The sequence below is a fragment of the Phyllobates terribilis genome, unplaced genomic scaffold (assembly GCF_046119375.1).
Source record: "Phyllobates terribilis strain yellow unplaced genomic scaffold, ASM4611937v1 Scaffold_5__5_contigs__length_657084704, whole genome shotgun sequence".
NCBI lineage: Eukaryota > Metazoa > Chordata > Amphibia > Anura > Dendrobatidae > Phyllobates > Phyllobates terribilis.
The window spans coordinates 8,664,524-8,735,753 of record NW_027362765.1 but is presented as its reverse complement, the minus strand read 5'-3'; the positions used below and the strand labels follow the sequence as shown (position 1 = coordinate 8,735,753).

The 71,230-nt window shown below is 45.1% G+C and overlaps 4 protein-coding genes and 1 long non-coding RNA gene across 6 annotated transcripts; 4 read left to right on the top strand and 1 right to left on the bottom strand.

The window, feature by feature from the left end:
- The first annotated feature begins 3,915 nt into the window (after positions 1-3,915).
- LOC141271747 (gastrula zinc finger protein XlCGF53.1-like) lies at positions 3,916-12,475 on the top strand. Of its 2 annotated transcripts, none has more exons than XM_073681845.1 (7): positions 3,916-3,997; positions 5,390-5,539; positions 5,669-5,848; positions 5,932-6,055; positions 6,139-6,236; positions 6,435-6,525; positions 8,856-12,475. In XM_073681845.1, exons 2-7 carry the CDS (start codon positions 5,462-5,464, stop codon positions 8,966-8,968), a joined length of 684 nt encoding a protein of 227 aa, XP_073537946.1. In that variant the 5' UTR covers positions 3,916-3,997; positions 5,390-5,461; the 3' UTR covers positions 8,969-12,475. The 2 variants fall into 2 exon arrangements, with proteins under 2 accessions (XP_073537946.1, XP_073537945.1); XM_073681844.1 differs by lacking the exon at positions 3,916-3,997 and adding an exon at positions 4,026-4,550 and having other exon boundaries at positions 8,856-9,029.
- A 10,312-nt stretch (positions 12,476-22,787) lies between these two features.
- On the bottom strand, positions 22,788-26,825 carry LOC141271750 (uncharacterized). Its single transcript, XR_012321930.1, has 2 exons — positions 26,709-26,825; positions 22,788-24,499 (listed from the first exon to the last, which is right to left on the bottom strand). It is a non-coding gene; the product is annotated as an uncharacterized lncRNA (long non-coding RNA).
- A 9-nt stretch (positions 26,826-26,834) lies between these two features.
- LOC141271743 (uncharacterized) lies at positions 26,835-46,994 on the top strand. The gene is made up of 7 exons (XM_073681841.1): positions 26,835-26,891; positions 40,221-40,370; positions 40,500-40,679; positions 40,762-40,885; positions 40,968-41,065; positions 41,251-41,341; positions 45,065-46,994. The coding sequence occupies exons 2-7, from the start codon at positions 40,293-40,295 to the stop codon at positions 46,150-46,152; spliced, it is 1,659 nt and encodes a 552-aa protein (XP_073537942.1). The 5' UTR covers positions 26,835-26,891; positions 40,221-40,292; the 3' UTR covers positions 46,153-46,994.
- Positions 27,185-39,682, top strand: LOC141270780 (uncharacterized). Its single transcript, XM_073680890.1, has 3 exons — positions 27,185-27,198; positions 27,492-33,750; positions 37,875-39,682. Exons 1-2 carry the CDS (start codon positions 27,185-27,187, stop codon positions 28,432-28,434), a joined length of 957 nt encoding a protein of 318 aa, XP_073536991.1. The 3' UTR covers positions 28,435-33,750; positions 37,875-39,682.
- Positions 46,995-50,613: 3,619 nt separating the features above from the next.
- Positions 50,614-56,878, top strand: LOC141271745 (uncharacterized). The gene is made up of 6 exons (XM_073681843.1): positions 50,614-50,801; positions 50,931-51,110; positions 51,194-51,317; positions 51,401-51,498; positions 51,697-51,787; positions 56,142-56,878. Exons 1-6 carry the CDS (start codon positions 50,724-50,726, stop codon positions 56,825-56,827), a joined length of 1,257 nt encoding a protein of 418 aa, XP_073537944.1. The 5' UTR covers positions 50,614-50,723; the 3' UTR covers positions 56,828-56,878.
- The last annotated feature ends 14,352 nt before the right edge of the window (positions 56,879-71,230 follow it).

Sequence of the window (71,230 nt, the reverse complement as noted above, 5' to 3'; positions counted from 1 at the left end):
CATGTGAACATCGGCCATCACATCGCCCTCCCCCCTCTAGCCACTTACCACCCCCTGCACTAAGAGGGCTTTATTGGGGAAAGGCTGCATTGGCCATTCAGGCAGCATTCACACTGTAGCTACTGCTTCTGAATGGGCCAGTGCAGCGGTTTTCCAATAAAGCCCCCTCAGTACAGGGGATGTAGGTAGCTACACTGGGGTCAGGGGGGATTTATGTGACAGCTCATGTGAACATTGGTCAGGCAGTTCAATTGTCAGAATTGCTCAGAAGTAAGGAGAAGAGGCAGAGACCGGATTGGCTGAGATTATCAGCCATAGTTACCAGGCCTGTTATCCTGCCTATGCCTGACCGACGCTGAGAAGCCGGGGTGTGTCCAGAAATCCTGTGCTCCTGCATCATAGAGCAGAGGCAGCATAATCTAAGAGGAAAGCAGAGGCCCCTGTGTGACGGCAAATGACTCAGAAACGGGCCCCTTCCGCTCCTCTTACTGCAAATGCTGCCGCTGGCTCTATGTGAGAACCAGACATTGCAGCAGCTGATGGGGCCCCCTCGCCTTCATGGCCCCTGTGCAGCTGCATTGGCGGTATATCCGCCCCTGCTCAGCCCCATTGAGCTGCATTTCACAGGCTGAAGACAAAACATAAGGCAGAAAAACGCACAAACAAGGAACAACTGGAGTCACTGCAGTAAAGGTGGCAAAGCCTGACAAAGGAGGAGACCCAGTGTTTAGTGACATCCATGGCTTCCAGACTTCAGGCTGTCATTGTTGCAAAGGACTCTGCAAAGTATTAAACATGAACATTTTATTTATTGTAAAGGTAATTCCTCCAATTACTTTTGAGCCCATGAAATGAGGAGGCTTTGTAGAAAAATGGCTGCAATTCCTAAATGTTTCACAGGATATTTTTGTTCAACCCCTTTAATTAAACTTGAAAGTCTCCACTTCATTTGCATCTAAGTTGTTTCATTTTACATAAAAAGCAGCCTGCAGAGCTGAAACCATGAAGATCCACTGACCAAATATTTCTGGACCAAACTGTTTTCATATGTTTACACTATATGGAGAAATATTGCATCTCTTTCCCCCAACCCCCAAAACAAAACCCAAAATGTTCTCCTTCCCAGTCTCCTAACTCCTAATCCCAAAATAGACAAGGACGTTCGGAGTTGCCAATCCTCTTTTTTTTAATCAGTTATTTTTTATTACAGTTTTATTTAAAGGGAAGTTACAGTAAAATGCCCCCAATCCCTTTTTCCCTTCTCCCAATCCATAATGCTGGGGTAAGATTATCTCTACAGAGACCCCTGTACAGGAATATTAGGGCTCCAGCGACATCACATCTATTATACAGAGAATAGCGCTATCTCCATAGCTCTGTACACAAGGACATGGCGATCAGACAAGGTCCTTGTAACATCCCTGGCGGCATGCTTGCATAGTGCACCATCTCCCACTATGCAAGATCACAATCTTACCTTTCAGTCCAGCTTGCAAATCTTGCTCCTGTTCATATTGTGTGCATGCCTCTGTTCTGACAGCTTAGGGTGGCGGCCCGGTTACTTCCTGATTCTTGTAGCTGCTGTGGGCACACCCCTAATGCATCCCCAGCCTATTGCTGTGGGTCACTGGTTATTTAAACCTCCTCCCAGAAGAAGGTGCCTGAGCAATTCTTACCTTCAGAGGGCTCCTTGCCTCTGATGTGCCAGGTCCCGTTCTGTTTCTTGCCTGTCCGCCAACCTGGGGGCTGTATTCCCAGGCCTGTCTGAACTCTCTCCTAGCCTGGTTGTCCGCCTCTCTGGGTGCCGTATACCCAGACTCGCTCCTGTATCTTGTTGCAGTGTCAGTTCCTGTCTGAACACCCTCCTAGCCTGTTTGTCCGCCTCTCTGGGGGCCGTATACCCAGACTCGCTCCTGTATCCTGTTGCAGTGTCAGTTCCTGTCTGAACACTCTCCTAGCCTGTTTGTCTCTGTGTCCGTACCTTCCCTTTTCCTGCTGTCTCAGAACCTGCACCTAACTCCTACTCGATATCTCTGTTCTTCTGTTGTGAGTTTAGAGTCCACTCGCTACTTCATTGCAAGTACCTTGTGTGTATCTGGTTCTGCTTGTCCCTTCCAGTCTGTTCAGTGTGAACAGAGCCCTGTCCTCTCTGCTCTGCCTTGTTCACTGCTCCGGCGGTTTCGCTCTGCTCTGCCTTGCTCACCGCTCCGGCGGTTCCTCTCTGCTCAGCCTTGCTCATTGCTCTGGCGGTTCCTTCCTGCTCAGCCTTGCTCACTGCTCCGGTGGTTCCTTCCTGCTCAGCCTTGCTCACTGCTCCGGCGGCTCCTTCCTGCTCTGCCTTGCTCACTGCTCCGGCGGTTCCTTCCTGCTCAGCCTTGCTCACTGCTCCGGCGGCTCCTTCCTGCTCAGCCTTGCTCACTGCTCCGGCGGTTCCTTCCTGCTCTGCCTTGCTCACTGCTCTGGCGGTTCCTTCCTGCTCTGCCTTGCTCACTGCTCCGGCAGTTCCTTCCTGCTCAGCCTTGCTGACTGCTCCGGCGGTTCCTTCCTGCTCTGCCTTGCTCACCGCTCCGGCGGTTCCTTCCTGCTCTGCCTTGCTCACTGCTCCGGTGGTTCCTTCCTGCTCTGCCTTGCTCACCGCTCTGGCGGTTCCTCTCTGCTCTGCCTTGCCCACCGCTCCGGCGGTTCCTCTCTGCTCTGCTTGTCTACCGCATCTCCGGTTCTGTTCCTGAATCCCAGTCTGTACTGGACCCTATCCAGCCTGTGCTCCAACCTGCTTGTGCCTCCCTGTCTGCACTCCAGCCGTGCTTGCCAGTATCCTCCTGCCTGCTCTCCAGCCGTGCCTGCCAATACGCACCTGTCTGTATGCCAGCCTAACCTGCTTGTTCCTGCATTCCCTGGTGTAGGTCAACAACTGTGACCGGGGTCTGACCTGGAGTCGCACCTGGTCCCTGTGCTCGGTTCCTCCTTGGTTCACGGAGTTGTTAGCCGCCGTGCGACCTTGGTCGGATCGGGTAGATACTTAGTTACGCCCCTCCAGGCACTCCTCTGTTCATGGTACAGTGGGATCACTAATCACGCTCACGCCAGTCAGTCCGGGCGCGAGCGTAACAGTCCTCATATTCAGGCAGCTTCTATTTTACTCAAACCCTCTTTATAAGAACAAGATCAGAGTCTCATTATACTGAGCAGAGAAGCTCCAGGGACAAAGACGTCTGGTCCTAACACGCTGGGGGCCCGGAGTATCCAGCCACGGGGCCCGGATTATCTCATTTGTGGCCCCAGCGTTTCCTGTAGAATAAATCCCTTTCTCATCCAGTCCTGTAGTAATGACTTTATCAGGTTTTGTTGGAGGGTTCGTCTGACTCCATCTTATGTTATCAATATCTGTGCGAGAAACAAGAGACGTCCGAGCGCAGTTTTACCGAGTGTCCAGTGTCAGTTCTTCTACAGTCTGATAAAGAGTGCGGTGTCTCGACCGAACCTGGGAGTATACAGCTATATACAGCGTACACACACGGCTCCGCTCCGTACACCTCGTACACACGCGGTTCTGCTCCGCTCCGTACACCTCGTACACACGCGGCTCCGTTCCGTACACCTCGTACACACGCGGCTCCGTTCCGTACACCTCGTACACACGCGGCTCTGCTCCGTACACCTCGTACACACGCGGCTCCGCTCCGTACGCCTGTACACACGCGGCTCTGCTCCATACACCTCGTACACACACGGCTCTGCTCCGTACACCTCGTACACACGCGGCTCTGCTCCGTACACCTCGTACACACGCGGCTCTGCTACATCCACACTGTAAACCCCTCCTGACCCCACACATAAACTTCAGCTCATCCAGCACCATGACAACCAGCACAGCAGAGTCCTGCATCCACTGAGGCCCCTGATCATGTGACCCCTGACTCCTCCCCTCCTGTGACCTCATCACAGCTCCTGTGTGCACAGAGCAGCCATATATGTGGCGGCGGCTCTGCAGGTGGAGGTATGTGGAGATTCCCCATTACTGGGCATTAACCCCTTCAGCACGGAGACTCTTTTGGGGTCTCTGTGTGGTGTGAACAGTGAGGTAACAGCTGTGGACAGAATGCGGCTTAGCTGGTTCCCGTCCACATTAGATCCATTCAGACGACTGCAGGATGAAGGACAGAAGCCCAGAGAAGTCCTCACACAACGCCATTATTCCTCTCCTAGTTCCAGCACAGTAATGTAGATACAATTGATGACATTCGGGGGATTTGCAGGAATATGTGGCAGATACTTGCTGGATCTTCTGCTTTCTGGACCGCTTCCTCCTGTAAGTCCTATGAAACAATCCAGACGATCCTGTCACGTCTGTGACGTGAGATCCATCAGCTGTCAGCACAAGCAGCATTTCCTGGAAAGGGAGTTGTGTGAACACGCTCCTGTTGCCACATTCCAGGGCTGGACGCCTTTTATAAGCCGGCGTCATGTCCCTTGGGTGTTCCTTATATAATGATGGTCACATGACAACAAGATCCCGAATGTCAGAACCAATACACACACGTTGCATAAAGGTAAGAAATGACACAAGAAACAACAAAAACGGGAAAGAAACAACAACCACCACACGCCCATATGATATGCTACCACCCAAAGCACTAAATAATATATCCTCACTTATCCCCATTCTTCATGCTGTACGGTGCCCTTTTTTTGATTCCCACACCACACTATGTTCCTGCCATACCTGCATCTCCAATTTTCTTTTGTAACATTTTAACACCTGTTTTTTTATAAGTGGTTTTCATGTTATATATGGAAGCCTATACAAGAATGCAAAAAATAAAATATTTCCAGAGAAAAAAAAACACTGTACATAGAGATATAGGCATCAAATAACCCCTGTCTTGGTGTTCTTATAAACAAGCTTTTATAAAAGCCTCAAACTTCTGTGTCTGAATCAGACATGAGATCTAATGTGATAGAAGATTACAGTCTGGGGAAGACGGGAAACATTCATATAGACGGCCGGTGGAGATGTAGTCAGTGACAGACGCTGGCCAAATATGTTTCTAGAGCCGTAGTATAAGATGAAGATGTCGTCTTCATCATAAAGTAGTTATTTCTCATGTCACGTGTAATGAATATCTCCTGCAGTATTGCTAATGACTAATTCCACTGTACGTAAATGAGCCAAAATTTAGCGTTATGGAAGATGAGTCTTGGAGAAACGTATTCAGCTGCAGACTCCGAGGAAGAAACTGCTTGTCTGTGGCCTAAAATATACAGGTTTTATTAGCAGATGTAAAGAATAAAGCTAAATACTGTAAATAACAAATCTCTTATTATCTCCAGTAATTGTATTATTACACAAGATTTTTATGATGTTTTATCGGCTCATCTTCTCATTGAGGTCTCTACAATATCGAATCCTCTCAGTGAAGATCTTCTATGTAAGAGAATTTTCCTGATTTACCCATTAAAGATGGATAAGGACAGAGACAATATGGCTGAAAAGATATTACACCTCACCCTAGAGATCCTCTTCCGGCTTACTGGAGAGGTGAGAGATTCTGATTATGTCAAATTACATCATTCTTATCTATGGAAATAACAGATGGACAGAACTGGAGAGGTGAGGACTCTGGAAATGTCTGTAGTGAGATTTATTAATGTGTCTCTCCATAACTAGGATTACTCAGTAGTGAAGAAGACCTCTAGTGAGCGCCGTCAGGACCCTGTGTCTGAGGGGTGGGGAAGAACCCAGAGCCCAATCACTGGACCTCCACCTCTTCCCCTGATACATGAGGACATCAATGACCAGAAGATCCTAGAACTCACCTACAAGATGATTGTGCTGCTGACTGGAGAGGTGACACTGCTGGGAATGCTGGGACATTATACAGTAAAGCTATGAAGGGAACGGGGAGATGACGGTATCATTGTATGTGTCAGGTTCCTATAAGGTGTCAGGATGTCACTGTCTATTTCTCCATGAAGGAGTGGGAGTATTTAGAAGGACACAAAGATTTGTACAAAGACATCATGATGGAGGTTCCCCAGCGCCTCACATCACCAGGTAATAGACATAACTGAATACACACGGCCTATAATTATCTGTATGTAAAAAATGTATTAAGTCCCTGTATGTGTTTCCTCCAGATCTATCCAGTAAGAGGACAACACCAGAGAGATGTCCCCATCCTCTTCTTCTGCAGGACTGCAAACAAGAAGATCCCAATGTTCCTCGGGATCATCAGGTAGATGGAGAGAAGGTGTCATGAGATCTCCCCTATGATGTGTAGACTGCTATGAAGGTCTTGTGCTCAGTCTTGTTTTATCCACCAGTATTATATGTTTTATACTTGTGTAATGAGAATGGTGGAGATGGCAGGATTAGAGCTGATCATAGATGTGACTTCTCCATCTGTCTGCGACTTTTACAATATTTGTTTCAGGGTGAAGATCTGACCCATATTAATACTACAGAGACATATGTGAGGGATGATGAGCGGTGTAAAGAGGAGATTCCTACATATGACTACCCAGGTGAGTAGGAACCACTAAATGCAGAGAAGTCACAGATTCTTCTTAGTCAGCGGCTGTGGCTGCTTTATTGGTGGTGTAATCTGGCTATATCACAATCGTGTGATCACCATTTTTCCGCTAGATCACAACATTCTAATCCACCAAAAATTGTTCAAATGACTTTGGGTAATGAAAGCCCTTTTCTATAGAACTTACGACCTACCCCATGGGATAAGAAGAGGCTGACCCTTACCTGTCTATATCTGTAAAATACAAAGCCAAATGACAGCGTATGAAGAATGTGCTGACAAGTTAGAAAATCACTTGAAGAAAAATATTATGATGGACCTCTTAGAGAAAGCGGAGGGTAATGATGCTATTGGCTTCCTAGATCCCTGATATCTTATTGGATGAATCTACCTTCTCTCCCTTCTGTGCTGCTGAATGTGCTCATATGGTCCCTACAAGACCAGCTCCAGTCTTTCTGACCAAACTTCACTTTTATGATCGACAACATTAAATGTGCAGTGAGGACCAAGTGTGAATTTCTGTACAATAACAACAGAGTTTCCCTTTATCCCGACTTTTCAATTTCTTTTTAAACCAACTAACTTCAAACAGGATTGTGATAAACGGCATGAAATACATTACACCTGTGCCTTGATACATCTCTAAGCTGTGCGTGGCTGATGGCTGTAATATACATTTATTCACGCCTGCAGGAGATGTGTTGGCATGGCTCGAGCCCCGGTTTCATGAATTCACTCCCCGTGATAAATTCCATCATGTTTTCAATCCTAAGGAATTCAGATTACTGCACAATCTCTCCTGAAAAGGGGGCACTAATACTTTCTCTACTCTTCTGGTCAGGACTCATAGTAGCTCCAATTGTCCATCATAAATGAGTACAACTCCAGTTTAGTGTTGGCGTTCTCCCCCGAAACATACGTTCTTGTTGAGGATGTATCATATATTTTTATGTCTTTTTTTTAACAGGTTCATTCTGTATGATAGCTTGATTGTGATGGGATCGGCCTGCCTCACTTATGTGAGTCTGTAACTCCCTGGTAGTCTTTAAAAAAGGTTTCCATTGCCTCTTCCAAATGCCCAATATCTAAATTTAAGACATCTCAGCTCTGCACTATTATAAAAAGTTCTTTTTAAATGTCTAATATTTCTTCTTGACACTCATCTGATAGAAAATATTGGTCCTTACGATAGTTTAGATTGCTAAGAGCCACCGAGCCCCATACTCCAATTACCCCAGAGAGGTTTCACCACTAGTTACTTATTTTTTTTCTGAAGAATACAGTTCAGCTTCATCGTTTCAGTAGTTGTGTTATTGGGTTTGTTCACAGTTTTGCCCATCGTCCTTTAACTTTTTTAACCCCTCCATATGGATCTGGACTTACTCAGAGACCCCTAGGCTTGGGCCACAGTGCTACCTGCTGTTCTGTGGAGTGAGATGGGAAGAAGAAGAAAAATCAAGTAGCCGTGTCGTTACCAGGAGGGCAGAGAAAATACAAACTCAGAAGACACAAGAATGGTCAGTAAACGTGCCGGGGTCATAACAGGAAACAAATACACAAGCCGGCAGCTGAGCACAGAGGACTGAACCAGAGGAGAACAAGGCTGTATCTGGCAGCTTCTGGCAATATGCTTCCAGCTTTAGTAGGGTGCGGTGCTTTCTCATTGCCTGAAGTAGGGAGCAGATTACTTCAGCTGACAGCACATACGCCCATACTGTCAGACTGGGTGGTACTACTGGTCCCAGGCACCATAATCTTAGGGGCTGAAGAGAGCCTGTGCTGCCCAGAGCTTTTGAATCTGTCATCTCCTCCATCACCAGCGCCGCCTGCAGAATGAATAAGGCGACTCCTGCTGAGAGAAGCAGACGTCGCAGGAGCAGATCCCAGAGAAAATGGGACACACCAATTGCAGAAGTTGTAATACGACAAAATGGCAGATAACCAGAGCAGTAGAAATCCCCATAGAGTAGTGAAGATTTTGACTTCACAGCCACTTTCCGGAAATTAGCACGCCGTGGATGTTGGAGAGTGAAAATAGCAAATCTTCCATTTTATTGCCCAACACATAGTGCCCAGATTGTGCTCCAGGAGACACACTCTGTAAATTAAGTAGGTTCTTCTCACTACATCAATGCCAAATACATGGATGCTAAATGTGGTTTGGGCACAGTCTATTAGACTGTGAACTGTCATTGTCTTGGTGAATAATACAATATTTTTACATAACTTGCCATTTCTAAGGACAATTTAAGTAGAAATGTTCAAAAATATAAAATGCAATAATATTTAATTAAAAATAACAATTGGTTTTATTCTTAGCAGATGACTGTACCAGGAGATCAGAGGGACAGCTGACATCTTCAATTTTTAAATGGGATGAGCTTGATATCACACAGGATACAACTGAAGTGAATGGCATTACTCCAAAGTGTTAAAAAAGGGCTGTGGCTTAGTTCTATTCATCCCATTCTGTAACTGTAATTTTCATTTTTCTTGCCCAGAAGTAGAAACTTGCATTTCTCCCTGTTAATTACCATTTTATTAGTCGCTGCCCATTGTTCAAACTTATCTAGATCCTTCAGAATCCTTACTCTGTCTTCTCTAGTGTTCGCTATCCCTCCTAGTTTTGCATCATCTGCAAATTTGATTACCTTCAGTTCCCTTATCTAGATCATTTATAAAAATGTTGAACAACATTGGGGCCAGGACAGAGCCTTGTGGTACCCCACTTGAAACACTCTTCCAATTGGATGACCAATCATTTATTACCACTCTTTGCGTACGATCACTGAGCCAGTTATGAATCCACCTAACCATAGCCTTGTCAATCTCATACTTGGTCATTTTTTCAATAAGGATAGTATGAGATACTTTATCAAATGGTTTGCTGCAGTCGAGATTTATTATATCTACCGCATTTCCCTGATCCAGCCACTCAGTGATTTCATCATAGTAGGGAATTAGATTAGTCTGGCATAACTTGTTTGCTACAAATCCATACTGGCTCTGGTTCATTACTGTATTTTTTATCCAAGTACTTGCATACATGCTGTTTAATTATTTGTTCAAAGATCTTTCCTGGTATAGAAGTAAGGCTCAATGGCCTGTAATTTCTAGGCTCCATCTCCTTTCCTTTTATGAAGATAGGAACAACATTTTCCCTTCTCCAATCTTCTGGGATGTCTCCTACAGGATTTTTCAAAGATTCTGGCTAGTGGTTCTGCAATTTACTCTGCTAACTCTTTAATACCCTAGGATGTAATTTATCTGGACCACAGCTTCTAATCTTAATCGGCCATATGTTTAGATTTGTTAAGCCAGGAGAAATACACTATTATCTTTGTTGACTTTTGAACAGGGCTGTGGAGTCGGAGTCGGAGTCGTGGAGTCGGAGTCGGAGTTAGTTTTGGTTGGAGTCGGAGTCGGTAGAAAGGTACCGACTCTGACTCCAGCTTTAAAAAAAATGTATTAATATTTCATAATTGAACTTTCATATGAATTTTGTGAATGTTACTCAAATATATATGTTCTATCAAACTATGAACAACAGTGATAAGAAGTTCTGCTGGAGATAGAGACATTTCTTACTTCTTGTGTGTCACTGTTCTCCACTGCCCTTATCTAATCTTATACTTGGTTAACCTCATGCTGCCCCAACCCCCCTACTTACAATGTATGAAACTGAAAGTGAAAATGTGTTGCAAATTCTTAGTAGTAAAGCTCCTCCTCTAGACTAGATGTTTACTAGGTGTGCATCTTCCAAGCATCTCACAGCTGCTATTCAGAAGAGGAAGACAGTAAGAAGTATTATCCTTTCAACAAACTTTGCATCAGTTAACTGTGAGTACATGAGGAATAACAGTATTACTGACCACTATATCAGTTGTACGACCTGGCAATAATTTTGTACAATTGTTTTTAGGAAAAACAATTGTCATTTGGATTGTGAATGCAGAATTAAAAACCTGAGAATGTCAAAGAAGCGTCACATTAAATCAGCTGTATTTGAACATTTCACCATCACTCAAGATAGAAAACATTATGTCTGTCAGCGTATGACAAATGATCCAGACTAAAACAAATGCTGTGAAGCCAAGATCAGTGCATATTCAGGCAAAGATAAAAATGCTCCTACCAGAGCTTCTAATCTAAAGAGACATTTACAGCGCTTTCATCCAGAAGTACTGAAAACAGTGGATGAGAAAGACTGCATCCAAACCAATGAACCAGTGCCCAGCTCTTCCAACCAAACAAAGGAGCAGAGAACTTTGCAGCCATCAGTTGCAAGATATTTTGTCAGTGACAAAGTTACTGTGACAATGACAGTAGATACATTTAAAAAAACAGATCATAGAGCTTGTTGTAAAGGATAGTGTGCCTATTTCATTATTTTCACGACCAGCTTTTATGTGTCTGGGGAAATGGCCCGCAAGCTTGGTGTTTCTCTTGAGAGAGAGAGTATTAGAAAATTAGTAGTCGAATAAGCTTTTAAAGAAAAGGAAGAACTTAAAAAAACTCTCAAAGGACGCTTTCTGTTTCTTAAAATGGATGCCTGCCCACGTCACAGAGTGAACTATTTTGCCATCAATGTCCGATTTGTTTGTGACAAAAATGAAATAGTTACCAAGACATTGGCAGTAAAAGACACCAAAGCTCATCACACCAGTGAGTTTCTCCAGGTCTTGGTGGAAAAGGTTCTGCAAGACTATGAACTTAAAAAAGAGCAAGTTCTTTCTGTCGTAACTGACAATGCTTCAAATATGATAAGTACTATTAAGCTAATGAATGAGAGTAATGATGGTGACCAGCAGCTAGAAGAACATTCTGGGTCCACAGACACAGAAATGTTTGAAATAGAGGAACACAGTATTGTAACTAAGGAGCATACTGAAGTTGCTTCAGATGAACAGCAACATGATAGTTTAGATGGTCTTGTTGAAACTGTGTCAATACGTTCTTTCATTCATCACATGCGCTGTGTTGTGCATACGCTACAGCTGGCTATAAGAGACAGTCTGCAAGAAGGACATGCTGCTGCACTGATTGGCAAGGTGAGAAAATTGGCTACTGTTGCCAGAACCCCTAAAGTTGACTCAATTTTGAAGAGACGTACTGGAAAAGGGGCAATTATTGATCAAGCCACACGATGGGGCAGTACTTACTTAATGATTCAGCGCTTGGTTGAACTGAAAACCTTTCTTGTAGACATGGCTAACCCTCAGCTGACGCTAAATGAAAGTCAGTGGAATCAGGTGACTGAGCTGGAAAAATTGCTAGAGCACCCATTTACAGTGACTAAAAAATTACAAGCAGAGGACTTAACTCCAGGTATTTTCTTAAAGGAGTGGAAGAACCTGATGTTTCGCCTGTCCCAAAGAGGAGGGTTAATTGCAAGTGGAATTGCTACATCAATGAAACGGAGAGAGGAGCTACTATTACAAAATAACATTCTTTTGACAGCTGTTTATGTAGACCCAATACATCGGATTCTTCTAGATGATCAACAGCTAACTAAAGGAAAAGAAGCTCTGTTTGAAATAGCAGTAAGGATGAAAGGGTTGCAGAACAGTCAGGAGGAACAAAAAGAATGTGGTCGTCCTGCCACATCTTCACCCTCATCAACTGATGAAGAATTTAATTTCGAAAAATATTTGGATCACAAGGACCGTGCAAAGCGTTCCCGCATAGAAGAAGAGTCATCCCCATCAAAGAACACAGCCAGTGCATTTCAGCAGAATTTTTCATGTGCACTAAAGGAAATTGAGAAATTTGACCGTTCATCAAAAATAACAGTGCAACAAGCGATTCCTCTGTATCCTGACATTGTCAGAGATGTTACCCGAGTGGTTACTGCTTTGCCACCAACCCAAGTTAGTGTAGAGAGGTTGTTCTCTGCTCTCAAAATAATTAGATCAGATTTGAGGGCATCCATGAAGGAGGATCTGACAGAGGCAATACTTTTTCTGAGGACAAATTTATAGATTTCTTCTTATTAACTGCATAACAGTGTTTATTGCATATTTACTTACAAGAGTTTAGAAAAGTTTATAAATGTTATTTGCTGTATTCTAATAAATATAGTTTTTTTAACTGATGTTAATATTTTACAACAGTAAATTTATTGTTACGAATTGGCCATTTATGAAGGAGCCAGAGTCGGAGTCGGAACCTGATAATATAAGGAGTCAGAGTCGCAACTGTGGCTTACCGACTCCACAGCCCTGCCCTAGACAGCAAGTGTTGGAATCCTCAAGGCTTGTGGGACAAACCTCTATATCTAACACTTCGTCCGATGCCTGTGCCTCCTCTAGGGCCTCCATCTGCGCCCTCAACCTCTGCCTTAAAGAGACACATGTTCCAACAGTGCAGAAAGAATCCCCCCACCTCCGTACTGCGCAGCCATGGTTCACTGCAATCAGGCAGTGTTAAAATGAATATTTCTTGGAGATCACAGTCATACAGCTGAAGAGTTGTGGACAGCTCTCCAGGCTGAGTTTGAGCAATGGCTGTCTCCACTGAACCTGGAGCAAGGGAAGGTCGTGTGCAATAACGGTGCAAACCTGGTGGTGACCCTATGCCGGGGCAACCTCACATACCGGGGCAACCTCACACACGTGCCTTGCATGTCTTGCATCCTTTACCTGATGGTACTGCAATTTCTTTAGTATAAAAACCAGACTCGCCAATGTAACCTCTTAATCCTCGCATGCTTCAACACAATGTTCACAAGGTAGACAGCAGCAGTGATCGGTCCCCTAGACAACGAGCAAACTCCTTCATGATGACAGAGGCCACTATCTCCTTAGCTTGCTGCTGGCACTTTTCTGTGGGAATGAGCTGGTCTCCAACCAGTCAGGAATATCCAGTGAATGGCACGCTACAGTTTGGTATTAGCACCCAGTACCAGAAATGAAGCCATCCACAATTTCCATATCTCAGGAATTTTAGTTGGTAGAATGGCTGCCCAAATATTAGTTTCTCACGAAGGAGCTGAAGACACTGAGTGGCAGTAGGTGCAAGTTACTCCAGCATGGTAGACCGAAGATTATGAAAGGGAATATAGCGGGAGATTAATTCAGAGATGTACGGAGGAGAAAGGTTATGGATGGCTTTGTAGGTCAGTGCCCACCAGAGAACCGGAGACTCCCCCGGTGGGCCCTGGCTTCTCCTTCAGGAGAGTTCATAATGCAAACCTTAAAGCTGCTATGGGGCTCTTGAGCAGGGGAGAAAGGTGAGCCCTCAGAATCAAATCCTCTAGTGGGCCCACTGTTCTTCAGTCTGACATTGCTTCTTGGTGACAATTGTATTTCACCACAGCCATATTATTTAGCTTGGTGAAAGGACTGGCATAGAAGGAAACCGCATCTACGCCGGCTGTCATTTCTCCCAGGAAAGTCCTTTAATGCAGCTTCTTCCATAAGCAATGTCAGCCCGTCCAACATCAGCTCACACTTCTTGGTGGTGCTTCAACACACAAAGATGTTTCTTTGCGCCTTGAATTTCATGACTACAGAGTTGGGCAATGGCCTGATCTACAATGCGTTTTCAGAAATAACATGCATAAGCAAAGCCACTGAAGGTCATCATTAAGCGAAACTCATACAGCTTTCCCACAGACTGAAAGAGGGGTATTAAGACTTCCAAGAAAGCCAAGACTTCCCTGTCCTCACTAAGAGGACCACTGTCCATGTTCTCCTCTTCCTCATTTTCACCCAATCCGCCTTGAGATAAGATGAGGCTGGGCTGTGTAGCATCACCCTGTATAGTTCCTTGCTTTGCCTGCAAGGCCTTGTCTTTGTGAGCTGCGAGCGTTTCAGTAGACAGAGAAGCGGCATGATGATGCTAATTATGGCGTCATCGCCACTCACCATCTTGGTGGAATCCTCAAAGTTTTGGAGACAACACAGATGTCAAACATCCATCCCCACTCATAAGCTGTTATGTGTGGAGGCTGACCTGAATTCCAACGAGCATGTGGACGCTAGCACTCAACAACTGCCCTCTGCTGCTCACAAATCCTTCCCAACATCTGCAATGTTGATTTCCAACGTATGGTCACATCGCACACCAGTCGGTGAGCTGGAAGCTGAAAACGCTGCTGAAGCACTGCCAGGGTGGCGAAACCTGTAGCTGACTTTCTAAAATGGGCACATGCACTGCGTTTTCATGAGCAGCTCTGGCAGATCTGGGTAATTTTTGAGAAACCGCTGAATCACTAAGTTGAGAACATTTAGTGCTCGCTCAACACTAATGGGTACCCATGTCTGGAGAACAATATCATCACCAAACAATTAAAAGATGAAATGTAGCCTGCTTTATATACCACAGTACAAAGAAAACCAATCTCGATTATATCATGTGTACTCCTGTGACAATATCTGTACCAAAGAATTAATTTCACTAGATATAGAACTAGTATAATGGGGACTGACACCTACTACAGCGAATCCAGCAAATGAAGACCCAACCAGGAATGTTCACATTTCAAAAAATTAGGGCCTGACACCACCATTTCCGTGGCCAACAGATTGGAGATGGTGGAGTTCAGTCTCTTAGCTTTGTCATGTGTAGGAGGAAACAATCTTTTGCTGGCTGCAGTGCTTAGAAAGGGCGGAGTACGGTGGACCGGACAAACAGCTGGACGGTGAGTGAGATGCAGACGGAGATGTTACAATGGATAAGGTTGTGGTGTGCTCGTTCTCGGAGATCGGTCAAAAACAGCAGGCATGTCCTCTTCCATTACAGGTGATGGGCTCTCACTCAGCCTGACTGAAGTGGGTAAAGAACCGGAGGTTCTGCAGTCGGTGACCTGCTTGACAATACTTGGCATGGTAACAAAAGAGGAGGAAGAAGCAGCAGATGCGTTTGATGGGTTGGCTGATGGTTGTTTATTGAAAATCAATTTTAAGTTTAACATGTTTGTGTACCCCTGTGTGGAGACCAATATCTGCACCAAAAAATACATTTCACTAAGATCAATATCTGCACCAAAAAATACATTTCACTAAAGTATAACTATTATAATAGAGACCAAAACCTCTTCCACTACAGCCAACCCAGCAAATGGAGACTCAATCAGGAGTGTACCATCCTCTCCAGCCGTTCATGTGTCAGACTTATACTCTGTTGTGCTGGTGCATGAGCTGGTCTAAAAAATGTGTGAAAGGACTCACAGAAATTGCTTCTGCCACTTATACCACTGCTGCTACTAATATTTTTGCGTTGATAAATTGACGTGCCAGGTTGGAAGTGTAGAGCTGCAATGCATTCTGTGTGCCTCATTGCTGTCTTGGGAAAAAACTCTCTTAAGGTTTTGTAAAAATGTGTTTCAATACTCCAGTATTCGAGGGTCCTTTTTCAGGGCAGGAAGCATGTGGCAAAATTTACTCTTATAATATGGATCGAACAGAATTACAAGCCAGTAGTCAGCATTATTTAGAATCATAACTATACGGGGATCATAGAATCATAGAATGGTAGAGTTGGAAAGGACCTCCTGGGTCATCTGGTCCAACCCCCTGCTCAAAGCAGGATTCACTAGATCATCTCAGACAGATGTCTGTCCAGCCTCTGTTTGAAGACGTCCATTGAAGGGGAACTCACCACCTCTCGTGGCAGCCTGTTCCACTCATTAATCACCCTAACTGTCAAAAAGTTTTTTCTAATATCTAATCTGTGTCTCCTCCCATTTAGTTTCATCCCATTGCTTCTAGTCTTTCCTTGTGCAAATGAGAATAAAGATGATCCTTCTACAATGTGACAGCCCTTGACATATTTGTAGACAGCTATTAAGTCTCCTCTCAGTCTTCTTTTTTGCAAGCTAAACATTCCCAAATCCTGCAACCGTTCCTCATAGGACATGGTTTGCAGACCAGTCACCATTCTGGTCGCTCTTCTCTGAACTTGCTCCAGTTTGTCTATGTCTTTTTTAAAATGTGGTGCCCAAAACTGTACACAGTACTCCAGATGAGGTCTGACCAAAGAGGAGTAAAGACCGATAATGACTTCACGTGATCTAGACTGTATGCTTCTGTTAATACATCCCAGAATTTTATTTGCCTTTTTTGCTGCTGCATCACACTGTTGACTCATGTTCAGTCTATGATCTATTAGTATACCTAAGTCTTTTTCACATGTACTGTTGCTTAGCTCTATTCCTCCCATTCTGTATATGCTTTTTTCATTTTTATTGCCCAGATGTAGTACTTTGCATTTTTCCCTGTTAAAAACCATTCTGTTGGTTGCTGCCCACTGCTCCAGTTTATTTAGGTCTTTTTGAATCCTCTCTCTCTCTTCTCTAGTATTAGCTATCCCTCCTAGCTTTGTGTCATCAGCAAATTTAATCAGTTTACCCTCAATTCCTTCATCTAAATCATTGATAAAGATGTTGAACAATACAGGTCCCAGGACGGAGCCCTGTGGTACCCCACTTGAGACATTCATCCAGCTGGATGTGAAGCCATTTACAACCACCCTTTGAGTCCGATCACTAAGCCAGTTATGAATCCACCTAACAGTTGCCTGGTCCATTGCATACTTGGTCATTTTTTCAATAAGGATGGTGTGAGATACTTTGTCAAATGCTTTGCTGAAGTCAAGATATACTATATCTACAGCATTTCCCTGATCCACCCAGTCAGTGATTCTGTCATAGAAGGAAATTAAGTTAGTCTGACATGACTTGTTAGTTACAAACCCATGCTGACTCTGGTTAATCACTTCATTCTTATCCATATACTTACATACATGTTGTTTAATAATTTGTTCAAATATCTTTCCTGGTATAGAAGTCAGACTCACCGGCCTATAGTTCCCTGGGTCCACCTTCTTCCCCTTTTTGAAGATAGGAACAACATTTGCTCTTCTCCAGTCTTCTGGGACTTCTCCTGTTCTCCAAGAATTTTCAAAGATTATGGAGAGTGGTTCTAAAATTTCTTCTACGATCTCCTTCAGTACTCTGGGGTGTAATTCATCTGGACCTGGAGACTAAAAATTTCCCATCCTTCCTGGACATTTTTGTCCTTAAGGACATCCAGCCATTGGATCCCTCCTATTCTCTTTCTGATTCTCTTAAAATCTGCCTTTCTAAAATCTAACCTTGAAGTCTGAGTCTTCACATGTCTTCCTCCTCTAGTTATCCAAAATTCTATAATAGCATGATCGCTGCCTCCTAGGGTCCCAGCCACCTTTACCTCCTCAACCATTTCCTCCCTGTTTATAAGGATTAGATCCAAAGTAGCAGATCCCCTTGTTTTCTCCCCTACCTTTTGGAAGATAAAGTTGTCAGCAAGAGAGGATAAGAATTTGCTTGACCTGTTAGTTTTACTTGAGAGAGATTCCCAACAAATGTCTGGATAGTTGAAATCTCCCATGACCACTACGTCATATTTTTTGGAGAACTTGGTCATTTGATACATAAAGAGTTCATCCATATCTTCAGCTTGCCCAGGTGGCCTGTAGTAAATGCCTACAATGGTGTCCTTTCCGTTGTTCTCTCCTTGTATTCTTACCCAAACAGTTTCCACAGAACTCCCAGTCTCTGAAGCTTCAATCTCTGTGCAGATATACGCTTTTCTAACATACAATGCGACACCTCCTCCTCGTTTATCAAGTCTGTTTCTTGCAAATAAGTTGTATCCTTTTAGCCTTTTATTCCAATCATGTGTATCGTCCCACCAAGTTTCAGTGATTCCAATGACATCATATTCCTTTTCCTGCATTAGTAGTTCCAATTCTCCTTGTTTGTTGCCCATGCTTTGTGCATTTGTATAAAAACATTTTAGTTTGTGATTGGTTTCTCTTCCTCCCATATTTTTATTATTTAAATTGTTTTGTCTTTGTTCTTCCTTTCCACTTCCAGTAGCAGAGATCTCAGTAGTATTTGTCAGCTGTATGGCTTTTTCTGGCCTTTTGCTTCCCTTCCCACATTGTTCTAGTTTAAAGCTCTTCTGATGAGTGTAGCAAGGCGACTTCCAAATACATGTTTTCCAGTCTTCGTAAGGTGCACCCCATCTCTAGCAAGTAGTCCATCGTATAGGTAATTCATTCCATGATCCAGAAATCCAAATCCTTGTTGACGGCACCATCGACGTAGCCAGTTGTTCACCTGTAGAATCTTATTCCACCTCATTGTTCCATGGCCATCCACTGGGAGGATGGATGAGAAGACCACCTGCGCTCCCAATTCTTTCACTTTCTTGCCTAAGTCTTCAAAGTCACTGCAGATGGTTTCCAGGTCCTTTCTTGCGGTGTCATTTGTCCCCACATGTATTAGCAGGAATGGGTAGTGATCTGTAGGTCTGAAGAGTCTTGATATCCTGTCAGACACATCTTTAATTTTTGCTCCTGGAAGACAGCACATTTCTCTTGAGGTTATGTCTGGTCTGCAGATAGCGGCCTCTGTTCCTCTTAACAGGGAATCCCCCATGACCACCACTCTCCGTTTTTTCTTCACAACATTCTTCTTTCTCCATCCAGGAGGATTCTGAGGGCTTACAAGGTTATTCATTGCTGGCAAAGTCTTATTTTGCTGTATTTCTTCATGGTTCTCCTGCGTGAGAGCCTGGTACTGGTTCCTGAGCAGTATGGGTGCTGACTGCCTCTCGATCCTCCTGCTTCTGTGGGTCACATGCTTCCATTCCTCTGTTTCGTCAGGTGCAGTTCGAATTTCTTCTCTTTCTGAATCATGAAGAGATAATTCTGCTCTGTCTAAGAACTCTTCACCTTCCTTAATGATTTTCAAGGTAGTTAACCTCTCTTCTAGATTTCGCAACTTTTCCTCCAACAGGGACACAAGCTTGCATTTCTGGCATGTGAAGTTTGGCTTTTCCACTGGCAAGTCTGTGAACATGTAGCAGGATATGCAGCTCACCAAATGGCTCCTGGACTCTTCCATGTTCTTATTGTTAATGTTCTGAAAACAGTGAAAAAAGCTTAAGAAAAAAGCTTCAAAATGCGCGTGCCGGTAGGCGCGCGGTTTACCGATGTCCTCTTTTCAGCTCCAACAGCCAAAATCCAGTGTTCTTTGAGCTCGCGGAGACTCTTCACTTACCCCAAAATGCAGTGGGAATATGCAAATTATCTCCTCAGGACTCCTCCCCTGGTTTAGCGATGTCCTCTTTTCAGCTCCAACAGCCAAACTCCAGTGTTCTTTGAGCTCGCGGAGACTCTTCACTTACCCCAAAATGCAGTGGGAATATGCAAATTATCTCCTCAGGACTCCTCCCCTGGTTTAGCGATGTCCTCTTTTCAGCTCCAACAGCCAAACTCCAGTGTTCTTTGAGCTCGCGGAGACTCTTCACTTACCCCAAAATGCAGTGGGAATATGCAAATTATCTCCTCAGGACTCCTCCCCTGGTTTAGCGATGTCCTCTTTTCAGCTCCAACAGCCAAACTCCAGTGTTCTTTGAGCTCGCGGAGACTCTTCACTTACCCCAAAATGCAGTGGGAATATGCAAATTATCTCCTCAGGACTCCTCCCCTGGTTTACCGATGTCCTCTTTTCAGCTCCAACAGCCAAACTCCAGTGTTCTTTGAGCTCGCGGAGACTCTTCACTTACCCCAAAATGCAGTGGGAATATGCAAATTATCTCCTCAGGACTCCTCCCTGGTTTACCGATGTCCTCTTTTCAGCTCCAACAGCCAAACTCCAGTGTTCTTTGAGCTCGCGGAGACTCTTCACTTACCCCAAAATGCAGTGGGAATATGCAAATTATCTCCTCAGGACTCCTCCCCTGATTTACCGATGTCCTCTTTTCAGCTCCAACAGCCAAAATCCAGTGTTCTTTGAGCTCGCGGAGACTCTTCACTTACCCCAAAATGCAGTGGGAATATGCAAATTATCTCCTCAGGACTCCTCCCCTGGTTTACCGATGTCCTCTTTTCAGCTCCAACAGCCAAACTCCAGTGTTCTTTGAGCTCGCGGAGACTCTTCACTTACCCCAAAATGCAGTGTGAATATGCTAATTATCTCCTCAGGACTCCTCCCCTGGTTTACCGATGTCCTCTTTTCAGCTCCAACAGCCAAACTCCAGTGTTCTTTGAGCTCGCGGAGACTCTTCACTTACCCCAAAATGCAGTGGGAATATGCAAATTATCTCCTCAGGACTCCTCCCCTGGTTTACCGATGTCCTCTTTTCAGCTCCAACAGCCAAAATCCAGTGTTCTTTGAGCTCGCGGAGTGCTTTCACACTCGTGGTAGCATGAGACGGACTCTACAACCCACAAAAGTTGCTCAAGTAGTGCAGCTCATCCAGGATGGCACATCAATGCGAGCTGTGGCAAGAAGGTTTGCTATGTCTGTCAGTGTAGTGTCCAGAGGCTGGAGGTGCTACCAGTAGACAGGCCAGTACACCAGGAGACGTGGAGGGGGCCGTAGAAGGGCAACAACCCAGCAGCAGAACCGCTACCTCCGCCTTTGTTTTAGGAGGAACAGGAGGCGCACTGCCAGAGCCCTGCAAAATGACCTCCAGCATGCCACAAATGTGCATGTGTCTGCACAAACAGTAAGAAACCGACTCCATGAGGTTAGTATGAGGGCCCGACATCCACAGATGGGGGATGTGCTCACAGCCCAACACCGTGCAGGACGTTTGGCATTTGCCACAGAACACCAGGACTGGCGCCCTGTGCTCTTCACAGATGAATGCAGGTTCACACTGAGCACATGTGACAGACGTGACAGGGTCTGGAGACGCCGTGGAGAGTGATCTGTTGCCTGCAACATCCTTCAGCATGACTGGTTTAGCAGTGGGTCAGTAATGGTGTGGGGTGGCATTTCTTTGGAGGGCCGCACAGCCCTCCATGTGCTCGCCAGAGGTAGCCTGACTGCCATTAGGTACAGAGATGAGATCCTCAGACCCCTTGTGAGACCATATGCTGGTGCGGTTGGCCCTGGGTTCCTCCTAATGCAGGACAATGCCTGACCTCATGTGGCTGGAGTGTGTCAGCAGTTCCCGCAACATGAAGGCATTGAAGCTATGGACTGGCCGCCCGTTCCCCAGACCTGAATCCGATTGATCACATCTGGGACATCATGTTTCGCTCCATCCACCAACGTCACGTTGCACCACAGACTGTCCAGGAGTTGGCAGATGCTTTAGTCCAGGTCTGGGAGGAGATCCCACAGGAGACCATCCGCAACCACATCAGGAGCATGCCCAGGCGTTGTAGGGAGGTCATACAGGCACGTGAAGGCTACACACAATACTGAGCCTCATTTTGACTTGTTTTAAGGACATTACATCAAAGTTGGATCAGCCTGTAGTGTGTTCTTCCACTTTAATTTTGGGGGTGACTCCAAATCCAGGCCTTCATTGGTTAATAAATTTGATTTCCATTGATGATTTTTGTGTGATTTTGTTGTCAGCACATTCAACTTTGTACAGAACAAAGTTTTCAATGAGAATATTTCATTCATTCAGATCTAGGATGTGTTATTTGAGTGTTCCCTTTATTTTTTGAGAAGTATTTCAAACTGAGACGCACATCTCCGGTTATATTCTAGATAACTGCCTTTCTGCTCTGCTATCTGCAGCATGTGGTCGGCGGCACAGCAGGCACTCTCTAGTACCATCCTCACGTGTGGTCAAGGGCACAGCAGGCACTCTCTAGTACCGTCTACACATGTGGTCTAGGGCACAGCCGTCACAATCTAGTAACGTCCAGTCCTATGGATGTCGCTGGTCTTCATTCGACACAATCATCCTCCTCTGCTTCATGTGGACTACACATCCAACGTCAGCCACACAGCCTCTGCCATCACGCTCCTGCGCACGCACACTTCTCTGCTCTGTGCGGGGAAAAGGCAGAGAGAAGTGCGCCTGCGCAGGAGTGCAATGAAAGACACTGTCTGGATAATGTAGGGCACGTCCTCCACTTGCAGAAAGAAGGATGGCAATCTCAGGAAGAGGAGGCGCTGGATTAACACTAGAGAAACCCATTGGAACGGGACCGCCCTGTAGGTGAGTCTAATATAAGGTTTTGTTTTTTTTACTTTCTGCAGATCGGCTTGGGGACTTATATACAGCATTCTAGGGCATACTGGTGGTGGTCGTACTTTATATGGGGAAAACCAGGTGACAGATTTCCTTTAAGCAGGTTTTCATCTATGCAGCTTGCACAAGTGAACTTCATTGTTTCAAAAGTGGGTTACCTGTCTAAGCCATGTTATTATAGTGCCTTTTACATGGTTTACACAGATGCATCATGGGCTTTTCCTGCCCTATGAGTAAAATGAAAGGCTAAAATACAATGTGAAAGCTCAATCAGAAATGTTTTATTTACATTCAGAACAGAAACAAATAACCATTACCACAGAAATCTCAAGCATTTAATGGTAGAAATAACATTTTATCATTATGTATAGAAATAATTCTAATTTTAGAAAAGAGCATTTATGGGAGGATTGTGGGTAAGGTTTTTGGCTTTGCCCCGACCCCTTGGCCTGCCTCCGGTGTCTGATGTCTCAGCGTCCTGGAAATGAGGTCATGATGCCTGCTTTGGATAGCAAATCAATAGCCTTGAAAAGCCCGGGAATAAGAGAAGGGTGTCTTTTGGGAAATTGGTCTCGAATATAAGGCAGTGTGGAAAATTCTATTTTGTGGCTGTAGTCGACAACATCTCAGACCCAAGCATTGTTGACTACTGAGAGCCACTCATCCCAGAACCAAAGGAGACGGCCACCCACCCTCCGAAACATCTCAGGTGGGAACACCGCGTCATACCGAAGAGAATCTGCTAGATCCGGGCCTGGCAGACCAGCGCTGGTGGGTTCGTTGATGCCAGGAGGGGGCTAGCCTAAAGGAAGGTCTCTTCTTTTCCTGGCGAGCCGGAGAGTTGTCCTTTTGGCTGCTGTTCTACACTGAAAATTTCTGAAAGGACGAAAAAAAAACTGGACTGTGCGTTTCTTGGGAGGAGGGCATTTGGCCCTCTGTTGCGGAAACAAAATACTCTTACCCCTCATGGCATTAGAGATCATCTTATCTAGCTCTTCGGAAAGGCGGGAGCCCTGGAAGGTGAGGCTGGTGGACTTTTTGGAAGCTGAATCCACGTTCCATGATTTCAGCTATGAGGCCATGTGGATGGTGATGTTGCCGCCTGCCAGGGCTGAATAGGACGCTGCAGGGGGGACACACTCTCGTTATAGGAAGTGAGGTGCTCCTCGGGAGGTGACATTGTGGGCAGACTGCAGTCCTGGAAGAGGGACCAGGTCTGACCAGAAGGAAACCTTTTGTTACAGGAGAAACATGCAAAATGAGACTCCCTGGGGTTAGGTATAGAGAGAAGAGAAAGAAACAGATGCTAGAGGGGAGCTAGGCTGTGGATAAAGAGCTGCCCCCGGTGGCAGAGGTTACTCAGACACTGCATCCTGAAGACCTTGAGAGGCTGAAGGTGGCGGTGATCCAGCAGAACCAGGCAATGAGGCAGCAGAGTTCAGGTGAGCTGAAGCAGTGTTATAAACTGGCGACAGAAAGATGGCGCCAAGTAGAAGGAGGAGAAAGAGGCAGTAACAGGAAAAACACGTGCAGGGATCTTGCGCACCAGAATGCAAAGTGTGCCCTGATAGGTGGAGGGCGGAAAGCGCTGGAGAGCCGGCGTGCGTTATTGTTTAGGCTGCTAGGGGTGTGGCCCGGCCACCGGAGAAAGGCTAGACTGAAGTCTGGATTTTTTTAAAGAAGTGCCGCAGGAGCCACTGGAAAACGTGGAGGTGGCGAATCGAGCACCCTCACTGCCTGCTAGGATATATCTATAGTGAAGAACCGGAATCCTTCTTCGCAGACCGATGATGAAGCTGGGCATGAGATAACCTGATCCTTCTGGATCTGGGGGGCGAGCCGGCAGAAGATTAGTGCCAAGGACAGTCTGCCAGGGAATCCCAAACACTCTTGTTGTGTTAGGGTCCTGCCTCGTAGACCACGGAGGATACAGTAGTGAAACAATTCCACTGTTGCCCTCACAAACAGTATCTGAAAGAAAAAGGGGAATCATTAATATATAAAAAAAAAAAAAAAAACCTACGGCTACATACACATTGCGTTCTGTGTCCCAGTCGGGATATATGTTCGAAATCCCCAGCAAAACGGGGTCTGACTTGTGCGCTGATGGGGGCCATAGACTGCAATGGTGATGGCTGAGCGAACATGCACTTTTTTCGGGAGTGTATGCCTACAGGAGGCGGACTCTCAGACACAGTAGATGTATTCCCAGACGGCAACACAGAACGCAATGTGAAAACATACTAGGGTAGAGATGGGCCTGGGTCCAGACCCATGTCTGCCTCCTACTGACACTAAGCTAAAACGGATTAGCTTCATGCCAGTTGATGATGCACCCTTCTCGGGAAGAGCTAAGTTTTTTTTGCATAGTGTCAGCAACATACACCCATGGTTTTTTGTGTCCCCCAATGAAACATTAACCCACCACCCCAAATCTCCCCAGTATTAATCCCCCCACATCAACCAGAGGGCCCCAAAGCATAAGCCCATCAAATCCCACCAGTCCTCCCCCCTTCAAGCAAACCCACACCAGCCGCCTCCCCAAGCATAAACCCCCACCCCAAATCCCAGCAGACTGCCCTCTACAAACATTATCCCCCCCTCCAGAGGCCCCAAAAGAGTGCACCATCATCCCGCCCCCCTTCCCCAGAGCCCCCACAGGCGTGCACCATCATCCCGCCCCCCTTCCCCAGAGCCCCCACAGGCGTGCACCATCATCCCGCCCCCCTTCCCCAGAGCCCCCACAGGCGTGCACCATCATCCCGCCCCCCTTCCCCAGAGCCCCCACAGGCGTGCACCATCATCCCGCCCCCCTTCCCCAGAGCCCCCACAGGCGTGCACCATCATCCCGCCCCCCTTCCCCAGAGCCCCCACAGGCGTGCACCATCATCCCGCCCCCCTTCCCCAGAGCCCCCACAGGCATGCACCATCATCCCGCCCCCCTTCCCCAGAGCCCCCACAGGCGTGCACCATCATCCCGCCCCCCTTCCCCAGAGCCCCCACAGGCGTGCACCATCATCCCGCCCCCCTTCCCCAGAGCCCCCACAGGTGTGCACCATCATTCCGCCCCCCTTCCCCAGAGCCCCCACAGGCGTGCACCATCATTCCGCCCCCCTTCCCCAGAGCCCCCACAGGCGTGCACCATCATTCCCTGCTTCCCCAGAGCCCACACAAACCCCCCAGAGCATGCTCTCAGAGCCCCCACAAACCCCCCAGAGCCCCTAGCATGCCCCCATAAACCCCCCAAAGCCCGCAGCATGCCCCCCGAGCCCACAGGATGCCCCCAGAGCATCCCCACAGAGCCCGCAGCATCCCCCACAGAGCCCCCAAGCATACATCCCACCCAGAGACCCCACAAACCCGCAGCATCCCCCCCAGAGCCCCCACAAAATGCCCCCAGAGCCCCCACGAGCACGCAGCATGCCCCCACAAACCCACAGCATCCCCCCCGGAGGCCACAGCATGCCCCCAGAGCCCACAGCATGCCCCCACAAACTCGCAGCATCCACCCAGAGCCCCCACAAGCCCGCAGCATCCACCCAGAGCCACCACAAGCCCGCAGCATCCACCCAGAGCCACCACAAGCCTGCAGCATGCCCCCAGAGCCCGCAAGATCCCCTACATAGCCACCACCAGCCCCCACAGAGCCCCCAAGCGTGCATCCCACCCAGAGCCATCACAAACCCGCAGCATCCACCCAGAGCCCCCACAAACCGGCAGCATCCACCCAGAGCCCACAGCATGCCCCCAGAGCACCCACAAACTCACAGCATCCACCCCGAGCCACCACAAGCCCGCAACATGCCCCCAGAGCATCCCCACAGAGCACCCCGAGCATCCCCACAGAGCACCCAGAGCCTGCAGCATCCCCCACAGAGCCCCCACAAACCAGCAGAATCCACCCAGAGCCCCCACAAACCTACAGCATCCCCCAGGCCCACATCATGCCTCCAGAGCCCCCACAAACCCATAGCATCCCCCAGGCCCACATCATGCCTCCAGAGCCCCCACAAACTCGCAGCATACCCCCAGAGCCACCACAAGCCCGCAGCATGCCCCCAGAGCATCCCCACAGAGCACCCAGCATGTCCCCAGAGCCCCCCACATAGCCACCACCAGCCCCCACAGAGCCCCCAAGCATGCATCCCACCCAGAGCCCCCACAAGCCCGCAGCACTGACCTCCTCCTGCAGCTTCACCAGCAGCTTGTCTCCCAGTCCCTCTGCATGAGGCTATGGCGTCTGCTGCTCAACTAGAACACGCCCGTAATGCACAGTCAGGACACGCCCCCCGGAAATGACATCATACCTGGAAGGAGCCCATATATTCTAGCATTTACCGTGGTGGTGGCTCTGCAGGTGGAGGTATGTGGAGACCCCATTACTGGGCGCAGGGGGCATTAACCCCTTCAGCACGGAGACTCTTTTGGAGTCTTTTGTTGCCCCTTTATAAGAATCATAAGGTTTTTGTTCTGTTTCCTGTAATAGATACATACGACCCAACTATGGAGACAGGAAGGGGGGAAACGTATTGTTCTCATAGTACAGGGCCCCTTTACTGCCCCACAGTGTAATGCCCCCATTATACCCCTTATGCAGGATGCATGATGCCCCCCACAGTGTAATGCCCCCATTATGCCCCTTATGCAGTATGTATGATGCCCCCCACAGTGTAATGCTGTGGCGTCGGCGTTCCTGCCTCCTGCTAGGCAGGGACGCCGTTCCCCTCACCTCTCCGCTCCGTGCCCGGCGTCCTCCTCCCGCTCTGCTGGCAGCGCGCGCTGCTTCCCAGCCACTGTGCTTAGGGCGCGCGCGCGCTCCCCCTCTCCCTCTCTTAAAGGGGCCGCGCGCGCCGTCCTAAGGAGTCCCCGGCCAATGGCCGGAGGACCTCACCATATATAAGGCACCTCCTCCAAAATGGAGGTGCCCGAGCAATGTTGTTGTAAAGCCTTCACTCTGCTTCAGCCCTCAGGTCCCGTTACCAGTTACCTTCCAGTCACCTGCCAGAATCCTGCTTGTTACCTGCCAGACACCTGCCAGATTCCTGCTTGATACCTGCCTGATATCCGCTTACCTGCTTGCAAGCCTGCGGTCCGACCGTCTGCCTTCCGACACCTGTCAGTCTGTCTATGGACCAGCCTGCCCGCTCACCTGGGAGCGCTCACCTGCTACCTGCCTGCTAGCCTACCTGGAGGCTCTGCCGTCACTTGCCGTGACCACCTGCCTGTCCAGAGACTCTTACCCGCTCACCTGGGAGCGCTCACCTGCTACCTGCCTGCTAGCCTACCTGGAGGCTCTGCCGTCACTTGCCGTGACCACCTGCCCGTCCAGAGACTCTTGCCCGCTCACCTGGGAGCGCTCACCTGCTACCTGCCCGCTAGCCTACCTGGAGGCTCTGCCGTCACTTGCCGTGACCACCTACCCGTCCAGAGACTCTTGCCCGCTCACCTGGGAGCGCTCCCCTGCTACCTGCCTGCTAGCCTACCTGGAGGCTCTGCCGTCACTTGCCGTGACCACCTGCCTGTCCAGAGACTCTTGCCCGCTCACCTGGGAGCGCTCACCTGCTACCTGCCTGCTAGCCTACCTGGAGGCTCTGCCGTCACTTGCCTTGACCACCTGCCCGTCCAGAGACTCTTGCCCGCTCACCTGGGAGCGTCCACCTGCTACCTGTCTGCTAGTCTACCCAGAGACTGTCCCTGTCACTTGCCGTGACTACCTGCCCTTCTACCCAGAGACTGTCCCTGTCACTTGCCGTGACTACCTGCCCTTCTACCCAGAGACTGTCCCTGTCACTTGCCGTGACTACCTGCCCTTCTACCCAGAGACTGTCCCTGTCACTTGCCGTGACTACCTGCCCGTCTTCCCTGGGAGCCACCCGCTTCCTTACAAGGACCGCCCCCTTGTATAGTTGCTCAGAGGTTCCGTCTCCCAGACCCCTTACAAATGCCACCATTATGCCCCTTATACAGTCTGTATGATGAGCCCCACAGTGTAATGCCCTCATTATGCCCCTTATACGGTATGTATGATGCCCCCACACAGTGTAATGCCCCCATTATGCCCCTTATGCAGGATGTATGATGCCCCCACACAGTGTAATGCCCCCATTATGCCCCTTATGCAGGATGTATGATGCCCCCACACAGTATAATGCCCCCATTATGCCCCTTATGCAGTATGTATGATGCCCCCACACAGTGTAATGCCCCCATTATGCCCCTTATGCAGTATGTATGATGCCCCCACACAGTGTAATGCCCCCATTATGCCCCTTATGCAGTATGTATGATGCCCCCCACACAGTGTAATGCCCCCATTATGCCCCTTATGCAGTATGTATGATGCCCCCCACACAGTGTAATGCCCCTATTATGCCCCTTATACGGTATGTATCATGCCCCCACACAGTGTAATGCCCCTATTATGCCCCTTATACGGTATGTATCATGCCCCCACACAGTGTAATGCCCCTATTATGCCCCTTATGCAATATGTATGATGCCCCCACACAGTGCAATGCCCCCATTATGCCCCTTATGCAGTATGGATGATGCCCCCACACAGTATAATGTTCCCACAGTATCGCCTGAGGTCCTGCAGTTGGAATAAGTCCTGAGGTTTTACTGTTGGAATAAAACCTCTGGAACATGGTTTTCCCTGCTCCCCTACATAAATACTCTTGAGCATGTATACATGCATGTAGGGGAGCAGGCCTTACTAGATATCGAGGCTTTGTATAGTAATATACCGCATGAGGATAGTATCAGATGAGTAAGACATTTCTTGAAATGGAGATCAATAGAGTGTAGCAGACATAATGACTTCATGGAGGATCTTATAAAATTCACTCTTACTCATAAATTCTTTCTTTTTGACAGGAAGTACTTCCCCCGAGCTCAGCGGTACTGTGATGGGGAGCCTCTGTGCCCCCTTGTATGCTAACCTTTTTCCTGGGCTGGTGGGAGGAAACCACAATATGCAGAGATGATCATAAGTGGTGACGTCCATATATTGGGGTGTGGTATAGATATATTGACGACATTTTTATTATCTGGTCAGGGACGAGTGAACAATTTCTTGAATTTGTCAGGAAACTCAACATCAATAGAGTGGGCCTGAGATTTACAACGGAGTTTAGGTATAACCCGTTGCCTTTCCTGGATGTACTAATCAAGAAAGAACTGGATGTGACCCTAGGGACACTCATCTACCATAAACCTACAAACACTAATAAACTATTGAAGTGGGATAGCCACCACCCCATCTCCCTGAAAAAAGAATACTCAATGGCCAATTTTTACGGTCGAGAAGGAAGTGTTCAAGTGTCACATTTTAATATACAGGCAATAGACATGAACACCAGATTCATGCAAAAGGTTACCCACAGTACATTTTGGATTCCGCACGATTGTGTACAGAAAAACGGGAGAGACAGACTCTTCTCCATACCTAACCAAGAGACCAAGAAAAAGATGGGATAACACGAGTAATAGGAACTGAGTAACCATATCTTTAATATCTTAACAAAACACTAGGATGTTCTTGTGGCCGACCTGGACCTGAAGGGAGCTGTGGGATCTCTTCCCACAATAACTTCCAGAAAGGGTCGGTCAATTAAGGACCATTTAGTGCATAGTGTCTATAAAAAACCTGCACCCAAGGGGACTTGGCTAGATAGAAGAATCTGTAGTTTTTTTTAGATGTGGAGAATGTTGTACATGTAATTGGATGAGACCATGTAAATCTTTCTCGAGTTCCTCCACCGGTAAAACTTTTTTCCAGATGGATTATTCCAACTGTAAAACCTCAGGATGGGTATATATGGCCATATGCACCTGCTCCCTAGATAATGTAGGCAACAAGACCAAGACGGGATCTATGAGGAGGGTGGGGGAGCATTTGACCAATATACGCCATGGTCGGGACACCCCATTATCGAGACACATGAACAGTGTACATGTACAGTGAACCCGAAGACATCTCCAATTGTATCATTGAGGTGGTTAAACCCAATGTAAGAGGAGGTGATCACAATAGATATATCCTCAAAAAGGAAAGTGAGTGGATCTCCTGACTGGATTCACTAGTCCCGAAGGGACTCTGAGCAAATTTCATATGCCTGTTTTGTGTGAATACAGCCCCATCCTGGATTACATTTTTGGGTTTTATACTCTACCCATTGCTACTCAGTTCCCTGTGAATGGGGTTCACATTTTGTTGTACTTTATCGAGATATCTGAGCTCCTATATCTGAATTATTTCTTATCACTTGTATATTCTACATTTACTATTTAGTAATTAACAAGTATGATGATCTGTGTGTATCTCTAATTATGCAATAGGGTTCAAATTTGACCATTTAGGAATATACTGTGAACCATCATCCAATATTTTTTGTAGTGATAAAGTAGATCTAAAAGCCTATTGCATGATGTGAGGATGTGCAATATGTGACGCTGAGTCACTTTTCACGGCCAGGCCGTGAGATGGCATAGTCAAGGAGTCCAAAGTCAAAAGCCAGGAGGGTACGTCATAGACATAGGGAAGAGGCAAAGGCATAGTCAGGTAACTTTCCGTTGGTCAGAATAGCAGGAGGATAGCAGATCAGAGCAGAAGTGGTCAGGCATCAGAAGATCAATACACAGAAAACTAAGGCACAGAGCCACAAACCTCACACTAGCTGAATGTACGTCTGGCAGAAAAAGCCCAGTTAAGTAACCTGGCAGTCACCTGGAATAATGAACACCTGAAGATAGCCAGTGCCTCCCAGTCTCAGATTGGACAGCCGAAGTGTCAATAAAAACACTGACAGCTTCAGCACGCCCCTGTACATGATTGGACGGCTGAGCTGTCAGTAACTGCATCCCGGACACAGTGAGGGGTGGAACCGTAACACAATACTTGTTTTTAATCTCCCATGACACTGATCTCAGAGACAGGACTTTTCTATATTGGTGGAATGCAATCCAAATTCATTATGCACTTCGGCGTGGAACGTATACTTCCGGACATGGGCAGTCGCAGATAGGAGACTGGGATGCTCTTCAGTGTGGAACGCACACATCCAGAGATGCGTAATCTCCGACAATGTTCCTAGATGCGCTCTGGTGTGTAACACATAACTACGGACATGCGCAGTCACGGGTACGAGTGGCACGGTGGCAATCAGTTTATCTGGAGTTTCAGTTAAAGCGCGTCACTTCCGGACATGCACACTAGGAGATGGAGATTATCGGACCTCTAGCCCATGGGAAGTAGCGCAGGTGCAGTACATTATTGTAGACAGCCTCCATTCTATATGTCCCATGACAATTCACCTCTAGGAATGGGAATGGGTCTCCTAGTCTGGGAGGGGTTTTGGATGAAGTTGAATATTTAAACATGGACACCTGGCTATTAGGCACACTCCTGAAGACGACATTCCTTTGTTCAGATGTTTTAGCTGCCTTTGATTCAGCCTGTCTCATCTGTTTCCCTTCAAGCCAGGACTCAAGTTTTTTATTTGTCTCAGCTATCTAATAAGTGAATCTGCACATATAAAGCATACAGTGTATCACTTCCTCACAGTAAGACTCTTCTAGTTGTCCATAGCAACCAATCAGTGCTCAGCTTTCATTTTACCTCAGCAGCTTCATTGTTGAAAGCTACAATCTGGTTGCTATAGCCAACCAAAAAGATCTTACTGTGAGGCAATTCTCAAAAATGAGGCCCCAGTTACCTCTGCAACAGCCGTTGCTATAATTACAGACTTTAGACCAACTTATCAGGTTTCCCCCCCTTGCGACTATATGGTTGCTGCCCCTTTAAGAGTGACTCTTTGGATGCAGTCTCTAACTCTTTGAGACCCTTTGGGCAAAAACTGTGGTTTTGCATTTGTGGCACCCCAGTGGTCCGGTTGACACTATGGCCTTGCCTCCCTCACAGGGGGTGATGCCATGCCTGGTTTACCAGCATACAACACTTTCCTGGCTCCAGACTAGAAAGGGGAGCTCCTCCCCTTCAAATTGGAATCTGGAGGCGGGGTTAGAAATGTAAGAGAATGAGAAGTCCTAATACTCTGAACAGCCATGTTAAACCTAGCAGCCATCTTGTTCAGAAGTTTGAGTAAAGAGTTTTGCAGCTAATGAGATGCATGTCCTACACATGTCCTAATCACAAAGAAGCGTTAAAATGATGTCACTGCCATTAGCAGGTATAGTGGTATACACAAAGGTTAATAGCAGCAGCTGCAGGTCAATGTGAGAGTAAATAAGTGGTGTTATAGGGTAATAAATAATGTTATTGTAATTGTGGTATAGAAATTAGGACAATATAGTTGTCAATATGTCATTTCTTAAGTAAGGACATAGGGATTTATGGATTTAATGGAGTTTGGTAAAAATACTCATGAATATTGTCATATTGCATTATCACATTGTTGTTCTAAAATGCACGTCCTCGCTGCAGTATGATGTTATCATGTATACGCCTTTTGCCGCAATATGTAGTTCCTTTGTTTAAGCTATGCATAAAAAGGCTCTGATATTGTTGTTCGGGGCCATTCCATTGCCATGCTATCGTCAGTCTACAGGCGGTCCACCGCCAAGGCCACACCATCGCCAGACTGAAGCCACACCATGGCCAGACCATCGCCAGATATCTCAATGCCGCTTTACTTATCTAGACACCTGCGAGTGTCAAGTGTATTTTCCCTGCCAGCTTTCTGAACTGTTCTGCCGCGTACCTCTGAATAAACTTCATTCTCTGCTTTGAAGAATTATCTACACTGTTTTCCAAGGCTCTTTCAGCTCCTAGTAAGGACTTTCTTACAATTGGCGAGCCAGCCAGGAGGAGCCGCTCATTGGAGCTGCCTTCAGAAGAACCAGAAGGAAAGGATTGTAGATGAGGAGCTAGAGACTGGAAGGGCAGAAAAGGCGTGGCACCACGTGTAAATCGCTCAAAGTAAGCCAGCCAGATAGAGGACATCTCGTGGAGCCCTTCAAGCCTGCCGGAATTGATAAGAAAACTATAAAAGCGAAGGACTATAAAAATATATGTGCAACCAAGAAGAAACCTCTACGTGAGTTATCTACAAGGACGTGAAGAAGACGTTGTGAGCCCGGTAGCATTGAGGCTTTAAAAGGCGGAGGGAGACGCCTGGCAAGCGTAGCGAGAGAGGCTGGAAACGCGGCCACACCTCTTTTGGTCGACTCAAGCCGGCAAAGGGTCTTCCAGACAGAGAGGTGTGAGTATCTAACTTTTGCTTAAATTGCACTTGTTAATACCAGAACAGAGAAAACGCGTCCTTGTAGTCCTCCAGTATGGAGTGGTTAGGAAAGCAGGCAGATAAGCATACTGGCACACCCTAGCTGGAGGGGGTTAATGTTAAATCCACATGGCTAAATTGTTTGCAGTGGTTAACAAAAGAAGGCAGGGAACTAGATGAGAAAGGGGCATTGGGTAAAGATAGTAGCTAAACAGTGGCTTTGTGTAAGAGAGTTATTGCTTTCTTCAGTCCATTGATAGATTTCCTGCAAGACAGCATGTTAATGTGATCACCCAGGGAGGGGCAGTGTTCAGAGAGAGAGTGGAAAAGCTGGATGAAACTCTAAAGGAAGCAGAGATAGTAGGGAAAGATGGGTATGAATACTGGGCTTTACAAATAGTCATTGATGAGATGGGAGGGGTAGTAGAGATTGACAGGAATAAGATTGAGGACAGTTGACATAGAATAGAAGAATGGACATTTAGAGAAACAGAATGTGGTGATAAGACATTGTCGAGGAACAGTTTAGAAAAGAGTTTATGTAATTTTTAAATAAAATACCCTTAGAGGGAGCTTTCAAGTCAGGAGTCTTGCAGAATACTGAATCTATTGATGATGTTGTAGAGATTTTGTTGATCGGTGATCTCCTTATCCTGCTGTGAATGATCCTAGGCAATATCAGCAGTATAGGGGTCTTCAGATGGTTAACCCTGTCTCTCAGGAGCCTTCTGCTATTGCTTTCTCTCCAGCAGCCCCCAGTTGTTCAGGACAGAGATCAATGTTATTCAGGGAAGAACCACCCCTCCTCATCTCCATGCTCTTTTAATGAAGGAGCTGCAGGATCATGAGGACCGGTTTCTTACTGAAGATCTCTTTGGGGTGGAGATGGGAGCTGCAGGATAGAAACTTTCTCAGATGGGGATGATGGATTTTTCGGGCTTCCCACTGCAGGTAACACCGACTGATAATATGCTTTCCCTGTTCCCCTTGCCTTCCTTGTCCCTTTTTCCCTGGGCAAGGATGGAAGACCTTATGTCAAAGGGAGAATAGAGGGACTGCCATGGGAAGACATCCTCATCGATACAGGAGCCTCAGTTTCAGTAACAGGACACAAATTGCAGTCACCCCCTGGACTGCCTGAGACTACCACTTTGGTAGGATTTGAGAGATCCTGTATTCAAGCAGTAAAAAAAACGTCCAGTTAACCTGAGATTTCAGGACACAGGGGGGATCGAAGAAAAGGGGTCTTCGATGCACTTTTTGGGTAAATCCACAATTATGGTCCACTATTCTGGGTACCAATGTTTTGGGACCAATGGGAATTATTGTTGATTTATGTAACAAAGTTCTGTGGCAGAACAAAGAAGCAAATATTTGTTCTATAATTGTACCTGTGGAGGAGGAGTTGGAGAGTCACAAATTACCCATTGCCAGTCTAGGTTTATGTACTTACTGATGAAAATGTTGATAATGATGTTCTTAAAAATGAATTGAAACAAAGGTTCCCTGAATCATGGACCTCAAAGAAAACTGATTATGTGTTAATGCAAACTCAAGTTAAAATTGATAATGAAGAGCCTGTCCAGTATCAGCACCAAATTCCTGAGGATGCAATTTCCTACATAAGGGTTGCGTTCAGTGAATTAGAAAAACAAGGTTTTGTTGTAAAAGGTAATTCTCCACGTAACAGTCCCATTTTACTTGTAAAAAAGGAAGATGGTAGCTTTTGCATGGTTGTAGACTTGAGACTTGTAAATAAGTACACTCCCTTAGCAGCTCACCTAGTTGCATCTGTCCCTGAAGTTATGTCACAGCTGAGGAGTGATAGTAAAGTGTTTTCTTGTTTGGATATTGCAAATGGCTTTTTCTCAGTACCCTTAACACCTGAATCTGCACTCCGCTTTGCATTCATGTTTGAGAATGTGCAATACTTGTTCATGCGGTTGCCCATGGGATTCCACAGTTCCCCTGAGTATTTCCATCAGGCATTGGCTCAGGTTTTAGAACCTCTTGGTTACAGAGACAAAGCCTTATAATATGTTGATAATTTGTTAATTCAAACTGTTAATGAATATGAACACAAAGAGACCCTTGAAACCTGACACGGGACACAAAATGAGCCTGACAAAGTACAATTGATGAAGTTAGAGGTTACATTTTTGGGTGTGTCAATTTCAGCAGAAGATAAAAAAAAATGCATGATAGGGATAATGCTATTCAACATGTTCCCATAGCAACTAATAATATTAAGCTTAGAAAATTTTAGGGTCTTATTCATTTTTCCAGAGAATTTGACTTTGCTCATCTGGCTAAACCATTGTATGATTTGTTAAAAGAAGTTGATAACGATTACGCCCCTGTCATTGTAGAGGGAGAAGCCTTGCAAGCTTTAGAAGGTTTGAAGCAAGCCCTTATGGCAGCCACTGCGTTAATCAGCCCTGACTCTTTCCAGCCCTTTTACATTCAAGCCCACACCGGAGATGTATCTATCTCCTCAGTGCTTTTACAAAAATGGCCCAAAGATAGTACTGTGTCCAGTCAATTCTATGCCCTGGGTTACTCTCCAGGTTGCTCACCCCGTGGAGTAAGGTTTTACTCCGTGCATGAAGCACTTACTGGCCGTGCACTGGACAATGAATCAAGTAAGACACATAGTGGGATTTGCTCCGTTAATTCTACAAACCCCACGTCAGTCTAAAAACTGTGTTGAAAGGAAAAGCCTTGGGGTAAATTCACAGAGAATGGCTCAATGGATCATTGACTTTGAGATCAGAGATTTACAAGTTGAAGTGGGTGAAAGATATCATTTAGCCCAGATGGTTCAGTACGCAGGAAAATGTCACGATTGTCAAGTTGAACAGGCTAATGTCACACTCTCCACCTTCGGAGCAGACTTTCAGGAGGGCGTTCCTTGTGCCTGTATTGACGGAGCTCGATACTGGTATAATGGATGCTATGCCACAGGTTATGCTGTATGGTTTCCCGATAAACAGTTGTTGCTGTAGTACAGACTCCCAGGTCACTTTTCTGCCCAGAGAGCTGAATTAGAAGCAGCTCTACAAGTTATTCCAGGGTTCAGCGAACCTATGAATATTTTCAGTGACAGTGCCTATATTGTTTCCTCCCTCACTTTGTATATAAATGTTACGGCCCGGAGGAGGATGGTTGATTCACAGAGCAAGCCCTTACAACATGAAGATTCTCAGACAAATTGTGCAGCGGGGCAAAGAATTCCCAAATTTATGGTCCTTTTGTAAAAATCAAAGGTCACCAAAAACTAACTCCTGACCCCCACACCCTTGGCAATGCATATGTAGATTACGCAGCCAAGGAAGCAGCCCTTACAGGGGAGGAAAAATACCCTCATTAAGTGATCGCTGCTGTTACTAAAAAGCCTCAAGAGCCCCCCCCCTCCCCCCTTGTTTTTTTCTCCTTGTGAGGACCTTATAAAAGCACAGGAGAAAGATGGAGACTCATCCTTGAGTTTCTGTCCATGGAAAAAGGGGAGTCTCTGTACTACAAAAGGGTTAATGACAAGCTTGTGCCTTACATACCAATGACAATGATCAAGCCCCTGATTAAATTGAATCATTCAGGACCAGAGGCTTTACTAGAGCTTGTACAACACAAAACATGGCATCCCCACCAGAGAGCTTTGTGTCATGAGATACATGATGAATGCCTTATCTGTTTACAGAATAATCCCAAAGGAAAAGGCAAGCCCCATCTCTGGAGAATACAAGTAGCGGAGGGTCCCTGGCAGTCTATTCAAATTGATTATATTGGTCCCTTCCCTCCAGCAAAAGGAGGTTTTAAATATGCCCTTGTGTTAGTCAACGTCTTTTTTAAATAGGTAGAGGCACTCCCAGCCACAAACAATACTGCCCTGACTATAGTTAGACTTTTGAGGAAAAATGTCTTCTCACATTGGGGTTTCCCTAAAATAATTGAAAGTGAAATTGCCCCACAGTTTTAGGAGAGAGCAAGGTAGCAAACCAAGGAACAAAGGTGTTAAAATTGTTCATTTTGATCAGTGTAGACTTCTTAATTATCTTACTGAGATTTCTGGTAAGGATTGATACTCCACCTTTTTTTCTCCCTAGGTCAGTCGAAGATTTTCATATTCGACTCCTGTGACCATGAACCTACCAGATGATCAGGAGAAGGTGTTTCACACTATACAGTGGGAATCTTATAGTGTGACAGGGGGAGAAGACCAGGAAAATCCGGAATCCAAAGAATAAGAAGAAAAAAGGAAGACACAGATCAAAAGACATAACTATTAGAGGACTTATTATCTTGGGACTAATACTGTAATGACTTTGTATTATTTTTTTTGCTTTTTTTAGGGAATTTTGCCGCTCCAGACACTAGTTTATAAAATGATGAATTACCGTAATAATCATGTTTATAATAATTCACATTTGCATATTACATCAATATAAAGTTGTACTCTGGAAAGAGTACAAGAGGGGGACTTGTAAGAGAATGAGAAGTCCTAATATTCTGAGCAGCCATGTTAAACCTAGCAGCCATCTTGTTCAGAAGTTTGAGTAAAGAGTTTTGCAGCTAATGAGATGCATGTCCTACACATGTCCTAATCACAAAGAAGCGTTAAAATGATGTCACTGCCATTAGCAGGTATAGTGGTATACACAAAGGTTAATAGCAGCAGCTGCAGGTCAATGTGAGAGTAAATAAGTGGTGTTATAGGGTAGTAAATAATGTTATTGTAATTGTGGTATAGAAATTAGGACAATATAGTTGTGAATATGTCATTTCTTAAGTAAGGACATAGGGATTTATGGATTTAATGGAGTTTGGTAAAAATACTCATGAATATTGTCATATTGCATTATCACATTGTTGTTCTAAAATGCACGTCCTCCCTGCAGTATGATGTTATCATGTATACGCCTTTTGCCGCAATATGTAGTTCCTTTGTTTAAGCTATGCATAAAAAGGCTCTGATACTGTTGTTCGGGGCCATTCCATCGCCATTCCATCGCCATGCTATCGCCAATCTACAGGCGGTCCACCGCCAAGGCCACACCATCGCCAGACTGAAGCCACACCATGGCCAGACCATCGCCAGATATCCCAATGCTGTTTTGCTTATCTAGACACCTGCGAGTGTCAAGTGTATTTTCCCTGCCTGCTTTCTGAACTGTTCTGCCGCGTACCTCTGAATAAACTTCATTCTCTGCTTTGAAGAATTATCTACACTGTTTTCCAAGGCTCTTTCAGCTCCTAGTAAGGACTTTCTTACAAGAAAGAGTTAGTGGAGAGGAGTTGGAGACAGGAGAACGACGAGGAAGGACCCGGGGAAGGGAGCTGTGTACAAGCTCGCCCCAGAGGAGAGAAGCGCAAAGGAACCGGACACCGGAGTCCGTGGTTGTGGGGCACTGAAGGCCCAGCAGCCGAATCCGGAAGGCAGGAGACTGCAGGTCTCCTGGCCCCACGAGACGCCCGGCGGCACAGCAGCACCATAGGGCCCAGCACCGCCACGTGGGAGCGACACTTAAGGAAGACCCGAGCTGCCAGCCATACGGGTGAGGAAGAGACGTTTTACTCAGGGACGAGGGCCGCAGCATAGCTTCAAGCAGCAGGGCCAAAGAGAATAGCACAGAGGGAAGGCCTACAACTCTACATGACGAGGTGGATCCCCAACTTGCTTCCAGGCCGCCCGGACCTCTACTACCAGCTAGTACCCGTGCCCCAGTCTGCCTAACTACCGCAAGTAAAGATAAAAGGAAACCGCCATTAAGCTGTGGACTGGTCATTATCTGCGGTATCACCTGCATTACACCGCATCAACAACATCCACCTACACAATTCTACATATACTGCCCTGGAGTTTAGCTCTGCCTGTGGAGAGCTGAACCAACTCTGCTGTGTGACCATCAGCTCCAGAGGATCCGCACCGCAGCGGCGGCCCCATATAGCCGCATACCTCAGGTGGCGTCACGAACATTATCTCTAAAAACTTTATTTCCCCTTTTACTTTCCCTTTAATTGACCGCCCTGGGTCACGGACCAGGTCACTGCCACCGTGACATCCCCAGCACCGACCGGCCCGGCTACTGAGTACCCCACGGCCCAGGGGGCGCGTCACATTAAACACACAGACACCCATTTTTTCCTTTATTTCTATAGAGCCTAAATTCTGGGGACAAATCTTGTCAAGGGGAAAAATTTTGAGGTTTCATGTCTGCAGTATTTTTAGTCTGATGTTAAAGACGGCAGAGCAAAATTTCACTCAAACCAGCTGAAAAATGTATTCTATGGGCTCCACACACAGATTTACTGCTTTATATATGTAGATATAAAGAAGAAAGCTAAATACTGTAAAATAATACATCTCATATGTTTCCCTTATTACCTCCAGTAATTGTATTATTACACAGGATTTTTATGATGTTACATCGGCTCATGTTCTTCTCATTCAGGTCCCTACAATATCGGATCCTCTCAGTGAAGATCTTCTATATAAGAGAATTTTCCAGATTTATCCATCAAAGATGGATATGCACAGAGACAGGATGGCGGAGAGGATATTACACCTCACCCTAGAGATCCTCTTCCGTCTTACTGGAGAGGTGAGAGATTCTGATGACGTCACATAACATCATTCTTATCTATGGGAATAACAGATGGACAGAACTGGAGAGGTGAGGACTCTGGAAATAAGTGTAGTGAGATTTATTAATGTGTCTCTCCATAACCAGGATTACACAGTAGTGAAGAAGACCTCTAGTGAGCGCTGTCAGGACACTGTGTCTGAGGGATGGAGAAGACCCCTGAGCCCAATCACGGGGCCTCCACCTCACCCCCTGATACATGAGAACATCAATGAGCAGAAGATCCTAGAACTCACCTTCAAGATGATTGAGTTGCTGACTGGAGAGGTGACACTGCTGGGAATTCTGGGATATTATACAGTAATGCTATGAAGGGATCGGGAGATGACGGTATCAATGTATGTGTCAGGTTCCTATAAGTTGTCAGGATGTCGCTGTCTATTTCTCCATGGAGGAGTGGGAGTATATAGAAGGACACAAAGATCTGTACAAGGATGTCATGATGGAGGTTCCCCAGCCCCTCACATCACCAGGTAATAGACAGGGCTAAATACACACGGCCTATAATTATTTGCATGTAAAGAATGAATTCAGTCCCTTATGTGTTTCCTCCAGATCTATCCAGTAAGAGGACAACACCAGAGAGATGTCCCCATCTTCTTCTTCCACAAGACTGTAAACAACAAGATCCCTATGTTCCTCGTAATCATCAGGTAGATGGAGAGAAGGTTTTATATGATCTCCCCTATGATGTGTAGACGGCTGTGAAAGTCTTGTTTTATCCACCAGTATTATATGCTCTATAATTGTGTCATGAGAATGGTGGAGATGGCAGGATTAGAGCTGATCATAGATGGGACTTCTCATCTGTCTGTGACTTTTACAATATTTGTTTCAGGGTGAAGATCAGACCCATATTAATACTACAGAGACATATGTGAGGGGTGAAGAGTGGTGTAAAGAGGAAATTCCTACATATGACTACGCAGGTGAGTAGTAACCACTAAATACAGAAAATAACAGATTTATCTCAGTCACCGGCTGCAGCTGTTTTATCATTCGTGTAGTCCGACCGTTTCACAATCATGTGATCACCATTTTGCCTCTAGACCACAACATTCTCTTAGGCTAAGTGCCCACGTTGCGGAACTGAAGCATATTTTTTACACTTCTCCCTGGCGGGAAAATCGCATGCGGATTTTACATGCGGTTTTCCCGCCAGGTAGAAGCGTTTGTGAGGCGTCTTTGCAGCGTCTTTGCATGCATTTCCGCATGCGGGTTATCAAGCACTTCTCCAAGTGATTTAAGCATCACTTGCAAAAAAGTGCTTGACAACTTGTTCACACAATATAAATCCATGCAACCGGCATGGATTTATATAGTGTGACCAAGTAATAGTTAAAAAAAAAGAATCAGAATGGTAAAAAATAAAAAAATAAAGTTTATACTCACCTACCGATGCATTCTCTGCCCCGTCCGGAGTCTTGAGCGGCTCACGCTGTTGTGTGCAGGACCTGCGGTGAAGTCATTGAGTCATGTGATGGGTCACATGACTCAATGACGTGGCAGATCCTTCACAACAACGGAGGGAAAACATCAGAAGATAAGTATAAACTTTATTTTATTCTTTTTTTTACAGGTTCTTTGGTACCCAGGTCTGGATGAGAGTCTCCTCTCCTCCAGACTTGGGTACCATCCGCACATTGATTCCGCATGCGGAAATGCAAAATTAATGAACATGCTGCGGATTTTTGACCGCAGCATATACGCTGCGGAAAAATCCGCAGCATGGGCATTGACATTGCGGAATGCCATTGGGGACCATGGGGTGCGGATATACATGCGTTTTACAAGCGTTTACGCTGCGGAAATTCCGCAGCATATATGCTTGTAATACGCAACGTGGGCACGCAGCCTTAGACCCAAAACTGTTCAAATGACTTCGGGCATTGAAAGCCCTCCTGTATAGAACTTACAACATGGAGGATCCCCTTACCCCTGGGATTGGAAGACGTTGACCATGACCTGCTCAGGTCTGTAAACTACAAAGCCAAATGACAGCATACGTAGAATGAGCTGAAACGTTAGAAAATCACTTGAAAAAAAATTATTATGATGAGCCTTTAAGAGAAAGTGGAGGGTAATGATGCTGTTGGCTTCCTAGAACCCTGATATCTTATTGGATGAATCTACCTTCTCTCCCTTCTGTGCGGCTGAATGTGCTCATATGGTCCCTACAAGACCAGGTCCAGTCTTTGCGACCAAACTTGGCTGTAATATACACCTGCAGAAGATGTGTTGGCATGCCTTGAGCCCTGGTTTCATGGATTCACTCCACGTCATAAATTCCATTATGTTTTCAATCCTAAGGAATTCGGATTACTGCACAATCTCTCCTGAAATGGGGGCACTAATACTTTCTCTACTCTCCTGAACGGAACTTATAGTAGCTCCAATGGTCCATAATACATGAGTGCATCTCCGGTTTAGTGTTGTAATTCTCTGCCGATACATACGTTCTTGATGAAACATGTTTTTTTATTCTATGTCTATTTGTTTACAGTTTTTCATTTTGTATGATTTGTGGTGGGATTTGCCTGCCTCACTTATGTGAGTCTGCAACTCCCTGATAGTCTTTAAAAAAAGGTCTCCATTGTCTCTTCCAAATGCCTGAGATCTAAATTTAAGACACCTCATCTCTGCACCATTATAAACAGTTCTATTTAGATGTCTAATATTTCTTCTTGAAACTAATCTGATAGAAAATATTGGCATTTTTTGATAATTTAGATTGCCAAGAGCCACCAAGCCCCTTACTCTAATTACCCCAGAGAGGTTTCACCACTAGTTACTCATCTCAATTTTTTTTTGCTGATGAAGACTGTTGAGTTTTTATTCATTTCAGGAGATGTGTTATTGTCTTTAGTCACAGTTTTGCCCATCACCATTTAACCCCTCTACATGGATCTGGAGTTACACAGAGACCCCTAAGCTTGGGCCACGGTGTTTCCTGCTGTTCTGTGGAGTGAGATGGGAAGAAGAATAGTCAGATAGCCGGGTCAGAATGAGGAGGGCAGAGAAAATACAAAATCAGAAGACACAAGAGTAGTCAGTAAACGGGCCGAGGTCACAACAGGAAACAAATACACAAGCCGGGAGATGAGCACAGAGGACTGAACCAGAGGAGAACAAGGCTGGATCTGGCCGCTTCCGGCAATATGCTTCCAGCTTTAGTAGGGTGCGGTGCTTTCCAAATGGCTGAAGCAGGGAGCAGATTACTCCAGCTGGACAGCACACACACCCATACTGCCAGACTGGATAGTACTACTGGTCCCAGGCATCCTAATCTTAGTGGCTGGACAGAGCCTGCGCCACCCAGAGCTTCTGGTTCTCATATCTCCTCCATTACCAGCGCCTCCTGCAGGATGAATAAGGCGGCTCCTGGTGAGAGAAGCAGATGTTGCAGGAGCAGATCCCAGAGGAGATGGGACCCACCATTTGCAGAAGCCCTAACATGACAAAATGGTAGCAAATGAGAGCAATAAAAATCCCCATAGTGACGCCGTTTTGGAGATTATAACCCTCAATGAATAGTAGAGACTATTATGACTTCACAGCCACTTTCCAGAAATTAGCACGCAGTGGATGTTGGAGAGTGAAAATTGCAAATATGTCATTTTATTACCCAACACATAGTATCCAGATTGTGCTCCAGGAGACACACACCGTAAATTAAGTGGGTTCTTCTCATTATAGTAATGCCAAATACATGGATGCTAAATGTGGTTTGGGCGCACTGCAAGGCTCAGAAGTGAGGGGGAGATTTGACTTTGGGAGAGCGGATATTGCTGGATTGGTTTATGGAAGCCATGTTGCTTTTCAAGAGCCTTTGAGCCACTAATAATGGGGAAACCTCTGTTTTTCCATTGACAGATGATGGACCTGAGTTGGGGACTTGTTTTTTTTGAGATGAGTAACAGTTTTTATTAGTATTATTTTTGCCTACATAATATTGTTTGCTACTTTTTTATTCCATGTTTGGGAGGCAGGATGAACAAACAATTGAACACCACGATCCATTGGTTCATGCTATGAGGTTTTCTATTAGGCCGGAGTCACACCAGCGTATGGTATCTGATACAAGAGCATCAGATGTGATATGCTATTGACCCTCTGCTCCTGCTCTGCAGCGATCAGGAGCCCATAGTCCTGCTACTGTGCTGCGATTTTCTTGCATGAGAAGACCGCAGCACAGGTGCAGAAGAGATGGAGAAAGTATTTTCTCCATCTCCTCCATGGTCTGACCCGGCGTATATCGGACTGCACTGGGTTGACATCCATGTGCAGTCCGTTGTTTCACTCGCACCCATAGACTCGTATGGGTGCGAATGAATCGAGTATCGCTGCTAATCACAGCATCCTGTGATTGTTTTCTCATGCCGAATCAGCATGAGTAAATAATCGCTGATCTGAGCTGGCCCATAGAATAACACTGGCCCGAGTGCTATGCGATGTTTTATTGCATAGCACTCGGCCATGTTATACAGTAGTGTTACTCCGGCCTTATACTGTGAACTGTCATTGTCTTGGTGAATAATTCAATATTTTTACATAACTTGGCATTTCTACTGACAGTTTAAGTAGAAATGTTCAAAAATATAAAATTCGAGGATATTTTAATCAAAAATAATAATTTGTTTTATTCTTGGCAGATGACTGTACCAGGAGATCAGAGGGACAGCTGACATCTTCAATTTTTAAATCAGATGATCTTGAGATCCCACAGGATACAACTGAAGTGAATGCCATTACTCCAGATATACCATCATCCCTTCACAGCAAACATCAACCATCTGATCCTATGAAACAGGTCCTGTCTTCTGATTCATTACCGACTACTAAGGAAAATCAAAGTCACGAAATAAGCATTAAAAAACAAACTACTGGTAAAGCTAAGAAGCCATTGTCACAGTCAGAATATGGAAATAGTTTTCCCCTCGAAAAGTCTTTTCTTAAACATCCAAAAATTCACACAACGAAGAAAATATTTTCTTGTTCCACTTGTGGAAAATGTTTTAACCAGAAATTAGGTCTTGTTAAACACCAGAGAAGTCACACAGAGGAAAAGCCATTTTCATGTTCAGAATGTAGGAAATATTTTAAGCAGAAATGGGATCTTGTTATACACCAAAGAATGCACACAGGGGAAAAGCCTTTTTCATGTTCAGAATGTGTTAAATATTTTACATGGAAATCAAATTTGTTTCAGCACCAAAGAACTCACACAGGAGAAAAGACTTTTTCATGTTCAGAATGTGGGAAATTTTTTACCCGGAAAGTGAATCTTGATATCTACCAGAGAACCCACACAGGAGATAAGCCTTTTTCCTGTTCAGAATGTTTAAAATGTTTTAATTTTAAATCGCTTCTTGATAGACACCAGAGTACCCACACAGGGGAGAAGCCTTTTTCTTGTTCAGAATGTGGAAAATGTTTTAACCAGAAATCAGATCTTGTTATTCACCAGAGAACTCACACAGGGGAGAAGCCCTTTTCATGTTCAGAATGTGGGAAATATTTTACATGGAAATCAAATTTGGTTCAGCACCAGAGAACTCACACAGGAGAGAAGCGGGGGAGGTCTGACAAGGTTACGACTTGGAAATGTGACTTGACGAAGTTAGTGACAATGACAGATGGTAGGTTCCTAAGGAATGGGCTAATGTTGATGACTAATGTTCCAGGGGCTGAGCAGCACAAATGTCAAGTACATGGTCTCGGTGTGAACTGTGGGTTATAATGTGGTTGTGTATCTTATGTGTTCAACCCCTCAAGTTTGAACAGGGGGGGATATGTAATGCAGCGGCTTGCTGTATTGCTAAAATGTCCAGGGAGTGTGTTCTGGCTGACCATTTTCCTCCCCCTCAGGTGACTGATCACATGACTGTGACATCATCACAGGTCCTGTGTGCACAAAAGGATATATAAATCCTGGTGGTTTTGAAATAGTAGAGAGTGAGAGGCCTGGTGATGCCTGGAAGGCAGAGACTGGATCCCTGTGTCCCGGACACCAGTAGCCTTGGAAGGCAAGAGGCTTGGTAGGCCTGGAGTGATGCCTGGAAAGCAGAGGCTGGATCCCTGTGACCCGGATACCAGTAGCCTTGGAATGCAATCGGCTTGGTAGGCAAGAGGCCTGGAAGGAAGGGGCTGGATCCCTGTGTGTGTGTGTGGGATACCAGTAGCCTTGGAAGGCACGCCACCTGGAGACTACGTCTGGGGAGCCTTAAAGCCACAGCTGTGGCAGAACAGAGCTGATAGAAGCAGCTGAGACCCGGCAAAGGTAAATCTGCGCTATAAATGAATATTGTTGCTGTACCTTGCTGAAGTCTGTATTTGAAGCCAAGTGGGCATAGCTGCCACTGGAAAGGCTCTAGGATACATGTGTAACATTCCTGCGAGCTACTAAGATGGACTGTGTTATAAGCGGTTTATGATGTGTAATAAACTGCTGAACTTCATATTACTGGAAAATGTTGCATGTGTGCTTTGCTTTAATTGACCCGGTGAAGTGAGTGCCCCCAGCATGATGAATAGTGCTACCTTACAATATATATACAGTACAGACCAAAAGTTTGGACACACCTTTTCATTTAAAGATTTTTCTTGAAGGAGTTCCCAGAGATGCTTAGAACTTGTTGGCCCTTTTTCCTTCACTCTGCGGTCCAGCTCACCCCTAACCATCTCGATTGGGTTCAGGTCTGGTGACTGTGGAGGCCAGGTCATCTGGCGTAGCACCCCATCACTCTCCTTCTTGGTCAAATAGCCTCCCTTACTCAGCCTGGAGGTGTGTTTGGAGTCATTGTCCTGTTGAAAAATAAATGATGGTCCAATTAAACGCAAACCGGATTGAATAGCATGCCGCTGCAAGATGCTGTGGTAGCCATGCTGGTTCAGTATGCCTTCAATTTTGAATAAATCCCCAACAGTGTCATCAGCAAAGCACCCCCACACCATCACACCTCCTCCTCCATGCTTCACGGTGGGAACCAGGCATGTAGAGTCCATCCATTCACCTTTTCTGTGTCGCACAAAGACACGGTGGTTGGAACCAAAGATCTCAAATTTGGACTCATCAGACCAAAGCACAGATTTCCACTGGTCTAATGTCCATTCCTTGTGTTCTTTAGCCCAAACAAATCTCTTCTGCTTGTTGCCTGTCCTTAGCAGTGGCTTCTTAGCAGCTATTTTACCATGAAGGCCTGCTGCACAAAGTCTCCTCTTAACAGTTGTTGTAGAGATGTGTCTGCTGCTAGAACTCTGTGTGGCATTGACCTGGTCTCTAATCTGAGCTGCTGTTAGCCTGCCATTTCTGAGGCTGGTGACTTGGATAAACTTATCCTCAGAAGCAGAGGTGACTCTTGGTCTTCCTTTCCTGGGGCGGTCCTCATGTGAGCCAGTTTCTTTGTAGCGCTTGATGGTTTTTGCAACTGCACTTGGGGACACTTTCAAAGTTTTCCCAATTTTTCGGACTGACTGACCTTCATTTCTTAAAGTATTGATGGCCACTCGTTTTTCCTTACTTAGCTGCTTTTTTTTTGCCGTAATACAAATTCTAACAGTCTATTCAGTAGGACTATCAGCTGTGTATCCATCAGACTTCTGCACAACATAACTGATGGTCCCAACCCCATTTATAAGGCTAGAAATCCCAGTTATTAAACCTGACAGGGCACACCTGTGAAGTGAAAACCATTTCCGGTGACTACCTCTTGAAGCTCATCAAGAGAATGCCAAGAGTGTGCAAAGCAGTCATCAAAGCAAGAGGTGGCTACTTTGAAGAAACTAGAATATAAGACATATTTTCAGTTGTTTCACACTTTTTTGTTAAGTATATAATTCCACATGTGTTAATTCATAGTTTTGATGCCTTCAGTGTGAATGTACAATTTTCATAGTCATGAAAATACAGAAAAATCTTTAAATGAGGTGTGTCCACACTTTTGGTCTGTACTGTATATATATATATATATATATATATATAATTTTTTTTTTTTCTCCCTTATTGCTGTTTGACCTGTGATTTCTATCTACGCCACTGTGTATAGGATAATAGAGTATAATAAAGTTGTTATGGACGAGACTTAACTAACATTGTGCAGTGACTCTGTTTTCCCTATAGTGATGGATATTTCTTGTTGCTAAAACTTTTATATTGTTTTTTCACTTTTAACCTTTTACTAAACTTTTTTAAACAATTCTGATTATAAAACATACAAGCATTTGATTGCTCCGGTGATGCACTGTACTACTGTAGTGCTGTGTATCATCACTGCCTGTCAGTGTAAAGGCCCCGTCACACTAAGCGATGCAGCAGCGATCCCGACAACGATACGACCTGTCAGGGATCGTTGCTGCATCGCTAATACATCGCTGGTGAGCTGTCAAACAGGCAGGCTCACCAGCGATCAGGGGAGCAGCGATATCGTGGAAAGAATCGTTCCACGATGTCCTGCTCCCGTTACCAGCCTGCTGCAAGCAGGAGCAGGCTGGTAACTATGGTAAACATCGGGTTACTAAGTGCGCGTGTGCCCCTAGTAACCCGCTGTTTACCATGGATACCACTCTGTTACGGTGCGCGGGAGCCTCCGCGCACCGTAGCAGAGTGGTATCCATGGTAAACAGCGGGTTACTAAGTGCGCGCGTGCCCCTAGTAACCCGATGTTTACCATAGTTACCAGCCAGATCGTTGGTCCCGCTGGTCACACACAGCGATGTGTGCTGGCCAGCGGGAGGCCAACGACCAAAAAATGATCCAGGACACTTTGCAACGATCAGCGACCTCACAGCAGGGGCCTGATCGTTGCAAAGTGTCACACATAGCGACATCGCTGGTGAGGTCGCTGGTGAGTCACCAAAACCGTGACTCAGCAGCGATATCGCTAGCGATATCGCTATGTGAGACGGGGGCTTTATACTAAGGACCCCATACACATGAGATAAGTGTTGGCTGAATGGTCATTTGGCAGATGGCTATCTCTCCTAACTCCCCTATACACACAAATATTCCAGCTTTCCTGTGATCTGTATGAGAGAGTCACCACCAGACTCCTCTACATTAAGAGCAAATGGATTAGTCTCTGAAATTCAGGATGCCAGATCCTTCTCTGCCCTGACATCATAGGTCAGAAGGCCCCAAATAAATTATATAGTCCACCAAACCTCCCCAAAATCAGTGCTTTCATGCAACTTTAGTCTAATGTGAATAGGGGGCGATAAAAGGTAACTTATTGGAAGCTGTCTCTGGCCCGGCATAGTAGACTTTCATACATTGCAGGCCCAGACACCATTATTAGGCATTTAAGTATTGTAGTAACTAAGTAGCCCCATATAATCGAGTACTTGGGGGAGATGGGGCATTTAGCCAAACTCTGTCAAACCTTATTAGATGCCATGTTTGCTTTTGACAGCAGCAAGTGGTTAAACTACCAGGGTTTTTATTACAGCCGCACCTGTGCCATCCCTGCGGTGAACATCTATGTTCTGGTGCCCAAAAGAGTTAATGTTTTTTACAACAAATGTTTAACGTGTTAAAAAATAACAAAATGTGTTCTTTGGTTTTTGCATGTTTTTTTCTTTTTACAAGAATTGTTGGTGCCAATAATTTCTACTTTTTTCTGGTGTTTTTCTTGTAATATAGGAAAGCCTAAGGCCAGAAATAAACCCCATAATACACTGTACATGGAGACTTTGGTATCAAATAATTTCTGCCCTCGGTGTTTGTGCAAACTAATAAGCTTTATAAATGCCTCAAACTTCTGTGTGTGAATCAGACATCAGATCTAAAGTGATAGAAGATTTCAGTCTGGGGAAGACGGGAAACATTCATATAGACGACCGGTGGTGATGTAGTCAGTGACGGACTCTGGCTAACTATGTTTCTAGAGCCGCAGTAGAAGATGAAGATGTCGTCCTCATCATGAAGTAGTTATTTCTCATGTCACGTGTAATGAATATCTCCTGCAGTTTTGCTAATGCCGAGTCCAGTGTCGGTAAATGAGTCGAGAATTAGCTTTATGGAAGATGAGTCTATGAGAAACGTGTTCAGCTGCAGACTCCGAGGAAGAAACTACTTGTTGTCTGTGGCCTAAAATATATAGGTTTTATTACTAGATGTAAAGCAGAAAACTAAATACTGTAAAATAATAAATCTCCTCATATGTTCCCTTTATTATCTCCAGTAATTGTATTATTACACAGGATTTTTATGATGTTGCATAGGCTCATCATTTTCTCATTGAGGTGTCTACAATATTGAATCCTCTCAGTGAAGATCTTCTATATAAGAGAATTTTCCTGATTTACCCATCAAGGATGGATATGGACAGAGAGAAGATGGCGGAGAGGATATTACACCTCACCCTAGAGATCCTCTTCCGGCTTACTGGAGAGGTGAGAGATTCTGATGACGTCACATTACATCTTTCTTATCTATGGGAATAACAGATGGACAGAACTGGAGAGGTGAGGACTCTGGAAATGTCTGTAGTGAGATTTATTAATGTGTCTCTCCATAACTAGGGTTATACAGTAGTGAAGAAGACCTCTAGAGAGTGCTGTCAGCACCTGGTGTCTGAGGGATGGGGAAGACCCCTGAGCCTAATCACGGGGCCTCCACCTCACCCCCTGATACATGAGGACATCAATGACCAGAAGATCCTAGAACTCACCTACAAGATGATTGAGCTGCTAACTGGAGAGGTGACACTGCTGGGAATGCTGGGACATTATACAGTAATGCTATGAAGAGATCGGTGGGATGACTGTATCATTGTATGTGTCAGGTTCCTATAAGGTGTCAGGATGTCGCTGTCTATTTCTCCATGGAGGAGTGGGAGTATTTAGAAGGACACAAAGATCTGTACAAGGACGTCATGATGGAGGTTCCCCAGCCCCTCACATCACCAGGTAATAGACGGGACTAAACACACACGGCCTATAATTATCTGTATGTAAAGAATGAATTCAGTCCCTGTATGTGTTTCCTCCAGATCTATCCAGTAAGAGGACAACACCAGAGAGAGGTCCCCGTCCTCTTATTTCACAGGACTGTAGACAAGAAGATCCCAATGTTAATCAGGATCATCAGGTAGATGGAGAGAAGGTGTCATGAGATCTCCCCTATGATGTGTAGACGGCTGTGAAGGTCTTATGCTCAGTCTTGTTTTATCCACCAGTATTATATGTTTTATATTTGTGTAATGAGAACAGTGGAGATGGCAGGATTAGAACTGATCATAGATATGACTTCTCCATCTGTTTGTGACTTTTACAATATTTGTTTCAGGGTGAAGATCTGACCAATATTAATACTATAGAGACATATGTAAGGGGTGATGAGTGGTGTAAAGAAGAGATTCCTACATATGACTACCCAGGTGAGTAGTGACCACTAAATGCAGAGAAGTCACAGATTCTTCCCAGTCACCGGCTGTGGCTGCTTTATCGGTCGTGTAGTCCGGTCATATCACAATCATGTGATCACCATTTTGCCGCTAGAGCATAACATTCTCCCCTAGTTACTTATTTTTCTGATGGAGACTGTTGAGTTTGATCATTTCAGTAGATGTGTTATTGTCTATAGTCACAGTTTTTTACTACAGTAGTTAGTGCCCAAAATACTGATTTAACCCCTTCCTGCTGCCAGTTTTGTGTTCCTAATCAGGGCCCATTTTTCAAATCGTGTGTCACTTTATGTGATGATTAATTTGAAATTCTTCACAAAAGATAATAGGAAAGAAATGGACCTTACAAATTATTTTCAAACTTCTCTTGAATCCGACAGTCCCCTATATACGGTTGTATCCTACTGTCTGGGCACATGGCAGGTTAAGAAGGGAAGAAGCGCCATTTACCTATATGATTGCAGATCTTGCTGGAATAGTTTACAGACACAATGTATTGGGAGCACTGTTCATGGTCACATGGCAGCTCAAAAAATGGCTACCATCTACTCCTTTTTCCAGATCCCAGGGATTGTCTTGCTCATCACTTATTTAACCCCTCTACATGGATCTGGACTTACACAGAAACCCCTAGGCTTGGGCCACGGTGTTACCTGCTATTCTGTGGAGTGAGATGGAAAGAAAAATAGTCAGGTAGCCGGGTCAGAACCAGGAGGGCAGAGAAAATACAAAATCAGAAGACACAAGAGTAGTCAGTAAACGGGCCGAGGTCACAACAGGAAACAAATACACAAGCCGGGAGCTGAGCACAGAGGACTGAACCAGAGGAGAACAAGGCTGTATCTGGCAGCTTCCGGCAATATACCATAAGCTTTAGTAGGGTGTGGTGCTCTCCAAATGGCTGAAACAGAACACACACCCATACTGCCAGACTGTATAGTACTATAGGTCCCAGGCACCCTAATCTTAGTGGCTGGACAGAGCCTGTGCCACCCAGAGCTTCCCTATATTGTTGTGTCCGGCCAGGTACAAATAGGCAGCTGGTGGTTGGGGGCAGCCCGTTCCTGCCTGCTGTACCTGGCTGGACCCAAATATAGTGCGAAGCTCCACGTCAATTTTTTTTTAATTATTTCATGAAATAATTTTTTAAAAAAAGGGCTTCCCTATATTGTTGTGTCCGGCCAGGTACAAATAGGCAGCTGGTGGTTGGGGGCAGCCCGTTCCTGCCTGCTGTATCTGGCTGGACACAAATATAGGACGAAGCCCCACATCAATTCTTTTTTAATTATTTCATGAATTTCCTGAAATAATTAAAAAAAAATTGACGTGAAGCTTCGCACTATATTTGGGTCCAGCCAGGTACAGCAGGCAGGAACGGGCTGCCCCCAACCACCAGCTGCCTATTTGTACCTGGCCAGACACAAAAATATAGGGAAGCCCTTTTTTTCTTAATTATTTCATGAATTTCATGAAATAATTAAAAAAAAAAATACGTGGGGCTTCGCCCTATTTTTGTGTCCAGCCAGGTACAACTAGGCAGCTGGGGGCTGGAATCCGCAGCGCAGGGAGGCCCAAGCTTTCTGGGCCCCACCCGCTGCAAATTGCAGTCCTCAGCCGCCCCGGAAAATGGCGTCTTCATAGAAGCGCCATCTTCTGGCGCTGTACCCAACTCATCCAGGGCCCTGGTGCGGTGGCTCACTGGGTAATAAAGGGGTTAAGGCCAGCTTGGCATTATCAGCTGGCCCTAAGCCCGAAATTCATGGGGTCACGCCAATATTAGACATGACCACCATGAATTTCTAGTAAAGTATTTAAAAAAAACACAACACCCAGAATAAAGTCCTTTAATTGAAATAAAGACACAATTCTTTATTGTTCTAAATTAAACTATACTTACCATCACGCCCATTCCAGCTGAAGCCAACGATCTTCTGCAATAAAAGAAAAATAATAAACCAACCTCATCCTTACCTTCCCATGGATCCCACGACAGCTTCAGCTCTGCTACATCGAGATGACAGGCTGGACCGCAGCAGAACGCTGCCATCCAGCCTGTCATCCCGCAGACACTGAGAAGCGCAGGCATGCTTGCGCTCCTCAATGTCTCTCTGTGACGGCATAAAGATGAGCCGAGTTCATGTCCAATGAACTCAGCTCACCTCATGCACGTCACTGACAGCGTGGGAAAATTCTCCTGCACTCAGCGCTTCAGCGTGAGAATTCTCCCACGCTGTCAGTGACGTACATGAAGTGAGCTGAGTTCATTGGACATGAGCTCACCTCATGCACGTCACTGACAGCGTGGGAAAATTCTCACGCTGAAGCGCTGAGTGCAGGAGAATTTTCCCACGCTGTCAGTGACGTGCATGAGGTGAGGTCATGTCCAATGAACTCGGCTCACCTCATGCACGTCACTGACAGCGTGGGAAAATTCTCCTGCACTCAGCGCTTCAGCGTGAGAATTCTCCCACGCTGTCAGTGACGTGCATGAGGTGAGCCGAGTTCATTGGACATGAACTCGTCTCATCTTTATGCCGTCACAGCCAGACACTGAGGAGCGCAAGCATGCCTGCGCTTCTCAGTGTCTGCGGGATGACAGGCTGGATGGCAGCGTTCTGCTGCGGTCCAGCCTGTCATCTCAATGTAGCAGAGCTGGAGCCGTCGTGGGAACCATGGAAAGGTAAGGATGAGGTTGCTTTATTATTTTTCTTTTATTGCAGGAGATCGTTGGCTTCAGCTGGAATGGGCGTGACGGTAAGTATGGTTTAATTTAGAACAATAAAGAATTGTGTGTTTATTTCAATTAAAGGACTTTATTCTGGGTGTTTGTGTTTTTTTTTTTAACTTTCACTATGGGGTTAGTAATGGGGGTGTCTTATAGACGACTCTCCATTACTAACCTGGGCTTGATGGCAGCTGGCATTATAAGCTGACATCAACCCCAGCCCTATTACCCCACTGCCACCGCTACAGGGCAGTGGGAAGAGCGAGGCTAAGTGCCAGAATTGGCGCATCCTATGTATGCGCCATTTCTGGGGCGGCTGACGGCTGGTGTTTCTAGCCTGGGAGGGGGCCAATATTCATGGCTCCCTTCCTGAGCTATTAATATCAGCCCCCAGCTGTCTGCCTAGCCTTTGCTAGCTATTAAAATAGGGGGGACCCCACGTCATTTTTTTGGGGGGGTCCTCCATTTTAATAGCTAGTAAGGGCTAGGTATTCAGCTGGGGGCTGATATTAGTAGCCTGGGAAGCTCCGTGGGTATTACCCCCTTCCCAGGCTTCAAACATCTGCCCCAGCTGTCTGCTTAACCTCCGCTAGAGACTAAAATTAAGGGGAACCCCACGCCAATTTTTTTTTTCAAATAAATCCTTTATTTTAACACTAAATGACAAGTACAGTAATCAACACTGTCACTGTACTTCTTATATATGTGACTGACATGTTTCTATCTATCTAATCTATGTGTGATCCTCTATTCTTTCTATTCTAAATTGTCGGGTACCACTGCTGAATTGCCGGCCGGCTTTCTTAAAGAGACGGTGCATGAAAACACTATTATTTTTTTAAATAAATCCTTTACACTAAATGACAAGTACAGTAAGCAACACTGTCACTGTGCTTCTTATATGTGTGACTGACATGTTTCTATCTATCTAATCTATGTGTGAAGCTCTATTCTGTCTGTTATAAATTGTCGGGTACCGCTGCTGAATTGCCGGCCGGCTTTTTTAAAGAGACGGTGCACGAAAACACTATTATTTTTTTAAATAAATCCTTTACACTAAATGACAAGTACAGTAAGCAACACTGTCCCTGTACTTCATATATATGTGACTGACATGTTTCTATCTATCTAATCTATGTGTGAAGCTCTATTCTTTCTGTTGTAAATTGTCGGGTACCGGTGTATGCGCTGATGAATTGCTGGCTTTTCGCATAATACATTCTACATTATTCTTAGTTGTTTTACTTCATGTAGAATTAACCTACAAGGAAAGAAAGGGTTTATTTTCATTCCGATATTAGACTTGCATTGGTTTCCGGTATCGGAATCGGGGATATCCGATACTTTTTGAGTATCGGTCCGATCCAATCCGATACGATATTTCCTGATATCGGAAGGTATCGCTCAACACTAGCCACTAATAATATGAAAACATCTGTTTTTCCACTGATAGATGATGGACCTGAGTGGAGACTTGTTTTTTGTGAAATGAATTGAAGTTTTTATTGGTATTATTATCACTTACATAACATTGGTATGAAATGGAATGTAAAATTCAAGGATATTATATTAAAAAATAATATTTTTTTTTATTCTTAGCAGATGACTGTATCAGGAGATCAAAGGGACAGCTGACGTCTTCAATTTTTAAATCAAATGATCTTGAGATTACACAGGATACAATTGAAGTAAATACCATTACTCCAGATATACCATCATCCCTTCACAGCAAAGATCTGTCATCTGATCCTTTGAAACAGGTCCTGTCTTCTGATTCATTACCTACTACTAAGGAAAAAAAGAGTCACAAAATAAGCATTAAAAAACGAACTGCTCCTAAAGCAAAAAAGCCATCTTCACATTCAAAACCTGGAAATAGTTTTCCCCTCAAAAAGTCTCTTCTTAAACATCAAAAAATTCACAAAGCAGAGACTAGATTTTCTTGTTCCAAGTGTGGGAAATGTTTTAACCATAAATCATATCTTGTTTGTCATGAGAGAACTCACACACAGGAGAAGCCATTTTCATGTTCAGAATGTGGGAAATGTTTTAACCGGAAATCAGATCTTGTTAGGCACCAGAGAACCCACACAGGGGAGAAGCCTTTTTCATGTTCAGAATGTGGGAAATGCTATAACCAGAAAGAGCATCTTGATAGACACCAGAGAACCCACACAGGGGAGAAGCCTTTTTCCTGTCAAAAGTGTGGCAAATGTTTTGGACAGAAATCATCTCTTCTTAGTCACCAAAGAAATCACACAGGGGAGAAGCCTTTATCATGTTCTTAATGTTGAATATGTTGGAAATCAACTCTTAATAAAAATCAGAGAAGTCACACCGGGGGGGAAGCCTTTTTCATATTCAAAATGTTGGATATTTTTAACCGAAAATTATATCTCCTTAAAGGGGTTGTCCACTGCTAAAGCAACCCCTTGTCATTCCTCATGTTTGGCCTGGTTAAAATAGCACTCATACTCACCGTTCCGGCACTGTTCCCGCGGTGTCATCACTCGCATTTTCGGGGCTCATGTTAGGTTGTTACATCACTCGAGCCCTGCGCCCAATCAGCGCCGGATTCACTGTCCCCTTTTTCAGACTTATTGAACATCAACAGGAAGCCAGGAGTGCGGCTGCTCTGACTTCCTCTTGATGTTCAATTTGTCCAACTGTGGAGACAGTGACGCCAGTGCTGATTGGGCATAGGGCTCACATGAGCCCCTGGAAAGCAAGTGCCGACACTGCTGGAATGGCACCGGCATGGGAGATTAGTTTGTGTTTTAACAGAAGAAAACCTGTATGTGTTTGAAAATGTGCATCTTAATTAACCAGACGTGATAGAATTCTAATAATCCTTCTACACTGATTGGGGACAGTTCATCAGCATTTCTTTACGCGCAGACACTAATGTCTTCCTTGCAAATAAACTCCACATGTAATTGAGGAGAACCGACTCTTATCCATTGCATCCACACATGTCGTCCTCCACACCCTGTATTTCCTGTGTTAAATCCAATATAGTGTCGGTGGCCCGGTATTCAATCCGTTGAAGCTGGCACAGTTCCTGTAGTTGCCATTTCTTGTTGCGGCTATGCATCCACTCTGGTCCTCTTCCCAAGGCGTAGCTTCTGGGGTTGGACATGGTAGCATCTGAAACCTGCTATGTATGCCTCACCTATGGTCTCCTGGGTCTGTCTATATTCATCCCTGGTTGTGGAACCTTTGAACGGTGTCTACAACCGCTAATCCCCTGCAGCTCCTCCGGATTGGCCGGGCTGAGTAGTATTCCACTGCTGCCACCAAATGTGAAGACACGGGGTCTTCCATGGGCGTAATACTACTCAGACATCATAGAGTCAAACAATATGGCAATACTTTATTGAACCAAAAACAGACAATAAACATATAGAACAGTCCCAGCAATGACCCAAGATGGTGCAAAATTAGACAGTCTGGCCCTTGCGCTTACCCTTCCAGGACCAACTACCTCAACCCCACACCCCGCTTTGGTTGGACACCCACAGAAAGGAAGTAGCTGCAAGCTTAGGAAGCTGACAGTCCATTCAAGTAAGTGGCCAGGACTTCCGAGGATCCTACCCTGGCTTCTCCGAACATATCCATGGAACCAGGTGACTGGATGGTACCAACCTGGCTTTCTCCGAGCGTACCATGGGTTCCAGTTGACCAAAGGGTCCCACCTGGCAACCCCAAAAAACATATCCATGGGACCAGGTGACCTCATTGTCCCAACCTGCTTTCCCCAAATGTATCCATGGGTTCTGTGATCGTCAATGGCGCAGATCTGTATCCCTTTCAGCTGAGCTGGGGTCCTCCTAAGCTGACATCCTGTATCCCTCTTGATTGAGCCATGTGTCCTGCATGCTGTCCTAAAGAGTCTCTCAATCTACTTGCAGCATGACAGAAATCCCTTTTTATATATAAATCTGTGGCTCATTCACAGGTCAAGGGGGAAGTTAGCAGTGGCTTAGATTTCATTATTTGAGCATTTAATCAATTTGCATAGTTTGTCCTCTGTTTTGTGAGTCAACAAGCCACAGGGCTCACACAATGGTTAATCAACATATATAGCAAAATTGTTCAAAAACCATACATCTGTCTCACAAAATTATCAGGGAATAAGTTGCAGTAAATATCAACTTAAGTGTCAACATTCAGATAATATGACAAAGTCTCCTGACTTACTGAAAATAGACGTCTGAATAATTAAGATTAAACTCTGTGTTACAGCAAATGTGCATATGTAGCAGAGCTGTGTGTGTGTGTATGTAAATGTGCTTATGTAGCAAATCTGTGTGTATGTAAATGTGCGTATGTTGCAGAGCTTTGAATGTATGTAAATGTGCACATGTAGCCGAGCTGTTAATGTATGTAAATGTGCTTATGTTGCAGAGCTGTGAATGTATGTAAATGTGTATATAGCAGAGCTGAGTTCATGCACTGTCTATGCAGCAGTGTTGCGTGTGTATATATATGCGCTGTAGAGTGTTCATTAATGTTCTTGCTGTGAAGCTATATGTGAATAAAACACATGGTGCAGAGAAACACTAACAATAGATCTACTACTTCCATATTCTACCCTAGTGCATTAAAATGTGTAATATTCACCCCTCCACTTTACACCAGCAAGGAAAATGTAATTAGTAGAAAAAATATTTTTCCTTTTTTCTGCTGTCTTAACCTTGGATGTGTCTTATGATTAGGTGTTTTTTATAGTCGGCAAAGTATAGTATATTAGAATTAAAAATATATGCAGTTACTAATATCTTTAATCCAAAAAGCTATATTCAATGAGCATTCAATATTTCACATTGTTATACAGTGGGTGAAATAAGTATTGAACACGTTGTCAAGTACACACTTCTCAACATGTGACGTGGGGTGTGCCTGCAAGGGTTAATTCATCTCACACTCAACCTCTGTTCTAGGCTATAAAATGAGCGTAAATAACACCCCGACTTGGTCCGCACACCCCGGTTACAGAACACGATGCCACCACTCATCAAACCCCAGGTGATAAGTCCCCTAAATACAGTGGGTACGGAAAGTATTCAGGCCCCTTTAAATTTTTCACTCTTTGTTTCATTGCAGCCATTTGGTAAATTCTAAAAAGTTCATTTTTTTCTCATTAAAGTACAATCTGCACCCCATCTTGACTGAAAAAAAACAAATGTAGAAATGTTTGCAAATTTATTAAAAAAGAAACACTGAAATATCACATGGTCATAAGTATTCAGACCCTTTGCTCAGACACTCATATTTAAGTAACATGCTGTCCATTTCCTTGTGATCCTCCTTGAGATGGTTCTACTCCTTCATTGGAGTCCAGCTGTGTTTAATTAAACTGATAGGTGTGTGCCTTTCCAAATCAAGTCCTGTCTATATAAGACCTCACAGCTCACAGTGCATGTCAGACCAAATGAGAATCATGAGCTCAAAGGAACTGCCCAAGGAGCTCAGAGACAGAATTGTGGCAAGGCACAGATCTGGTCAAGGTTACAAAAGAATTTCTGCATTACTCAAGGTTCCTAAGGGCACAGTGGCCTCCATAATCCTTAAATGGAAGAAGTTTGGGACCACCAGAAGTCTTCCTAGACGTGGCCATCCAGCCAAACTGAGCAATCGTGGAAGAAGAGCCTTGGTGAGAGAGGTAAAGAAGAACACCAAGATCACTGTGGCTGAGCTCCAGAGATGCATTGGGGAGATGGGAGAAAGTTCCACAAAGTCAACTATTACTGCAGCCCTCCACCAGTCGGGCCTTTATGGCAGAGTGGCCCGACGGAAGCCTTTCATTAGTGCAAGACATGAAAGCCCGCATAGAGTTTGCTCAAAAACACATGAAGGACTCCCAGACTATGAGAAATAAGATTCTCTGGTCTGATGAGATGAAGATAGAATTATCACCAAAAAGTTCTAAGTGGTATGCGTGGAGAAAACAAGGCACTGCTCATCACCTGCCCAATACAATCCCAACAGTGTAACATGGTGGTGGCAGCATCATGCTATGGGGGTGTTTTTTAGCTGCACGGACCGGACGACTGGTTGCAAATGAAGGAAACATGAATGCGGCCAAGTACAGAGATATCCTGGATGAAAACCTCTTCCAAAGTGCTCTGGACCTTAGACTTGGCCAAAGGTTCACCTTCCAACAAGACAATGACCCCAAGCACACAGCTAAAATAACAAAGGAGTGGCTTCAGAATAACTTTTTGACCATTCTTGACTGGCCCAGCCAGAGCCTTGACCTAAACCCAATTGAGGATCTCTGGAGACCTGAAAATGGCTGTCCACCAACGTTCACCATCCAACCTGACGGAACTGGAGAGGATCTGCAAGGAAGAATGGCAGAGGATCCCCAAATCCAGGTGTGAAAAACTTGTTGCATCATTCCCAAGAAGAATCATGGCTAAACTAGCTCAAAAGGGTGCTTCTACTCAATACTGAGCAAAGGGTCTGAATACTTATGACCATGTGATATTTCAGTTTTTCTTTTTTAATAAATTTGCAAAAAATTCTACATTTCTGTTTATTTTCAGTCAAGATGGGGTGCAGAGTGGACTTTAATGAAAAAAAAATGAACTTTTTAGAATTTACCAAATGGCTGCAATGAAACAAAGAGTGAAAAATTTAAAGGGGTCTGAATACTTTCCGTACCCACTGTATGTTAGTGACAGACAATCAAAAAGGCCACACACTCTCTGAAAGGCTATGGATTCTTTAAAGCATACAAGGATCAAACCTATTAAAGATTTTAAGCTTTAATATAAAAATATACAGTGTTTACAAATAAAGGTATAAAAAGGTAAAAATAAAACCACACACAAATATGCAAAACAGCTATAAAATAAAAAGGGATAAATAACAGAAATGCCTTAATGTTTACATCTACAATTAAGTTCTATTTCCTTGAGGGAAGGGGAATGAATTATGAATCAGACCGGCACATCAGGCCCTCACATGTGAGCAACTTTCTTTTGTGCAACCCATCTTTTATATGCCTGGTCCTGGGCTCATGTTTCCTGGACGGACTGGATTATAATATTACAATTGCTGGTCTGTGACTGGATCCTGGGCTAATTTAGGGACAAGCACTTTGCATTTTAAATAGTTTGTGTCTCCAACCACCCCCCTCAACATAGTAACTAGGAAATATCCAGCTTGGCTACAATCACCATTGGTCCACACTTTGAAGCTTGGCTCACTAGACCGAGGTGTCACGATTGGCACCTCTCAGTATTCTTCCAGGAGACCCCACTATGGTTCTGAGTTCCAGCAATAAGAGTAGGCAGACATTGTCTTTGAGTAGAGACAGTCATGGGGATGCTAACTTAACTAGTTATTTTACTGCTGTTCTACATTTCCTTTACATTGATAAGTTTCATTCACACGCATTTCACCAATTTTCTAACTAAATATATTTCTAAATGTGCTATTGACATGAAATTCTCACCAGAATGTCACACAAGAAAGATCTCATCATGGGTAAAACCAATGAGCTGTCTCAAGACCTATGCAACTTTATTGTTGCAAAACATACTGATGGCATTGGTTACTGAAGGTCCCAGTGATCACTGTTGCATCAATAATCCGGTAGTTGAAAAAACATAATTTCACCATAATTGGCCATAACCAGGTTTCAGACAATTTTAGAAAGAGGAGTGAAAAGAATTATCCAAAAATTGTCCAAGAGCCAAGGATTACATGAGGTGAGCTGCAGAAAGACCTGGAATCAGCAGGTACAATTTTTTTCAAAGAAAACTATACTCATCCTTCATGGCCTGTATGTACGCTGACCACACAAGACTCCATTGCTCAACAAAAAGTATGTTTAAGCTTGTTTTAAAGTTTGCTCGACAAAATTTAGACAAGAATGTGAAATACTGGGAGAAAAAAGTCTAGTCACATGAGACCAAAATTGAACTCTTTGGATGCCGTATCACACCATGTTTGGTGACCGAAAGGCACTGCATATCACCACCAAAACTCCATAGCAACAGTGAAGTTTGGAAGTGGGAATATCATGATGTGGGTCTGTTTTTCAGCATACGGCAAACTTTATATCATTGAAGGAAGGATGAATGGACAAATGTACCTAGACATTCTTGATAAAAATCTGCTGTCATCTACCAACATGATGAAGATGAAATGAGGGTTTACATTTCAGCAAGACAATGATTCCAAACACACAGCCAAGTAAACTTTAATTGGTTTCAGATTAAAAAAATAAAGCTGCTACAATGACCCAGCGAATCACCTGACCTGAATCCAATAGAAAATATATGGAAGGAACGAAAGCTCAGAGCTCATAGAAGGAGCTCATGGGACCTTCAGGATTTGAAGAATGTTTGTGTGGAAGAATAGAACAAAAACACACCTGAGCAATACAGTTTCTCAATACAGGAGGTAACTTGAAGCTGTTATCACCAACAAAGGCTTTTGTACAAAGAATTAAATAAAAATTAAAAGTAAATTTTAGTAAGCGAGTTCAATACTTGTTCCCTGTATCATTTCTCATTATTACACATAATTTATGGACATCTGTGTTTTGATTTCTTTGCCTGTGTGGATTGGATGGGTTGTTACCCACCTCTGGTGAGAATTTCATGTCAATAGCACCTTTAAATAGTTAGGTCCAGAAAATATTTAGACAGTGACATAAGTTTTGTGTAGCATCGGCGTCTCTGCCCCCTGCCAGGCAGAGACGCCGTCCCTCTCACCTCCCCGCTCCCCGCGTGGCGTCCTCCAGCGCTCCTCTTCCTGCTGCTGCCGGCACGTGCAGCTTCCCGGGCACTGTGTTTAGGGCGCGCGCTCCCCCTCTCTTAAAGGGGCCGCGCGCGCCATCCTAAGGAGTCCCCGGCCAATAGCCAGAGGACCTCCCATATATAAGGCACCTCCTCCAAAATGGAGGTGCCCGAGAAAAAGTTGATGCACAGCATACTTACCTCTGCTTCAGCCCTCAGGTCCAGTTGCCAGCCTGACTACTGTTCCAGTCTGCCAGTCTGACTACTCTCCAGCCCGACAGTCTGCCTTCCGTTCAACCCGCCAGTCTGTCTATGGGCAAGTCCGCATGCTTACCAGGAAGCACCTGCCAGTTACCTGCCTGCTACCTGCCGTGCCTGCTCACCTGGGAGCACTCGCCTGGTACCTGCTAGCCTACCTGGAGGCTCTGCCGTCACTTGCCATGACTACCCGTCTGCTAACCTAGAGACTTCAGCCTGCTCTGCCGTCACGTGCCGTGACCACCCGCTCACTAACCTAGAGACTTCAGCCTGCTTGGCCGTCACTTTCCGTGACCACCTGATAGCCTACCTGGAGGCTCCTGCTGTCACTTGCCGTGACTACCTGTCTGCTAACCTAGAGACTTCTGCCTGCTTGTTGTGTTCATCTGCTATACCGGTCAGTCCTAGTCTGCTGACCCGTGGGAGCCACCTGCTCTCTTATAAGGTCGTCCCCAGAGTAGCACCCGGTCCCTCCCTGGTCACGAAGTCGTTAGCCGCCGTATGACCAAGGTCGGTCTGAGTTGATACTTAGCTACGCCCCTCTGGGTCCCTCCTTGCACCACGGCACAGAGGTTCCACCACCCGGATCCGTAACATTTTGGCAATATAGCTGTTTACCAAAACATTTTCAAGATATGATTATATAATCAATCTTGGTTTAAAGGGAATCTGTCACCCCTGGGAGATTTGAGACCTCTAATATGAGCACAGGTTATAGAAAAGTAAATCTATACATACCTGTATGGCCAATAGTAGAAGTCTACTTGCAGTGAAATGGCGTTTTATAAAATCTGTTTTCACATGCTTGGCGTCCCCCGGATGGCAAGATATCCCCGCCTATCTCTTTATTTAGCCCAGAAAACCCGCCTATCTGTTTTAGCATGTTCTCCCCCTCCGCTGCACGTCACAGAGCCCTGTGATGTGCCCTCGTCTCACTCACTTCCCGAACATGCGCAATGCAACGCTCATATCAGGAACACTGTTTCCTCCAGGCCCGTTTGTCTCTGCACTGTTCTGCAGTGTTAAGGTGAGCAGGCTCCCCGGCGCACCAGAACACTGCGGAACAGTGCAGAGACAAACGGGCCGGGAGGAAACAAAGCGCTCCTGATGTGAGCGTTGCATTGCGCATGCGCGGGAAATGAGTTACGAGTGTACGTCACAGGGCCCTGTGATGTGCAGGGGAGGACATGCTAAATAAGCAGATAGGCGGGGATTTCTGGGCTAACTAAAGAGATAGGCGGGGATTTCTTGGCGTCCGGGGGAATGTGAATACAGATTTTATAAAACTCCATTTCACTGCAAGCAGACTATGGGCCATACAAATATGTATAGATTTACTTTTCTATAACCTGTATGACCATATTAGAGGTCTCAAATCTCCCAGGGGATGACAGATTCCCTTTAAAGTGGCGAGTCTCAACTTTAATTTAAGGGTAGTCACATCCTAATTGGAGTAAAGGTTTAGGAATCACAGCTCTTTAATATGGAGCTGCCTCTTTTTCAAGGGACCAAAAGTAATTGGACAATTATCGCAAAAGGTCTTTGACTGGCTTTATGGGCTCTTCCCTCATTAATCCATCATCAATGAAGATAAAAGGTCTGGAGCTGATTCCAGGTGTAGCTTTTGTATTTGTAAGCTGTTGGTGTGAACCCATAACACAGAATGGAGCTCTCAACAAAAGTGAAAAGATCAAATCCACCAAAGAGATAGCAGAAAACGTAGTAGTAGCCAAATCAACAGTACAGTGCATTCTGCAAAAAAAAAAAAAAAGTGCACTGGTGAGCTTTGGAACTCAAAAAGGTGTGGACTCACTGAAGAAAACAGTGGTGGATGATTGCAGAATCCTTTCCATGGTGAAGAAAAGCGCCTTCACACTATCAACCTAAGTGCAGAACACTTTCCGGGAAGTATGTCTTTCAGTGTCTACATCCACCATAAAAGATAAGACTTTATGAGAGCAAATACAGAGGATTCACCACAAGGTACAAACCATTAATCAGACTTAAAAATACAAATACCAGATTAGACTTTGCAAAAAAAACATCTAAATAAGTCAGTCCAGTTCTGGAAAAGCATTTTTTGGACAGATGAAACCAAGATCAACCTGTACCAGAATGATGGGAAGAAGAAAGTATGAAGAAGGCTTGGAATGTCTCATAATCCAAAGCACAGAACATCCTCTGTAACATATGGTGGAGGCGGTGTGAAGGTGCGGGCATGCATGGCTTCCAATGGTGCTGGGTCACTAGTGTTTATTGATGATGCGATTGCAGACAGAAGCAGCCGGATGAATTCTGAAGTGTACAGGGTGATACATTCTACTTAGATTCAACCAAGTGCAGTAAGGTTGACAGGATGGTGCTTCACAGTACAGATGGACAATGACTCAAAACATAGTGCAAAAGCAAAGAAGTAGAATATTCTGCAATGGCCGCGTCAGTCACCAGAGCTGAACCCCATCGAGCTGCATTTACAGGCTTAAAGAAGTTGTCCACTACTTGGACAACTCCTTGTCATACCCTACACTTGGCCCGGATAAAATAATAAAAGCTAATACTCGCCTCCCGTGATGTCGAGACTCGCAGTCCCAGGGCTCTCGTGCGGTTGTTGTGACACGTGAGCCAGGCCCCGAATCATAGCTGGAGTCACTATCCCTGCCTTCGTACGAATTAAACATGAAAAGGAAGTCAGACATCAGCTGCAGACCGGACTTTCACTTTATGTTCAGTTCGACAGAAAGCGTGTTTGATGACGTCCACGGCTTCCAGACTTCAGGCAGTAATTACAGCAAAGGATTCTCTACAAAGTATTAAACATGAACATTTTATTTATGGTAACGTTAATTTGTCCAATTACTTTTGAGCTCCTGAAATGAGGAGGTTTTTTAGAAAAATGGTTGCAATTCCTAAATGTTTAACAAGATATATTTGTTCAACCCCTTTAATTAAACCTGACAACCTCCACTTCAATTGCATCTCAGTTGTTTCATTTTAAATCCAAATTAGTGGCCTGCAGAGCTGAAATCACAAACATTCAGTCACTGTCCAAATATTTCTTGATCTAACTGTATTCATATATTTACACTATATGGACAAATATTGCATCTCTTGCCCCCAAAACAAAACCCAAAGGCTATGTGCCCACGATGCAGAAATGAAGCAGAAAATTGCTACAGCATTTCTGCATCTCCCTGGCAGAAAAAACGCATGCAGATTGTGCATGCGTTTTTCCTGCAGAATACATGCGGATCCACATGCGGATTCACATGCATTTCCGCATGCAAATTGACAAGAGCTTTCCAGGCGATAGCATCACTTGGAAAGTGCTTGACAACTAGGTCACACTGTATAAATCCATGCAAACAGCATGGATTTATACAGTGTGAACCATAAAAATAAAATAAGCTATACTCACCCCCGATGCCCCGGCGTGGCTGCAGCGCTGCTTCCTGGCTGCCGGCATATTGCGAGACACAGCGGTGAAGGGCCTGCGGTCACATGACTGTGACGTCACCGAAGGTCCTTCAGCGATGCCGGCATGCAGAGAGAGCCTTCGGAAAGGTGAGTATAAACTTTATTTATTTATTCTTTTTTTTACAGGTACAATGGTACCCAGGTCTGGATGAGAGTCTTCTCTCCTCCAGAACTGGGTACCATCCGCACATTGAACCGCATAGAATTCGCTTGTAGAAATGTACAGACGCGCATTCTATGCGTCTCAATGCAAGTCAATGGCGGGAGTTCCGCTGCGCTTCCGCAAAATTAAATGACATGCTGTGGATTTTTGTACGCAGCATAAACGCTGCGGAAAAATCCGCAGCATGTGCATAGAACATGCGGAATCCCCTTGGGGACCATGGGGTGCGGAGTATCTAGAGTTTCACAAGCGTTTATGCTGCGGAAATTCCGCAGCATAAACGCTTGAAAAACGCTACGTGGGCACACAGCCAAAATGTTCTCCTGCGCCTTTTCCTAACTCACAATCCCAAAATAGACAAGGACATTCTGAGCTGCCAATCCTCCCTCTTGTAGACTTCAGGAGATAAAGCATCTTCAGCCTCGGCTCTTTACTTCTCCTACAGACAAAATGGTGGGAAAACGAAGCACTTTTTTTAACCAGTTATTTTTTATTCTAGTTTTTTTTTATAAAGGGAAATTACAATAAAATGTCCCCAATCCCTTTTCCCTTCTCCCAATCCATAATGCTGGGGCAAGATTATCTCTACAGAGCCCCTGTACAGGAATATTAGGGCTCCAGTGACATCACATCTATTATACAGAGAATAGCGCCATCTCCATAGCTCTGTACACAAGGACATAGAGATCAGACAAGGTCCTCATATTCAGGCAGCTTCTATTCTACTCCAACCCTCTTTATAAGAACAAGATCAGAGTCTCATTATACCGAGCAGAGAAGCTCCAGGGACAAAGACCCCGTCTGCTCCTAACACGCTGGGGGCCGGGAGTATCCAGCCACGGGGCCCGGATTCTCTCATTTGTGGCCCCAGCGTTTCTTGTAGAATCCCTTTCTCATCCAGTCCTGTAGTAATGACTTTGTTATCAGGTTTTGTAGGAGGGTTCGTCTGACTCCATCTTATGTTATCAATATCTGTGCGAGAAACAAGAGACGTCTGAGCGCAGTTTTACCGAGTGTCCAGTGTCAGTTCTTCTACAGTCTGATAAAGAGCCGCGGCGTCTGCGACCGGACCTGGGGAGTATACAGCTGTATACAGCGTACACACACGGCTCCATATATACACCGATCCGTATGCCTCGTACACACACGGCTCTGTACACATGCGGCTCCCCTCCATACGCCTCGTACACGCGCCGCTACACTCCGTACGCCTCGTACACGCGCCGCTACGCTCCGTACGCCTCGTACACGCGCCGCTACGCTCCGTACGCCTCGTACACGCGCGGCTCTGCTACATCCACACTGTAAACCCCTCCTGACCCCACACAAACTTCAGCTCATCCAGCACCATGACAACCAGCACAGCAGAGTCCTGCAACCACTGAGGCCCCTGATCATGTGACCCCTGACTCCTCCCCTCCTGTGACATCATCACAGCTCCTGTGCACACAGAGCAGCCATATATGTGGTGGTGGGGTTGAGCCTAGAATCTATGGGCTCCTGTCAGGTATATATTATTGGAGGCAGGAGAATCTATGGGCTCCTGTCAGGTATATATTATTGGAGCCAGCAGAATCTATGGGCTCCTGTCAGGTATATATTATTGAAGGCAGGAGAATCTATGGGCTCCTGTCAGGTATATATTATTGAAGGCAGCAGAATGTATGGGCTCCTGTCAGATATATATTATTGGAGGCAGGAGAATGTATGGGCTCCTGTCAGGTATATATTATTGGAGGCAGGAGAATGTATGGGCTCCTGTCAGATATATATTATTGGAGGCAGGAGAATGTATGGGCTCCTGTCAGGTATATATTATTGGAGGCAGGAGAATGTATGGGCTCCTGTCAGGTATATATTATTGGAGGCAGCAGAATCTCTGGGCTCCTGTCAGGTATATATTATTGAAGGCAGGAGAATCTATGGGCTCCTGTCAGGTATATATTATTGGAGGTAGGAGAATCTATGGGCTCCTGTCAGGTATATATTATTGGAGGCAGCAGAATGTATGGGCTCCTGTCAGGTATATATTATTGGAGGCAGCAGAATCTATGGGCTCCTGTCAGGTATATATTATTGGAGGCAGCAGAATGTATGGGCTCCCGTCAGGTATATATTATTGGAGGCAGGAGAATCTATGGACTCCTGTCAGGTATATATTATTGGAGGCAGCAGAATGTATGGGCTCCTGTCAGGTATATATTATTGGAGGCAGCAGAATCTATGGGCTCCCGTCAGGTATATATTATTGGAGGCAGGAGAATCTATGGGCTCCCGTCAGGTATATATTATTGTAGGCAGCAGAATGTATGGGCTCCTGTCAGGTATATATTATTGGAGGCAGGAGAATGTATGGGCTCCTGTCAGGTATATATTATTGTAGGCAGCAGAATGTATGGGCTCCTGTCAGGTATATATTATTGGAGGCAGCAGAATCTATGGGCTCCCGTCAGGTATATATTATTGGAGGCAGGAGAATCTATGGGCTCCCGTCAGGTATATATTATTGTAGGCAGCAGAATGTATGGGCTCCTGTCAGGTATATATTATTGGAGGCATGAGAATGTATGGGCTCCTGTCAGGTATATATTATTGGAGGCAGGAGAATGTATGGGCTCCTGTCAGGTATATATTATTGGAGGCAGCAGAATGTATGGGCTCCTGTCTACCAAGATCAGCTGCCAGCTTCAGATGTGGATGCCGCACAGCATGGTGAGTGCTAGGATGGTGAGAAGGAGCGTTTATTATTTTTTTCTGTGTATTGACCAACAGCGAGGCCATATATCAGGATGGGGACCCAGGGTGAGGGCCATATACCAGGATGGGGGACATATTCTAGGATGGGGCCATACACCAGGATGGGGAATATATACCAGGATGAGGATGAGGGCCATATACCAGGATGGGGCACATATTTCAGAATGGGCTGTGCATTATACTATACAGAGGACTATAGGCTGTACATTATACTACATGCATGACTATAGGGTGTGCATTATACTGTATGGTGGATTATTGAGGGTGCATTATACTATATGGACGAGTATAGGTAGTGCATTATGCAATAGGGAGGACTATGGGCTGTGCATTATACTGTATGGAGTACTATGGGGTTCATTATAGTGTATGGAGGAGTATGGGGAGTGCATTATACTATAAGTAGGAGCAAAATACTGTAGGGGGGGGGGGGGGGGGACTATGGGGCACTATGAATACTGTGTTCACCCCTGGGGAGTGTAATGCTTTGCTTTTTTTTCTATACAGTAAAGAACAGCACCAGAATGGGGGATATATACCAGTATGGGGCTCTAAGATAAGGGACCATGATGAGGGGCATATATACCAGATGGAAGTCATTATATATATATATATATATATATATATATATATATATATATATATATATATATATATATATATATATATATATATATATATATATATATATATATATATATATATATATATATATATATATATATAAAATTTTTTGTTTTTGTTTTCCTGGACGGGGGATGGTCCAAATCTTGCACCAGGCCCATCAGACTTTAGTTACGCCTCTGATCAGAATGTATGGGTTCCTGTTCAGGATATGTTAGTGAGCAGAGATGAGCGAATGTTTCAATGTTTGGGTCAGGTTACGATTGTCGAATTTGCAAAATTCGCTGAACATTGACGAACGTCATAGGATTCAATGGGGGGGGCAACAACAAACGCATACACAACACCTTCAAACTGGTCCAAAAGCTGCCAAAAAGCATCAAATTAGGGGCCGACACCAGGAAAGTGCCATCAATTGACCCAGAGTACAAGTACTATAATTATTATTATAGCGACATTTATTCTGTGGCGCTTTACATGTGAAAAGGAGTCACTGACTGGTACAAGAGGAGAGAGGACCCTGCCTGCGAGGGCTCACAGTCTACAAGGGATGGGTGAGGATACAGTAGGTGAGGGTAGAGTAGGTCGTGCAGCGGTATGCTGGAGCGAGGGTTACTGCAGGTTGAAGGCTTGTCGGAAGAGGTGATTCTTCAGCTTCC

Excerpts from the sequence above, each read along its gene's own strand:
- LOC141271743 (XM_073681841.1), top strand. The coding sequence starts at position 40,293 with ATGGATATGCACAGAGACAGGATGGCGGAGAGGATATTACACCTCACC. Across the intron at positions 40,371-40,499 it reads TCTTCCGTCTTACTGGAGAG|GATTACACAGTAGTGAAGAA; the intron begins GTGAGAGATTCT and ends CTCCATAACCAG. Across the intron at positions 41,342-45,064 it reads TCCTACATATGACTACGCAG|ATGACTGTACCAGGAGATCA; the intron begins GTGAGTAGTAAC and ends TATTCTTGGCAG.
- LOC141271747 (XM_073681844.1), top strand. The coding sequence starts at position 4,464 with ATGTCCCTTGGGTGTTCCTTATATAATGATGGTCACATGACAACAAGA. Across the intron at positions 4,551-5,389 it reads TACACACACGTTGCATAAAG|GTCTCTACAATATCGAATCC; the intron begins GTAAGAAATGAC and ends CTTCTCATTGAG. Across the intron at positions 5,540-5,668 it reads TCTTCCGGCTTACTGGAGAG|GATTACTCAGTAGTGAAGAA; the intron begins GTGAGAGATTCT and ends CTCCATAACTAG.
- LOC141271745 (XM_073681843.1), top strand. The coding sequence starts at position 50,724 with ATGGATATGGACAGAGAGAAGATGGCGGAGAGGATATTACACCTCACC. Across the intron at positions 51,318-51,400 it reads CCAGCCCCTCACATCACCAG|ATCTATCCAGTAAGAGGACA; the intron begins GTAATAGACGGG and ends TGTTTCCTCCAG. Across the intron at positions 51,499-51,696 it reads ATGTTAATCAGGATCATCAG|GGTGAAGATCTGACCAATAT; the intron begins GTAGATGGAGAG and ends TATTTGTTTCAG.